Source organism: Leptodactylus fuscus, chromosome 8 (assembly GCF_031893055.1).
Source record: "Leptodactylus fuscus isolate aLepFus1 chromosome 8, aLepFus1.hap2, whole genome shotgun sequence".
NCBI classification, from domain to species: domain Eukaryota; kingdom Metazoa; phylum Chordata; class Amphibia; order Anura; family Leptodactylidae; genus Leptodactylus; species Leptodactylus fuscus.
Window position 1 is genome coordinate 9836712 of NC_134272.1, and position 66805 is coordinate 9903516.

Consider the following 66805-nt stretch of genomic DNA (forward strand, 5'->3'; position numbering starts at 1 on the left):
TACCACAGCGTGCAGGGTCTCTGGACTTATCTCCCACCAAGCACAACTCATGGTCATCGGTCAATTGCAAAAGTAGCTGCCAGGAGCCAATCTTAATCATTTGGGTGCCCAAATACATTCAGCGTGTCATAACATTGTTCAGACAACCATTAATAACCTCATTGGTAACATATAGAGATGAGCGAGTAGTGAATTTATTCGACTATTTGATTCGAGTAGAACCTCAATATATACTGAGCTCAAAACAGGTATATAACAGGAGATGGGAAAGGTAGATTGGGGGAAAAGGTGGTATGTAATTGGGGCCCTAACAAGGGCTTTTGGGAAAATTATTTGCAAAAAGATTGTATATACAGTTGGTGTATATACACAGATGGTGTATATACAATCTCCAAGCAGTGGTAGATCTAAGTTTAGCTCTAATATGAGCTGTTAGTGTAAGATTCCTACCTAAATAATTCTAATTCCTGGTCCGTTTGCAATTTCTATTCATTTCAATGGGATTTTATCTTGCGTCCTTTAGTGTCCTGGGATTTCCATAACTCCCAAGACTTTTCCTTCTTGGTTTTGCAATTTCAATGACAAGGAGTGTAGATAACACAGGAAGCGCAGTCCGTAATAGGCGATGTCACATCTTTTCTACTCCCTCTATCTGCACAATGACCATTGCACATCCATGAAAATCTCCAAACTACTGTATCTGTGCTCCATGTGGCTGCTGTAAAGTGCATCTCTAAATGCTGTTAAAAGCAGCTCAGGCAAGATGGCTGGTCAGATGACTCTCCCCATTACCGTGTGTAGAAATAAAAAAATAAAAATCCAAAGCTTATTTATAACGCTCTGGTTTTATTTAGTATATAGATATAGATGTGTGTGTATACATCCATAATATAGGTAATACATTCTCTTTAGTATGACATTGATATTTTTCATGGGCTATATTTACCCTTTAAATGTAGTCAGCATAACTTCATCTCTTGCAAAATCAGGTTTAAAAAACTGTACACCCTTTATATGAGAAAAAGATTAGAGAAGCGCTGTCGTCAGAATAATACAGTCCCGTCTCGATACTACTACATATGTATGCATTATTGAAGTCAATGAGACAGTTATATACATTAACTTGCTCATCTCTCCAAGGAGACGGAAAGAGGCCCCTGGGAATACAGATGATCTGATCATCCTGTCGCAGCTGTAAAATATGCATTATTAACACACGGCGCTGCAGGGCGCCAAGATCATACAGCCTGTCCCAGAAAGGTTATGCTGGAAATATAGACCCTTATACTTCCCCAGACGTCCAGTCCAATGCACTTAAACTATGGAAGACACTAAACAGCAGATCCCTGTAATGATTTATCTCCAGGACTAGATGTTATTAATGGGCTCCAACCTGCTATGGCTGTCCTGGTCCATGCACGCATTATAGTCCACTAGTGTAACTATAGGGTTTACAGTGGTTGCAGCTGTGACCAGGCCCAGGAGTCAGGGGGGCCCACAAGTTGCTAAAGTTGTATAAGCTTCTTGGATCTCCTTTCTGATTTCCTTTGATGGCTGACAGTCTGTGCATTGTAAATTTATTACCCCTGCCCTCTAGTGCAATGGAGTAAGAAAATGTATGAGACACAGCTTTGCATTCAGGTCTGCAAATTCCCCTAGTCATGCACAAGCTTGGCCATTTACTGGTACTCCGGGGGCTGCAATCTCTGGCAGTCCCATAGACCATAGAAGTGATTGGATCTGCAGTCGAGAGAGCGTACCAAGGTTCCATTCACATGGGACATTTACATGTCTTCATTCTTGATCGCTGAGGGTCCCAGTAATTGTACTGCCGTCAGAATTTGGAAGGAATTCAAGGTGTTCTTCGTCAGAGAGTCCTTTCCAAATTCTTGCCCCATGTATGGCACAGCAGATTTGCTCACTGATCAGCCTCAAACACAATGGGGTTAATAGGGTCTGAGCCTCAATCCATGGGTCCTGGCGCAGAATCAGGAATATCAAAAAGGGAAGTGTCCATCACCGAATGAAAACAATGGGAGTCAGATTCTGGCCGGAATTTGGAAATGATTTTGAGCGTTTATCCATCTCAAAATCAGCTCCTAACACCCCCTTATATTATATGCTGTATATTAGGGTTACATTTCAGTAGTAGGCATGCCCCTTCATGGATGGTATATGACCGCCAATATGGCTTTCATTGCATAGTCCTCTAGTGTTGGCAATCTGCTCACCTAAACCCTGGAATGGCAGATTTTCCCATTTATATAATAGAGGCTTGTGCAATGGCTTACTGTGGCAATGGCTATTCCTTCTGACTGGTCCTAATGAGATTACACAACCACTTCTTCCTGTTTTAACACTTCTTCAAAGTTGCGTTCCTGCTCTGTGCCACAGTGCCATGTCATCTCTGCGATCTTGTCGAATACACAGGACTGTTCGGACGCTTCCACTCTTACTTCATTGTCACCTCTTACCAGGTTATAGATTCTAACATACAGATTAAGCAACTTTGCAGAGTAGTCCTCCTTACTGTATACCCTACTGTCTAGTGTATACAGCTCCTATGCTGATCTATATGCCATAGCCTGTGTAGTGAGATGATCCCGTCCATTTACTAACTTATATTCAGCCAAGCAATGAAGCCTCCAGCTTTTCAACTCAGATTCCTATGACAACACTTCCTTCTTGATCTCGTCTTTACCTAGGGACATTGGTGGGAATTTATTAAGACTTTATTAAGGTTGTCCCGTTATGGACACTTATTCCCGCTCCATAGGACAGAGGATAGGTGTCAAACTGACAGGGGTCAGTCAGGGGACCGAAAGCTCCCTAAGGCCTTCTTGTGAGTGGAGCGCTAGTGTGACCCAGCACTCTATTCATATCTATGGGGCTGTGGGAGAATACAGTCCCTAAAGTCCCGCAGAAGTGAATGAATCGACTGTCACGGCGCTCCATTCACAAGGAGGCTTTACAGAGAATTTCAGTCTCCCGTCCTCTTGATCACTGGGGGCCCTGAGATCAGATCATTATCCCCTGCCCTATGGATAAGGTATACATGCCCACAATGGAACAACAAGTGGTGAGAAAGGTGCAGAGATGGATACGCCAAAGCTGTTCATCCACCTTGCTAAATGTGGGTCATTATTTGGATGTGATATTTAGCATATGCCCAGGGGCTGCTTTCACGACTCTGTCCAAGCGGCTAGCGATATATCTGTCTTGAATGGAGGAAGTTGATGTTCTGCATCCGTATTTACTATAATATTGCTGCCATATAGTTCTTCTCCTAGGTGTGGCAAGTGAATTGTTTGCTGGAGGGGGAAGGGGAGATTTTGCAATGTCTCACTTGACGAGATGTTTCCAGGAACGAAGCAGGAAAATGTGTATGATGTATAGACATATGTTCTCAATGGTTTACAACCCACATAGACCGAGATTTATGCAGCTAGGGTCAGGAAAAATGGACTGCGTTTCCAGAAACACTGCTCTTTTTGTCTATGGGCTGCGACTAGTATTGCAGGCTGGCATTTTGCCCTTAGTGGTAAAAGGACATCACGGTTTAGGGAAGCTTAGCATGGCACCCCTTGTAAAGAGACACCACAGGGGGCTAATGTGTAAGAGAAGCTGCAGGGAAATGTATAGCGAGACATGACTGTAGCAGGCCCGGGAGCTTCAGGGGGCCAGAACAATATGATGTAGGGCCCGGGAGCTTCAGGTTACCGCTCTTCACAACCCTGTTGTGTCAGGCATGCAGACATTTTAGAGGATGTTCCTAGCTGCCATGTAATAACAGATCAACAAGTCCATATCCAGGAGAAGGAGAGGAATATACAATAGAGCCTCGATCAGACAGAGCGATACAGTGAGACATTGGAACGGAACCCAACTGACCCCCGGTTCACAGGCCCAAACAGCGAAGAGCCAGGCACAAGTGTGAACCTACTTAAAACAGTTGTACAACTTGCTGCCATTACCTTTTTGAGCCGGTATTTAGCAGTAAGGCTAGGACTACACCATGACTTTGGCCACGAATCCTATTGCATGACCCAAGATCGTTGTGTCGATCTGTGACTCCATCATCAATATAAGTGGATGGAATGCATTACAGATAGTATCGAGCCCAGATCATACCCTCCAATACACATTCTGACTCAATTTTTAGGCGCGCAGCTTGTAGTCATTGAATGGAAACCAGAACAACATTTAAAAAGTAATATAAAAAATATTAGATACTCTATTTATAAAGCTACATGCATTTTTTTTTAAATGTAAATTCTACCTCTGAGGTCTTTTTCTGCCATACGCTTCATTTACGAAGCATATGCACCTTCTTTGCCCAGATATTAGGCTGTCTTCACCACTTTTGCTTTTGAAGGGAAAAGGGGCTCCTTCGAAATGGAAATCTGTTTCACACTGTGTTTATGAGTTGGGCAAAAAAAAACAAAACACACAAATGCATGTACATGAGGTCAGGCAACATTAAATGGGGCAGTGTGTACAGGTCTTATAAAGGTGCATATTAACCATAACGTGCGCACAACACTTAAACATTTCCTTTGTTTTTATAATAATGACCAAGTACCCGGCCCAGTCATCTGGATAAGCCCTTACCCCAGTGATGGCGAACCGTTTAGAGACAGGGCAACCCAAAACCCACTAATTTATCACAAAGTGCCAACATGGCAATTTAACCTTAATAATGTGAGGATCCACAATTGCAGACCTGCAAAATATGGTCATACGAATGGGGCTTTATAGAGCTTTCTGCTCCACTGTGACCCCTACACAGTCCAATCTGCTTCAAAGTGAACCCCGCACAGTCCAATCAGCTCCACAGTGGCCCCCACACAGTCCAATCAGCTCCACAGTGGCCCCCACACAGGACAATCTGTTGCATAGTGGTCCCCACACAGGACAATCTGCTCCATGGATGGGTGCCCAAAGAGAGAGCTCTGAGTGCCACCTCTGGCACCCATGCCATAGGTTCGCCATCACGGCCTTACCCTTGTACTTCCCACAGCAGAGAGTTTGCTACAATTGCATCCAGTCTAGACAATCCTCTGCGAGTTACAGATTTCAGTAGCAGAAAGCTCTCCACTATCCTGAGTGTACAGAATTTTCTATGTGGATACAGACACCTCTTATTCACGGACAAGGAGAGAACTTAGAAATAGTCACACATTAAAAGAGATAAGGAAACCCCTTTAAATCTGGCACAGCTAACATCTTCCAGACAATGGCTCACTCCACTACAGCATAACAGTCTGACATGTATCCTTATCCCTGCCTATTATATACATAAATAGGATATGCAGACTATCCACCTGGCAGCAGAACATTACTCTCTATTACCACCCAGCGGCAAGGATTGCTATAATGTGCTCATGGTAAAATCCTGCCATCTAGTGGGCATGCAGTGAAATTCAAGTGGCTAAAATGTGACAGAGCCCAAAGAAAGGTAAAATACTCAGTGAGACAATAGCAGGAGCAGATAAACCACTACCCCTAATAATTGACCAATAGTAAATTCTCTTGTAAATAGGGAAGGGAATGATTCTGGTTTTCTCACCCTCATGGAATGGACGGTTAATCATTAAACAAGTCCAGTTGGCAGAAACACAGATTAACCATTGACAGAGCAATGTCAGAAGACAAGAAAACATGTCTGCTAGGAGGTGGGCCACTATCATAGGAAATGGGGCGGAAATGTCCAAAATACAGGCAAAAAAAAATAAAAAATAAATAAATCATTGGAACAGCCTGTATCCAATGCTGACCAAATACTGCTTGCATGTTAACATATAGGGCTGTCAGTTTTGGAAATCGTAGCACGGTTTTTACCCCCAAATGGGTATGGGATTTGCTAAAATTCCATCCACTTTGCACTGACTGTAAAACGCTGCAATTTTTTTCCCGCTGCAGGCAAATTCGCTGCATTTCCACCACGTTGGGCCCCAGCCTAACATTTCGCTAATCTTATTTGCAACTACAGGAAACATTTGGCCAATAGGATTGTTGCTAAAGGAGGGCTTAGGGGTTCACTTACTTTTTCTCCCCACACTGTGGAGGTTTACTCTGTGCTCTCAATAATACACATTAGTAGTACAACAGTTTGTGCCTTGTTAGCTTAGTGACATTGGGGTAGATTTATTACGCCTTGTATGATAGTTTTCTGGCATAAAAAGTTGCAGTCTGACCTATGTCCCCCTGAGGCACAGAGGCCATAAAGACTGGCATGAGTAATGCCAGTCTTCATCAATGTATCCCATGAGTTTGTCTAGAATGTGAACTTCAATAATAATCAGATTGCATTTTATTAGTAACAATGTAGAATTCTAAAGGGTTCATTTACTTTTTCTTGCAATTCTATTTCATTTTTTCGTCCTGTTGCCTAGTAATACATCCAGGGCAATGCAAAAGGAGACGCTAGATTTAAATAAGACGACAAAAACCAATTCCTGAGAATGACGTTTATTCCTGAAATATTCACCACATACAGGGTGACAGACTCAGGACAATTCCGATAATCTTACATCTATATAGAGTTGGGGTCTTATGTCAGTAGCCCTTCCAATAAGTGCTGGTTGTGAAGAGGGAGGGCACCTGCACATAGAAGGAATCTTACAAGAAACAATGAGACATGATTGACCTCAAGGTAGATCTGCACAACAAAACACACAGTATAAGGACGGTCACATGACAGGTCTAAAGGGCGTTTACACCGAACTAGGAGTGGGAATGAATTCTAATAGCACCCAGTACAGCGACTGGAAAGTGTGCAGTTCAGCTTGGTCCAATGAGACTGTCTAGATACTTTCACCAGGATCCATGAGACCATTGACAACTAGCGGATCTACAGTCCTCACATTGATGGAAGGTGAGCAGGAGCTCCAACAGGCGCCACCAAACCTGTGCTGACGTCCCAGCTGAGACATGTCCAGATTTAGGGGCCATTGATCTGAACAGGATCAGCTCATGGTAACACAGAGGAGCGCTCCTCATGGTTTAGAGTGTCCTTAAAGCCCCACACCTCAATGATGGCAATCTGGAAGGTCTCAGAGCACAGAGGTTGATTGTTGAAGGTATTGCAATGGCTGGTGCGTCCATAGTTCAGATCAGAATCCAGATACAAGGCTTGTCCGTCACCACCTCCTGAGAAAACAAAATAGTATACAGTTCACGTGCAAAGGTCCTGGTAGTCCGACCCACATCGTTCAGAGTTTGGCTATGGCCTGCAGTCTAGGAGCAGCAGTACACGGGTGTAACCACCACTCCATTTAGACAGGGGTACAAGAGATCCCCACTTGTGTGACTGGTGGGGGATCACAGTGGTAGGACCCCCTCCCAGGTGACTTACCAATGATGATGCACTCTGTGCTCCCTGCCATAAACATGGAGGCCGTTTTGGATGGGAGATTGAAGTGACGAGTTGCCAGGAAAGGAGACAGACGGCTGGAGGGGTCAGAGCTTTCGGCGGTTTCCTGGGAAGCATTGGACTCATTATCAGCAGCTGCCGAAACTTGACCAAGCTCCGGATGTTTTATTATCACCCACTCATAGCGCTCCACCTCTGGCTGTAGCTGTGTGAACAAGGAGGAGAACAACCTGGAATAAGATGTTGTTTGCAGGCTAAAAGAACATGGTGTTATTGAACAGTATGAGAAGGCAAAGGGTTGTGCAGGATTAGAAAACATGGCCGCTTTCTTCTACCACATCACATCCATTGGATACTTAGCAATCCTACAGCTCAATCACATTAAACTGCAGCATGGGCATGTGATGGCACTAGCTAAGAAGAGAGCAGTCATGTTTTCTAATCCTGCCCAACCCCCTTTAAACTTGTAGGGGAATAAGACTTGTGAAATGCAACTGTTGTGAAACTCCCAGCATGAATACTTTCTCTGCTGTTCTCAGAACTCCCATAGAAGTGAATGGAGTCTGCTGGGGGAGTCACAACATCTGGAACACCGATGGTTGCTGATCCCCAGCATAAAGAATAAAACCTTCAGCAATTTTACTGGCATCATGGTTTGCTATCCCACTCCTCCATGGACATAGAAAATGGCAGAGGAGACCAGAAACAGATCTAGACCTTCCAATGTATATAATGCACCAACCTATACTCATGTAATTAAGGGCCAATATTGTGGAACACCTTTGTATACTGAAGAGGTCATAAATGTCTGTCCCAACTCTCTGTCCATTAACACTTGGTTCACATCTGTGCCAAGTATACAATCTCCTGGTCCATTGGAGGACCAGAAGAATGGATAGACTGCAAAAATAGCCAGCACTTATGGAGCCAGGGTGTGTCTGACAGATACCCAGTGCAGATGTGAACACTGTCAGAATAGGCGCCCAATGAACCTTGGTTCCAACTGGTGCGGTGGCCGCAATGAATGGAGAGGAGGCCGTGTGCTCTGTTGGTCTTAGGACACCCAAAAGTGAGTGGAGAGGGCTGTGCACGTGTGGCTGTCTTTCTATTAACTTCGGCCATGGCACCAGCATACTTCCGAATAGTCTCGATCTACAGGAGGTACGACCTGACTAACTCCTCTACATCCTCCTCCAAAATGAGTTGAATACAATGGTGATGCAGCTGCTTCACCGTTCAACCCCAGTCTTTGCTTCAGGTGTCTTGGGCGCAGGAGGCACAATGTGGTGACCAGCAGGGAGAATGGGGCAAGTTAAGTATCCGTTTTTGTTGTTGTTTGTTTGACCCATCATGTTGTGGGGGGCATTATAATATAGTGACATACAGTGTTACGGCCTCCATAGGGATGTTATACTATTTGGGGACACAAAGATATTAATAGAAATGGGCAGAGTCAGTGTAGAAATGGAGGGAAGTCTTACTAGATGTAAATTCGCTTTCAGTCTTTTGAAAGTTGGGAAGAATGGCAATGAAATAACCCAATCTAAAATAGGGGATCTGGTTATTGCAGTGCTCTAGAGGAACCTGTTCTTACCCGAAATACAAAGCATTCTCCAGTCCCAAAGAAGCTCAGCTTGTTCCCACTCTTCTTCCGCGCGCTCCAGTCCGTAGACAAGAACGCACCACACACCTAGGATGAAACCAGCAGGTAAACAGGTAAGAATCATGACTTGGGAAGCGATAAATGTAAAATAAGTAAAACAAAGTGCCCATGTCAGATCTAAAATAATTGCCCCCACGTCTGCCAGGTTACCAGTCTGCCTGCTCTTCTGGGAATACTGGAGGTCACCACTTCTTTAAGGAGTCTCCTGGACGTTCCAGAAGAGATGGCAAGTAGGTATAAATGAACGAAAGGCCCAAGTATTGCTCAGTTACTCACCTCTTGGGTGCTGGCTTTGATAAGAAGCAGGGTGGGCTCATGTCCTTCACAGTGCATGTAAAACCTGATAGCAGAAGTGCAGTTATTGGACCATGCACAGACAACACTGTATAGATATACATATTGCCTTCCCTCTAGTTCACCTTACACACACACACGGTTGGACTGGACATACATGTGTGTATGGGGGACGTGTAGAAGCAAAGCTGATGGTTGAACGATCTTAATTACAGGCCATTCTTTAGTAATGTTGGCCTGATGTTCCTTGGGTCCACCAGATAAAGTTATACCCCCAATATCCCCTATAAAAATAGGCCATAGCACCCTTTAAATTTGGATTTTGTCTGCTGGACTATTCTAGTGTTATAGCCGGGGCCCAGGGGAGGATTCTTTGGTACTCGGGTGGGCCAGTTTGACAGTGAAAATGAGTACTGACTATATAACCTAACCAGTCATCTAATACCTGGAATCAGGATCAGGGTGGTTTTAAAGGGATTATTCAGTTTCTAGGATTGATGGCATATCAATATTAGCTGTGTGGGGGTCTAACACCCAGGACCCCCGCAGATCACCTATACCAAGACAGCATGGCTACTCTGTAATGTTTGCATAATGTGAGCGGTCGGCTCAGTCGCCATATAAACTGTAGTGTCAGGTGTAGGTACTGAAGCGCTGTCCTATAGGCGTCAGTGTGACAGTGCTGCAGTACTTACACTCATGGCTATAGTACGTACGGCGAGTAAGCAGCGCAGCTCACAGTATGTAGAGATTACGGAGCTGCGTTGTCTTGGTACAGGTGATCTGTGGGGGTCCTGGGTGTCAGACCCCCACACAGCCTCCTAGAAACCAGATAACCCCTTTAAGAAACCATGACCTCTACCACATTAAACTACACAGAAGCTGGACAACAAGAGTCTATAGCAAGACCCATATATATCGAGCTGCCCCACACACCAGGACATTGGCCTGTCACCTGCAGTAAGCAGACCTCATGCATGCAAACAAATACATTATATATGTTCTTCACATAATACACAGGAGAAATAGTAATCTGGAGGTGCGAGTCACACAACGCCTCAATGCAGAACACAATTAAGGAAATTTAATAAGGGTGCGCACACCACTCCGTGCAATGTGCCTGTAGGTGCTGAGCGCAGAGCTATAAATAGAGCGGATACAGCAAGGCTTCTACTGTGCAACATCATCGCTGCAAAAACCTGAAACACCAGCACGAAAACGGCAAAGCCATGCACAATAAAGCAGACACAACCAGACACCCTGCTGTACACACAACCCAACACCACCTTATAAGAAATGGGTCACCAAATTTTTTAATTTATTAAAACCAAATATTTGACTTTTGTGCTAATCTAGGTTTTATTCTATTTTCTGTACACAATTATGGGGGCGGCCATTTTGTCTTAGCTTCTCGCTTTAGAATTTGGGGATATGATGGGAGAGCGAAGGGATGGGGGGAGGAGGAGCAGATAACACTGACAATAGAGGTCACAACAGGAAGTATACACCCATAGGAAACAATAGCAAAGAGGAGTGCACGATGCATCGTGCACCAGTCTAATTAGCATATGAATAAAAACGGACTTATTCAAAAACCACTGAGGCAATTTACATACTAAAGGTAGGTGTGGAATAGCCTTTCTAAAGGCTATGCAAGGATTTGATTAGTTAAAAATGACTTTTCCCAATGATAAAGCTCTTTTAACAAGGGCCAGAGTTCTGGACTGGTTCCGACCCCGACCCCCTAGTCACTCTGCCTCCTCCATCTTCACAGTTAGATACCAGTGTTCTATGAGCTTAATACTTCTTGTATTTCGTCCACATACATCCTACTCCAATGCAGACGGAATATAGGACACACACAACTGACCTGCTCAGGCTGTTGCCATGTTCTTGGTTGGTATAAAGCAGTAGTGGCTGGCAGAGGGCAAATCTCTCTGGAATCCAGGACCAGATGTCCCTCATTTCTTTCACACTCACAATCTCAGACTTGAAGTTTTCTGCATGGACAGCCAGGTGGACATTCTGTCTGTCAGAAATATGGAGAGCAAGCGACCATTAGGCGGTAGAAGGAAATACAGACAATAACTGAGCAACTGCAAGGCAAAAAAGGTGGCGTCGTGTCAGCACTGTATGTGGCAAAAACTATAGTAAGTAGATCTGAGCTCCAGTGATGCCCCTATGTCCTGGCAGCCCAATAAACCAGGCTTTAATAAAAGCGCATGCAACTCTATCAAATGAATATCTGAGTCTGACGCCTCTTGTGAGATGTAGTGAAGGTACAAATACTGTGACGACATATCATCGGGTATGTACAGCTCTTCCCTATGGGTGGCCATACACATTTGATGAATGTTGACCTAATCCAAAGCCAACTAATGTGTATGGGGAGGGGGGTGTCCCAATACTCCTCACATGGCGGACGGTGGATTTCAACATGCCCAATCCTTTTGTTCTCAATCAGCTGTTGCCATAGGTGTTTGGCAGTGACGTACTCCCTTCTCCCTACGGAGAATACATTTACACTCCAAATGTGTGTTTGGGAGAGGCAAAAGGAAGTTGTATTGTCCAACCTATCTATCTGCAGGGCTAGGGTAATATACTGGGTCTGGTAACACTAACCTATCTATCTGCAGGGCTGGGGTGATATGCTGGGTCTGGTGACAGTAACCTATCTATCTGCAGGGCTGGGGTGATATGCTGGGTCTGGTGACAGTAACCTATCTATCTGCAGGACTGGGGTGATATGCTGGTACTGGTGACAGTAACCTATCTATCTGCAGGGCTGGGGTGATATGCTGGTTCTGGTCACAGTAACCTATCTATCTGCAGGGCTGGGGTGATATGCTGGGTCTGGTGATAGAATCTTTAAGAGCCAGCTAGACCATTCCTAGTTTTTTTTCCATTGAAATAATACCTTATAAGACATTGCTAGCTGATATTACCCCCCTATCCCATCGAACATGCAAAAAAATGTAGTAGTGCTTGGGAGAAGATGGATAACTGTATGGGATCAGCCATGCAACACAAAACAAGAGCCGGCATTGGGTGTCATGCAGAGGTCTAGATTTCTTAGTCAGCCTGATTGGAGCTGAACAAAGCTTTTGCCCTTGTGAATGGACACACACATAAACATGGCATTAAAAATTAATGACGGTGAGGTTGTCTGGGATACTGGGTCACTGCTGTATAAACAGTCCTGCCTGGCACAGGAAAATGGCCACTAGAAAGTCACTACCCTGCCCTGTAATCCTATTCCATGTATAACCAGAAGCTAACGTACGAGGGATCTGAACCGCTAGGTGTACCGTCGCAGCCAAGTTTGCTTTTCTACAAGACTTGATATGAATGTTGCAAGAAACAAACCATGGCCATACCAATTTTCTCCAGGAAGACTACTTATTAGCTGAAGGATGCAATGTTCTTACATCAAACATTATCCATGGAAGATGGCACATTCTTGTACCACATTGAAGATCAGATTGGCAGGATTATCATTGTATAAATAGAGTCAATACTCTGCAGCAGCTGGCACAACCTGCCCACACCAGTGCCAAGGTTAATGGAAACACTACAAGTGTGGCTGGCATAATACCATAGGCCAACACGGTGTGGCTTAAGTGAAGGCCGATCCTTGATATTTACAAAGGACTCTTCTTCCCCCTGTACTTACAGCTTACGCATCCTGAGTTTAATGTTGCAATGAAGAAATAAAATTAGAAAAATGAGCAAACAAATTAGTGTCAACTATTTTAATGCAATCCATGGGGGAAGTTAGACAGGCAGGATAGCAGCCACTGAATGTTATGGGAGAGTAAGCAAGATGGCGGCTCCAGGCCAAGGAAAGGAGACGGCAAGGTCACTTACCGGACAGGAGACTTTACTCTGGAAAAGGGACAGCAGAAGAGGAGAGAGAGGGAGAGAAAGTAGAAAGAAAACAGGGAAAAGGAAAGAAAAATCATCAGTGAAACATCAAACATGAAACCACTGACCAAGTCCATCTGAATTTCACCTTGGAAGGAAAAAATAGTCTTAATCTGGAAGGGCAGAACAACAACATCATAGAGGTCTAGTGCAGGGCTACAAACCAAGAAAACACAAGTCAGCTGTGTACCTGGGCCGACAGCCAGGCATCCGAAGCCACATACCTCCTCATTGGAGCAGGTGGTCACTAGGTGCAAACGTGTTAAAGGAAAAATAAAAAAGGCTTCTCCCATCCTAGACATTTATGGCTTATCCACAGGCAAATACAGGTCCCGTCTGTGGGAACCGTGCCTGCAGTATTATCAGAACTGCGCCCCCTCCCACTTTCTAGGGACAAGTGCGGGTCCCAGAGGTAAGACTTATATACACCTCTATGAACACAAGTATCTAACAATAGGAAAAAACATTGGGGGCTTGAGCTTAATCTGGATTAGAAAAACCATACGGTTTAGTGTATACCGCCAATACAAGTATTGGTGTAAGATGGCTATGACTGCTAGGACCACCCCCACTGATCATGAAATTGGGGGTCCCAGTCTCTAGATTTCTATCCAACAGCAATCACATATATGAGCGCTGCCAGTCCATTCATCTCCATAGAATGGTTGTAAAGAAGCGAACTACAGTGCTCAGCCATCGCCAGCACTCCCACAGAACGGAATAGAGCAGTGGTATACATGTGTGACCAGGTGTCTATTCAAACAAAGGATCTGAGGACCCCTTTCTCATGATCAATGAGGTAAGGGTGGGGGTCCCTGAGGTCAGATCTCCACTGATCAGACACCTAACCCCTATCCTGTGGCTGAAGGATACCTTTGATTTCTCACAACCCCCTTAAAGGCAGTCTATCACCTCCCCCCCCAAATAATCAATGGCTACCACCATGGTACAGGACATCTTACAGTGTGAAATAATGCGCCTTTGTCACTTTTGTAGATTTGGAGAACAACAAATTTGAAGTCTTATGCAAATGAGGCAGTTGGTGCACTGGGGGCGGGCCCTTGACCTCTTCGAGCCCTGTTCTTGCTTCTCCAAAAGTGACAAACATGAATGTATGATGTTTTTTTTTTTTTTCCATGTAGATTGTGAGCCCCATATAGAGTTCACAACAATGTACGTTTTTTTCCCCATCAGTATGTCTTTGGAGTATGGGAGGAAATCCATGCAAACACTGGGAGAACATACAGACTCCTTGCAGATGTTGTTCCTGGCAGGACGAATGTATGCTGTTTATCACTGTGTAACATGGTGGTAGCAGTTGAATAACTTTGGGGGAGGTGGTACCCCCTTTAGGGTTCTAAGTCATAGGCAGAAATAGATTTTTATTATCTTTATTATACGGCATATCACGTTTTGCACCACCTCTAAACATTTACTCAGTTGCTCCTCAGCAACAGACCACAAACTTCCATTGTGACTTGCTGCTATTAAAGTGGCCTTTTGAGGTCTATTGCTAAGGAGCAACTAAACGAAAAGAGTATTAATCATCTGGAAATATTCTTATTGTAGCATACTCTGGGCACTTACCTCTTCTGCTTTACGGTGATCCCCTTCTGCTGCAGAGCTTTTTCATTTGCCATCTGAAGAAGCTGAATCTCCTTACGAGAAAACAGACGGATAGCAAAGGCCTTCTCCAAAAGCTTTTCAGGAGACACGGACTTGCTGATGTCCCTTACAAATGCCTGGAGGTCTCCTTTAACATTGTTGGACTCCATTGGTTGGCCACCTCTTACCTTGTGAAAGAACTTGAGAAGAGCTAAGGCTACCCTGAATAGCACTTTGTAGCCCTCCACCAGAAACACATCAAACACACGGGCCACATAGGTGAAGGGGAGGTCGCCAAAAAGCCACCTTTGCCAGTCAGAATAAACTTCTAGGACGTCTTCGGATACAGCTACCATAAGCTTGTGAGGTCCCTGGCAGTATTTGCCTGCAAGATCCCCAAAGGTCATGCAAGAGGACTCAAAAGCCAAGAAGGTTTGATCGACAAGTCGTTTGTTCGGGTCGTTGCAAGCAAGTATTCTGGAGACGCTTTCAAAGCATTCTGCCTCATCCTGGCTATAGTGGAGGAGAAGGGCTACAAGAGATGGAAGGACGGGGCAGAAGGAGATGTCGGGGAACTGGTTTGAGATGCACAAAAGTATTTTCCTAACAGCTCCGATGCCTTCAGAGTTTAGACAGTAGGTGGGAACCTGTCGATCGTCGACAAACTCGGGCAGAGGTAGGGTACTTGCGTTGCGTTTGCCCACTATTTTACCCACAATGTCACGATAGACGCTAGAATCAGGCGTTACTGTGCGACATGGAATGTCCTTGATCAGTTTCTGATATACCTTGGCCCGTAACGAATGACTTTTTGCCCAATACCCCTGACGGGATAGTTGCTTGAGCTCCTGGAAATCTGTACAGTTTAATACTTTAGGACTCTGTTCTTGCCCTCCAGTCTCCATCTTGTCCCAGTCCACATACTGGCCATATTCCGTGTCGTCCATGGCTGATCCTTCGGAGAATAGAGCTATGTTGCTGGGAGCTTAGTTCATCGTGTAGTCTGAAAACAGAAACAACATTAGTAGCCAATAACATCCTAATCTTCACTTTTGTAGTAACCTAGATATCCACAAGTTACAGTCGTTTTCCAATGGAATATGATTTTTTTTTTGACCCATCCTTAGGATAATTCTTCAATATAATATTGGCAAGGGTCCAACACCTGGCCCTTGACCAATCAGTTCTTGGAAGAGGCCATGGAACCTGGAAAATGACTTTTTGTTTTTATGGATCCAGTAGGTGGCGCTACCTCCTAAGCCTGTTAGTATGAAGCACCTTGTGCTGTGTCCATGTCAAACCAGGCAGGTTAAAGTTTCATATTGAAGAGACATACACAGCCTGTATTTCAACAATGCAACAACCCAAACCGAGGAGTCCGTCAGCTAGGAAATCAGTATCAAACTAATAGCAGTACCTTGTAGGGCGGCTTCTACACTTACCAAAAATGCCTTTTTTATTCTGCACTATGACTTCCATTTTCTTAAAAACCTAAAATTTACCCCTATACAAATTGGGGTGTGTGTCTTCTCTTTGGACCGCACTCTCTGGACTAGATAACCACTGCTCAATTAGGGGCGGTTATCTAAAGCAGAGACCGAAGCCCCTGTAGGAGAAGACATGCCCCTAAAGCCCTTTTCAGCTAATCTGCATACAAATAAGGGCTCGTTCACATCTGCGCACGGTCTCCGTTTTGCAGGTTTCCATTTCCTGCACAAAACAGGGGCAGGAGACAAACCTGCCGGCATCTTTCAAACCCATTCATTTATCCGTTTTGTGCGCTCCGCAGAGAAACCGGTTTTTGTAAACCGGACACAGAGTACTGCATTTCCGACTCTGTGTCTGGTTAAAAGAAAAACGGTTTCGCCGCGGAGAGCATAAAACGCTCACCGGCGCTCACGGCCGGACACTTTTCAAACCGATTCAAATGAATGGAATTGAAACATGCCGGCAGGTTTCAGTCTCCTGCCCTTGTTTTGTGCAGGAAATGGAAACCTGCAGAACGGAGACCGGGCACAGATGTGATCGAGCCCTAACTGCGTATTTTGGTCCTGATTTTGGGTGGGAAGCTGCATCAGAATAGGACCAAAATGTGCCTGCCGCGGATTCCCGCTCCAGAGTAGGCCCAAATGAATGGGCCTAGTCTGGAGGGTGCTGTTGCAAGGTGGACGCCGCGGCTGAATCAGCTGCGGAATCCGCCTGAAGAAAGGCAATTCGCTTTTTTGCGCGAGCGGGAACACACTGCTAGCGCAAAAAAAAGAATGCTAGCGGTCTACATAGATCTCTATTGTGAGGGGGTGGATTTTGAGCTGGATTCGGCATCAAAATCTACCCCTCGACTTGTGTGAACGAGCCCTCAGAGTTCTAGAGTGGAGGTAGTGACACCTACTGGATCCACGACACCTTAATTAAAGAATGCCATTCTAGAACCGTCTGTTTATGTACATGTCATTCTGCCAGGAGTAACTGTAAAATAGCAAACCAATAAGTGAGAAAAGAGCAAGAGAACAGAACATAGAAGATTCAGGAACTTCTGCAAATAGGGAAAACACGTGCAGACATATTGCCACCATAAAGATCCCCGACACAGGAAAAAGAGCAATCTGTGAACACTGACAAGAAAACAGTCAGTGACCAAAATCCCATGAGCAATAACACAGGCAGTAGATGCAAGTACATAAGTAGACTTTTCTTACAATATAAGCCGTGAGATGTCCAGAACGTTTATGTCAATGCAATGGGAAGACTGCGGAGATGTGTGGAGGCTATGAGGAAAATCAGCCCCTCTACTGGAAACAAAACAGACCCTACCCATATACAGGTTTTTTTTGTTTTATATCTATGGATGGAATTTCCTTATTAACAGGGAGTAACTAAAAGTTAGAGGGGCGACACCTAGTGGCAGAAACTTTGGAGAGCAACATTTTTAAATAAAATGCATTACATTTTGGTCCAAAATCAAATGGATCTATTAAAAAAATAAAAAACAAAAATAAGTCGTCTGAAAAGCTGTTGACCCTTTAAGTAACCAGAACAGAACGTGCACATGTGCCTAGCCACATTTCTCCAGCTCAAGTCTTACGTCCATGAGTTTTCACCTATACATACTGTTATACTGTATATTACAATGGCATGCACAAGGTGGAGTGCAGAGGTGCTCACAATGCCGGTCTGTTCAGAGTGTTTGCATACACGGTCCAGCAGAGGTTTTGAGAAAGCCAAATACTTGTTTATAGAACGCTTTGCAAGAGAAGCAGCAACCCAGGAAACCTGCACGAGCTGAGATAACATCAGCGCTGACCCAGATATTTCACACCAGGGCTAAAACATTAAACAGGGAAGTTCATACACAGGCTATGCCAAAACAGCTGGTAGGGACATTTCACCCATATCTGGCCATTAACCGTCTAGACTAGACATTAGATTCAATTAACTAAAAGATCTATATGAAAATGGATCATTTAAACCCTGAAATGGTCGCCAACTTAAAAACAAACAAACAGTACAGGTGAATATTAAGAATTCTGAAATTGATGTTAATCCTATCCTACTAATATTATCCTACTTCCTACTAAATGTGAAAGTTTGTGAGTTTGGATGTTTGTTCCTCAATCACTCAAAAACGGCTGAACAGATTTCCCTGAAATTTGCTACATAGAGAGATAGGAACCCAGATTAAAACATAGGCTACTTTTTATCCCGGTAAATGACGTTCCTACACGACTGCTATGAAGGAATTTAGGTTCACACAACACTAAAGGACCTGTGATGATGTCATCACAGGTCCTTGAGCCGTTCTGATAGGATCAGGCTATGCGGTGGGGGGAGCTACATGCTAATTTGTGGGTGGAGCTATATTGGATGAAGCTGGACAGTGTGAAAGCTGAAGAAAATGGAGACTCATGGAAGATCAGGAGACTACAGAATATGCAGGCTGTGTCTGGACAAGAGGACTATATCGGGTGTAGAGTTTCAGTGAGTACTACAGGGAATGTGTTGTTCTGCCTTTGATGGGGGAGAGGGGAGAACTGTGGCACATTTCAGCAACATCCCGCATTGTTGTTGGCATTTTATTGCCAACAACCCGCAGACGAAGTTGCGGGCAGAAGCTAATATAGAATACTGCTCCTTTCTCCTCTTATTGGGCTGTTTTCCTTCCCCACACTTCAAAACTGATAGTCGCTTTAAAGTCTTTGCCAAAACCCATCTCAGGACAAGACAGACTGAAGCAGGGGTGGGGGTTGTGGGGGTCAGTGAAGGCCGGGGAAGGGGTGGAGAGGGGAGGCCGGGGTCGCGGCCGCAGGGCAATGGGAAGGGAGAAGCTGGGGCTGTGCAGCAGGTCTGTTGCGCACGGGGGGGGGGGGGGGGAGGGGGCTGCGGACGTAGTCGCGGGTATTGCTAATATAGTTTGTCATCTCTATCCACACTATGGATTTGTGGAGCTTTAACGCATCTCTGAATGGCTCAGGTTTCACATGGAGAAATACATGAATTCTGTGCATAACTGCCAAATAAACCCCGCAACTAGTTTTGGGTGCCCATTGGTATGGATGCAGATAAATCTGTCCAAGAGCTTTTTTTGCACCCCTAGAAGCATAGCACATGGAGGTTGTGAGGCTTCTGCGTGGCCTCTGTGTATGGATTCTGATGAAGTGGCTGCTATTAGAAGCTCCTCCACCCGGTGCACCTTTCCACTGACAGGTCTTTTATAACATTAGTCATTCCTGTTTACGTCCTTTCCATAAATTGTTGAATTTCTGTAGGATTACGTATTGCACAAAGCCTTGTTTTTGGCTACTGGAAAATGTTGAGGTTTATAGTAAAACTGTCAAGATACCAAACCTTACAAAAATGGATGGGAGCATTACACAAGTGTCCAGAAAAATGTAAGCGAGTGAGCACAAGGCCATGAATTACATCATCCTGGATCGGAAGCAACCAAAACACATTTTCCAAAGAATATGGACAAAGATCAGCAAGACATTTCTAATAAGGCAGAGTTGTTATACCGATCGACACGGCCAATTGACGAGTTTCTCTACCCCAAATGTCCTTTCTTGTCCTTACAGAAAACACTCTGAGCTCTTGTTCTAAGGGCTCATGGGTACCATGGCCACTGAGCCTCCCTGCACGTGGTGTACTTCTGCTAGTCGGCAACCACTTGACTTGGTTGCAGGAAAAAAAACAAACAAAAAAAAAAAAAACTAAGGGTGCATTCACACTACGTTTCCTGAAGCTTATTCTGAACGTAAATCACGTTCAGAATAAGCGGCGTATAAAGCAGCTCCATTCATTTCTATGGGAGCCGGCATACGATCGCTCCCCATAGAAATGAATGGGCTGCTTCTTTCACTGCGAGCAGTCCCATTGAAGTGGATGGGAAGTGCCGGCGTATACGGCAAGCTCTGCTCATGCCGAGCCGTACACGACGGCACTTCCCATTCACTTCGATGGGACTGCTCGCAGTGAAAGAAGCAGCCCATTCATTTCTATGGGGAGCGATCGTATGCCGGCTCCCATAGAAATGAATGGAGCTGCTTTATACGCCGCTTATTCTGAACGTGATTTACGTTCAGAATAAGCTTCAGTATACGTAGTGTGAATGCACTATATATATATATATATATATATATATATATATATATTAGCTTGTGCCGTGACTTTGACGGCGGGTCTGTGTTGGCACTGAGCTGCTGTTATGTAGCCAATTGCTGGTGCGGATGATACGCCTGCGCACATGTGTCGGCTCTGTTACATATGTCTGTAACTGCATTGTATACCCAGGTGTGTCCCTGAAGCTCCTAAAACTTGCCTCCCTTCCCACGCACTCCCGCTACGGGCCCCCCCGCACGTACCCCACCCACCCGTCCTCACGCGCAAACTGGTCTGGTCCATCCCTCACATGAGCCGCCATGTTCCTCACTCTGCTCTGTGCCGGGCTGCATCCTCCCACACCATTGCGCGCTCCAATCGGCGAGTGCTTCAAGGGCCTGAGATGACGTCCTCAAACTTACTCCAAAACGAATGTCGGTGCTCACGGTCGTGACGCCTGGCCACCCACTGTGGCGGCAAGTAGCCTATATTCTTTTCCGGCCTCCACTCTATGTGTGTGTGCAATTTGAGGACAATCCATGCGGCGGTGTAGGCGTGATTAGGGAACAAACATCCAAACTTTATTATTATATTATATATTAATTAATAATAAAATGAATAAATATATATTATAATAATAATTTATTATATATTATTTATATATTTTTTATTATATATATTTATTATTATTATTATTATTATTATTATATGTATTTATTATATTTAATTATTTACAATATTCATAGGATAGGATAGATATAATTTTTTATTTAATTATTATTTTTTGGCTGGTCCAGTATCTAAAAGTACAAAAATGCATTGCAGCAAGTGTTGTGTCTGCACCATAGGAGAGGACTCCCCGCCACAATACAGCTCCATTACAGAATCACTGCACCATTCAATAAAGGCCTGTAATGAGATTAAACACTGTTCGATTTTCCCTGGAATAGCTGCGGGCGACTCTGCACCACACACACATAGTTGTACATCATGCCAGCACACAGGCATCAGGAGTCTGACCAGAGTCATTACACACAGGATCTTCATGCAAAAAGACAATGACTGGCATTTCCAGATTTTACATTTTGCCATTTCATCGTATGGTTTATACAGAAGCCATTAATCCAAATAATGATGCATCTACAGATCTGTTACCAGTCATTTCAGGTTGGGTAAGGGGCTGAACTAAGAACATCTCTAATCCCTACTGTAGCCAAATGGAGTTTTCATACTATTTACCTAGATATAGAATATATTTTAGATTAATAATAATAATTTTATTTATATAGCGCCAACATATTCTGCAGCGCTGTACAATTTGTAGGGTTCAAATACAGACAGAAAGATACATAACAAAGAATGTCATTTCACACAATGGGACTGAAGGCCCTGCTCGCAAGAGCTTACAATCTATGAGGTAGAGGGGGTGACGCAAGACGTAGCCTCTCATGTGCCTCTCCCATATGCCACTTGGTAAAATGTCATTATTTGCAGCTCTTCCTCAGTTTGCACAACCTTATGGCTTATTCTTGGTGTTGCAATTTCAATGTTGAGGACTGTCTATTCCTGTCAGGACAACTAAACCATAGTAAGTGGCCATTATGCACATGACACGTATATAGGCCTCACTGAATTGTGACATTTTCCATGACGACACAATATACCCATGCATGGTTCCCATCGCATCTTACATTACTGAAGGACAAACCCTCGGTTCTAGTAATTAAACCAGGCGTCTCCGAGAATAAAGACATTTGCTTTGTTCCAATCGATAACCTGGGCACGTGAATTAAATGGAAATGCCAGGCTTCTAAGAGTACAGCCAGCAGACTGATGTGATCTGTGCAGAGCAGACAGCACCCCGGGGAGCCATACTTAAAGGAGAAGGGATCGTCTTACCAGGTGTCACGGCGGCAGCGTGGGCAAATACACAAATAAAAAGTAATACTTCTCTCACCGCCTACGTCAACTGGACCAGGAGGAGAAACGGTTCACGTAAAGTTCAGCCGAGGCGACTTAACTATTACTATGGACAGAGATTCAGTGGCAGGCAATGCAAACACACCTAGGCAAGTAGATTATTAAAATACAACCCCTGTCTATGGCATACGGAAGTGATAGCATGGAGTCTCCTCTGCTTGGAAACATGGCCATAGAGGACAGCAGCCGCCATTCTGATGGACTCGCTTATGGATCACATGGGCGGCAAGAAATATATTTCCCCTGCAGGTGACCAAAAGGCAAAAAAAAAAACAGCAGTTTTCCCCATGGGTGCTCAGTGTGAATTTTGGAGTGAATTATTCCTTAGGGCCCGTTCACACAGGCACAGAGGGGGTGGATTATGGCACGTAAGCCACATCATAATCCGCCCCCTCACAATGGTGGTCTATGAGGACCACTAGCATTCTCAACATGCTGCTAGAGGCAAAAAGAAGCGGGCTGCCCTTTCTTCAGGCGGATTCTGCAGCTTGTTGAGCCGCGCGGTGTCCGCCTGGTGGCAGCAACGTACGGAGTCGGCCCATTCATTTGAGCCGACTCTGGAGGGGGAAGCCGCGACTGCAACAGTCGTGGCAGGAGAGTTTTGACCAGTGGCTCCCCGCATCATTCTCGGTGCCAAAATCTGCCCCACCGTGTGAACTAGCCTTTAGTCTCCCAATACTCCATTATGGCAAATATGGAAATTTCAACATGTCCAGTCATTTTCTTGTTAGGGGAGGTAAGCCATCATCTTCTCTCTCTCTCTCTCTCTCTCCTCTTAATCGATATAGTAATTTTCAAATTTTTTTTTTTTTTTTTTTTTTTTTTTTTTTAATAATTGTTGAGGATAGGCATCAAGATAATTTGTCCACCTACCTATACAACCATAAGACATGATGCTGGATACTTACATACCACTATAGGTTACTTAGCCTTGTTAATTATTCCTCCCCCCCCCCCCCTTTTTTTTTTTTTTTTTTTTTTTTTTTAACTAGTTTTCATGCACACGACAGAGTGTGCACGCCAAGTGGAGTCCGATTTCATAGTGGACAACATCCAAGTGCCAACAATCCCCCCATTGACTTCAACGGGAGGTTATGTTCCAGTCCACTGCCACAGACCAGGCTAGGACCTGCTCTATAATCATAACGGAACAGGGCATTGAACACCAACCCCCCCCCCCATAGGGACTAAAAAAAATATTAAAACTATATGCAATATTAGAAATTTATGATTAAACCCTCACATATAGATCTATACATTAAATTTTTTTTTTTTTTTTTTTTTTTTTTTTTTTAAATTAAGGCTCCAATGAATTTATTTGCCCATTAAGTAAAAAGGTTTGGCAAGGCTAAAAACCGATGGCCTATTACATTACAAATCGAAGGGGGGAATGCGGGCGATCTCAATACAGCAGATGATCTCAGAAGAGATGAGGCAAAGTTATGTAATTGTAAGCGCTGGTACCCAGGCCTCCGTGAATGATGCTTTTGTTCGCAGGCAGCCGATATGGGCTGTTAGCTGCGGGCATACTCCACACTTGCTGGAACATTTAATTTAAAAAAAGGGGAGGCAGATACTACAAAGCGTGCAGTGTAATTATTCAACATGACAGCGCATCAGCACCGAGGGGAGAAAAATGAGCCATAGACAAGACCAAAAAATAAAAAAATACATGGAAAATGTTCAGGTTACATAAAGGAAAAAAAAAATCCAATTACCTGCAGATATGGCCAATGTCAGAAAACGGTGACACACGGGATTATTTCTCCATATGAATCACATACCCTGTTTACCCAAAAATAAGACAGTGTCTTATATTAAATGTTGGTCCTAAAGACATGCTATGCCTTATTTTCAGGGGAGGTCTTATGTGCTTGTTGTGCAAAGACTGTACGAAGAAAAACATTGCAGCCACTGTGTGCGGTGCTCCGTGCGCGCAGGTATGCGCCGCTGTGATACTGCACGTTGTAGCCACTGTTCCTGCTGCTGTGGGATGAGCTGGGAGAGTGGACCCCCCGCCGCATACGATGCTTAGTGTATGCACAGCGGGCATCCCCCAATCTCATCCTACAGCAGCAGGAACAGTGGATACAACGTGCGGTATCACAGCTGCGTCAATGTTTATCTGGCTGTAATGTTTTCCTTCATACAATCTTTGCACAGAAAGACTATTACCGTATTATTGGGGGATGTCTTACTTTCGGGGGGTGCCTTATATTAGGGAATTCAACAAAACCTCTGCTATGTCTTACTTTCAGGGGATGACTTATTTTTTTTTGAGAAACAGGGTAAGAAATGGGCTCAGAAAGAAAACCAGCTATAAATCCAGTACAGAAACAATGACTTTTTTTTTGCCTCCCCCCTCATAAGTCTTTGTGGAAAACACAGATGGGCAGTTATATTAAGACTGGAACAACGCATGCCAGTCTTAATAAATTGCATAACTTTTAGGAAAACAGCATTTTCCAGAATGGTCCCCTCACCCCCAAAATAGGTGGAGGAAATAAAATCTCATTGACAGTGATGGGTCTGTAAACTGAAGCATTTTTCTCTGCATTTACACAATGACCAAAAACAGTGTCTGTCTGCAATGTGTGGCTTCAGCCTCAAAAGGCTTGTCATGGTTAGAAACCAGATTTACCAAATCACTCTCGATCATCTTCTGTGTTACAAGAGGTTAACTACATTCACTTAGGGGCCACACCGTGGCTCAGTGGTTAGCACTGCAGCCTTGTAGCGCTGGAGTCTTGGTGTTCAAATCCCACCAAGGGCAGAAAACCATCTGCAAGGAATTTGTATGTTCTCCCCGTGTTTGCATGGATTTCCATCCCATATTCCAAAGACATACTGATAGGGAAAAAATGTACATTGTGAGCTCTATGTGGGGCTCACAATCTACATTTAAAAAAAAACAAACAAACAAAAAAAAAAAAAAACTACATTCACTTAATACCAAAATGTATATATTTTTGCAACTAATTGTTTACATGTCTTATGAAAACCTATATGTATCTATGATTGCAAAAAAAGAAACAAAAAAACTGCAGGATCAGACTACAGAATGTGTTTGTAGTCTAACTATGGCAACAGAGGAACAAAAAAAAAAAAAAATAAAAAAAAAATAAAATATATAATCCCTAAATTCAAAACCAAACCAAGGGACAATTAAGAATAATGTCAAGTGATTTGCCCATTAGTTACCGTGGTCCGCTTACAAATGCGTATCTATCTATCTATCTATCTATCTATATATATATATATATATGACCAACCAAAACCGAAGAAGAAAGGGTACACCAGACACCCAGCATGTAAAAACGCCGAGTGTCTGGTGCACCCTTCTCTTCTTGGTTTTGGTAAGGCCCTAATTTGTAGAAATGCAGATTTTTTTGTGCCAAAGCCAAGAAGGATTGCAAAAGGAATAGGAAATATCTAAGAAGTTCTTAAACTTCTCCCTTCTGCTAAATCCACTCCTGGCTTTGGCTCCACAAAAAAACAAAACAAAACAAAAAAAACGCAGCAAAATCTGCAACAAAGTAAAGCTTAGGCTAAATCATTACATTACACTACACTACATTGTGGAAACGCAGCTTTTTTTTGTTGCAGATTTTGCTGCAGTTTTTTTGCGCCAAAGCCAGGAGCGGATTGAGCAGAAGGCAGACATAAGAGCTTTCTATACGTTTTCCATTCCTTTTGTAATCCTTCTTGGCTTTGGCTCAAAAAAACTGCAATTAAATTTGCAAAAATAAAAAAGCTGCGTTTCCGCAACATGGGGCTTCAGCCTTAACAGGATTTCCAGCCGCACTCTCCAAACCAATCCAACATTGGGCATGGGGAGGGATACAACGTCATGCAGGTACTGTTATGTACGTAGCTGTCTCAAGTCCAACGAGTAGCATGCACAGGTCCCATTTATTAGGCTAGGATGCCTGAATACTTGCTGGCCATTGACTGGTTTCCTCAGCCACTAAACCTACGTGTCCAGTTGCATCTCTCCACAGTCACATTTCTGGGCTGAATTCTTAAAAGTAAGGCTAGTGGTGATGGACCGAAGGAGAGAACGAAACGCATCTTTCCGTATTGGAGCATGATCACTTGCCATAGATCAGTGGTCCCCAACCCAAGGCAGCACTACTACCCCCAGCATGCGCCGACAGCTACAAGAAGCTGTAGTTTTGCCATAGCTGGAGAGCCGCAAGTTGGAGACCACTGGGTTAGAGCAAATGAATGACATAAGTGGGTAATTTGGGGTATCATAAATTGTTGGCGGCCGCAGACGGTAATCATGGCATAAACATTGTAATATGGTATTTTCAGCAGGACAGGAAGATGTACAGTACATGCCTCGATGGCTCCGAAATTTAATTTAACTCCAGTGAGTCACTGTATAATGAAAGACATGTGGACGACATTAGGGAAAAGCCCAGCTACAAGACACTATAGGCAGTGTGCAGAGGTTACTGGAATTCATCTGCGCTCAGAAAACCCACATTATCCAGAAAACCCCATTCACTTTAGGTTCTTGGGTGTATCATTTCACTGAAAAAGGGGCTGACATGTCATAAAATAACAGTTATTTAGCTGTTCATTCCCCTGCTGCAGCAGTGTCGCCGCTCTGGTGGTCCCCACCCGTATAGGTTTATTGGCATGCCATAGAGGACCACAGACCGGCTACAGCAGTGGTCCCCAACCTTTTTTCCACCAGGGACCAGTTTTAGCAAGACAATTTTTCTATGGCTTGGTGGGGCGGGAAGGGGTGTGGATGGAGGCGGGGTAGGGTGTGTGGTTGGGGGCAGGGTTAAGCATGGGGGTGCAGATTACTGATGACAGACACTGCAGGTTATGAAGATGGCTACTGATGACGGGTATCACTCCTAACGCTGCTATTAACTTCACTACAGCCACATTACACATCACAGGGACAAGTGACGTGTAATATAGTTGCCCAAAGTTTGGTAGGCGAGAGCGGGTTGGAGCCAAGACCCGCTGCATGTCCTGCATAGCACTAGAATCCCGGACATACAGTGGGTCCCGGCTCAACCCCACACTTTGCTCACCTTATCCCGATGAGCAACAACCAAGCATCATTGTTGTGGTCCTGGCTCAACCCCGGGCACTCGCCGGCTCCACAGCAACTGCTGATTCCTCGCCACCGGTACGCAGACCGATGCAACATGCCCCGCAGCCAGGTACTGGTCCGCGGACCAGCAGTTGGGGACCCCTGGGCTACAGCTTGTCAATGGCCTCAGTGGTAACACTACTATATTCAATGGGACTGCTGGAGATAGCCAAGTGCCCACTGAAATGAATAGAACATGCGGGCACTCGGCCATCACCTACTTTATTCTGAAAAAGGGATAAACCATATCTTTCCTGTGACTGGTGGAGGTCTCAGCAGTCAGATCCCCACCGATCTATAACCTATGTCCTATCCTGTGGGGGGAGATGATACCCTTACAGCCATAGGCACAAACCATCCAAAAACTTAATCTTTATGTCATCCATATGGTCAAACCTATTCAATGACAATAGTTTATGCTTCTTAGGAGCCTTCACACGGAGTAAACGCGCGTGTATTTTAGCAAAATACACGTGTAAAAATAAGACTCCCATTGACATTTTACAGGCGTACTTTAACACGTGTAAAAAATAGCATTGAAGTCAATGGGAGTCTTATTTTTACACGTGTATTTTGCTAAAATACATGCATGTTTACTCCGTGTGAAGGCTCCCTTATAGTATTACAATACTGAGAAGTGAAAATCTGTAATGTTTGTGGAAATGATACTAACACCAAGGTGAGGCAAATCCGTTTTCTGTTCTTTGCAGGAAACACAAAGAAGACGATAAAAATCACACGCGCTGCAGGTATTGTGCTAGATCCTATCACCATGTCACTGTGACAAAGCCGTATATCCTACTGATAGCTGCACCAACACAAGTTCTGGGCAACACACCTTGTGCAAGATGCAATGGAGGAGAAAAAACCCCAAATAAAACAAAAACACCCCACCTCTCCAACACATACACAAATAAGGTCTAAAATCCAGACAACACGCCATATATATGTTATATAGGACAGTAGAGCAGCTGTGAGGATGGAGTATTATAGATCGGGATGATACTTAGCGTCCAGGGCCAGGAAATCCAGAAAATGCACAGACCAGATTTTCTGATACCAATTCCTCTGTGTGAACGGGGCCCAAGTGTCCAGATTATATAGAATTCAATGCTCACTGTCTAAAACACATGGGAGTACTGTATGGTAGAACCCAAATGATCAGACATTGATGGCATACGAACAGTGGCATAACTACCGCAGTAGCCGCAGAGGCAGCTGCCACAGGGCCCGGGAGATTAGGGGGCCGGTGACAGCTGCTACCGCTGCAGGTTTTTATTTTTTTCTTAATAGGCAGTTACCGTCTGGAGTTACTCCAGCCGGTAACGGGCCCTATCTACTTACCGATCCTGGCTGGGCCGGGATCGGTACGTGACACCGCGGGCCCCACAAACACTATCATTATACTTGGGGGGGTCTTTTTGGACCCCTGAGTATAATGATCGGAGGCCGGAGAGAGAGGTAAGAAACACAAAAAACACTGTTACGTCCCTCTCCAGGCAGGCTTCAGGTCTAGTTGTCTGATGTCTCATGACCCCGGTCTGCGTCCTGGGTCATGTGACATCTGACATAATTGAAGATGGACTACAGCGGAGGCCGACAGCAGAGGAGTCAGGAGATAGGTGAGCAACAGAGTTTTTTTTTTTTAAATGTTTTTCTCCCCCTGGGTCTCCGATTATTATACTCTGTGGTCTGAAAAGACCCCAGAGTATAATAATTGTTTATGGGTGTCCACAGTGGGCATAATATTGTGTGCAGGGGCCACTAAGGGACACAATATTGTGTGCAGGGGCCACTATGGGGCAAAATAGAGTGCGCAGGAATGCGTAGTAGTGGGTTGGTCAAGGTCTTCGGCGTCGGTGTCAGTCGGGTGGGGGATGTCAAAAGTTCGCCACGGGGCCCCGCCATTCCTAGTTACGCCAATGCATACCAACATCTGAGAATAGGGTAACCTTTTGTAGGACTAACCTAAGATCCTATTCAGACGACAGAGTTCATCAGTCATGTTTTGCCTGGTGACTACAATGGGGTCTACTGGGTTTCCGCCCAAAAAGGGCAGATAAATGTAGAGAGAAAAGCGCTGCTTGCAGGATTCTTCTCTCCACATATTTAAATTGTGAGCGGAATCCCCAGCAAAGACCAGGGCAGGTGTGACCCCAGCCTTACAGATAAGACAGCACAATACACTGACCAAACTTCAGGGTTGTGCAAAGTCTGCACCCAGCAGGTCAGGGTCTCTTGGCAGAGTTATCACATTAGCTTGTTTGACAAATATATACATTTATTATTTCACATAATACTATATAGTTTAACCATTTAACCCTAGATTAACAAGCCCATGATCCTTGGAGGAGGGGGGTGAAGCTCCATGTTTTTTTTCTCTGATCCGACTATGGATACTAGTTTTACAGACCTGATTCACCCATTGAGGTGAAAGGGTCTGTGAAAACTCCCCATAAAGGTTGCAGTATGGAATCCTACACAGCACACATTTCATTCTCTGCTCAGTTGTAGGAGTAGAGCGTTAGGGCCGTGTTTAGATCAGACAGTCTGCGCCTGGGCCAGATTTATCAGGTGAATGCTCCTCGGATCAACTGATCAGACAAGCCAAGTTCGGGTCTGCTAAGCCGTAATCAGACTGGCCAATATAGATTCTCCCAATCTGAATAGGACCATAAAGTTATCCGAAAGAAAGGACTAAGCCGTCGACTGAACAAGTATTTGGCCATTTTTTTTTCCTTCCCTCCACTATACATAAGCATGCTCAGCATGCATGTGTTCCTAATGGTGAGAGGGGAGCTGACTGGTGTCAAGACACATCTGATCTCCCTTCACAGCAAAGGATTGGGCATATTGAAATACAACATGCTCAAACCTTCCTCCCCTCAGAGATCGGCCATGGGAGAAGAGTCACATCGTCCCCATACCCATCTGCTGGTTGGCATTCCTGCTAAAAATTGGCAAGTTTAACCAGTCTTGGGCATTAGTGACACAGCCATGAGAAATGGGGAGTTTTTCACAACTGTTCTGAATCCGTCTCAGACCCATTTTCTCAGACTTGAATCTAATGACAAATCTGTCAAAAAAACCACAACGTGACCGATTGTTTTGTCCGTCTGTCTAAATACAGACATGTGAATAGCCACCTTGTAACCAACATGTTCTAGAACTGCTATATATGACATGTGTGAGTAAGACCATAACCAAATATGTACGCCCCTACCTGACGGGTAAAAGCAACTATTGCATATAGATTAATACAGTTCTAGCTAAGGATGTGTTCACATTGGAGTTGGAATCTCCACCTGAAATCAGTGGACAAAAAATAAAATTATATTTGTAAATATTTATAAATAATGGCACCCCAACTGACCGCATTATAGTCAATGGGGTCATCCATTGGGGTCCGTACGTTTCCATCCTCTGACAGGCCAGAACAACAGACTGTAGTGTGAACCAAGCGTTAGAGTAGACATAGCAGGAATAGGCGAGAACATAGTACAGTGATGGAAACAGGGTAGCACAGAGACTAAGGCGCAGATCAGATCGGCACTGGAGCCACCAACACAGATAGTGGACAAAATAGGGCAGCAGGTTACGTTATTTTATGGTTACCCAGAAACATTATAGACACCTGGATCCGTCACATGAGAGAGCCATCCAAAATACTAGAGAATACAGAGATGTGACCCGGACTGGGGTGTCTGATCCCACCATAGATATATAGTATATTCATATCATATACACCAATCGGGGTCACCCAACACATTGTTCCACAATCCTACAAGAGTTTCACAAATACTTCACCAAAGTCAAGGATTTTTCTTGCCCAAAAATTCACCCCAATGTTTCCCTTCAGGGTTAAATTACTATCCATGTGATATTTTTGGGTGCACAGTATTGCAGGTATCATTGGTAGCTATAACAGCAAGGGGACAAGAATAACCATACCCAAAACATACATGATACATACCTACATACAGTAAGGCTGCCATTTTTAAATGCCCCCACTCCCTGCCTATAGGATTAGCATTAGGCCACATACACTATGTATAGCATACCTTACCCCCAGGCAGTCCATGCAGCACCTGTCTTACCTGCACACCCAGGGTCTAGGTCAGGCTGTGCACAGGGGAGGCCGCAGCCCGCTGTCTCATTTCCTCCCCTCTTTATCTCTCGCCTCCAGTGAGCAGTCACCATTCCGTCTCCTCCCTGAGAAGTCTCTACAAGACAGCTACAAACCACGCCCCCCGCGTCTCCACCGGAGCTGTCAATCACACACCACAGCCCCGCCCCTCCCGCTCTTCACAGCGCACATCTCTCCTGTCAATCATATTCCTGAAGCCCCGCCTTCCTTCACACCGGAGCTGTCACTCATACAGAAGGCCCGCTGAGGCTGAGCCCCGCCCACTCCACGCTCTAAACAATTCCGCTAGTCCGCGCCTGCGCAGTGGTCTCTTACGAGCGCCTGACTGAAGCTACGTGTAGTGAGGCGGCGGCGGCGACGACGTAGTAGTCGCTGAGGAGATTAGGGAGAGTCATGGAGGGGCTAATGTCAGCTATGACTGAGAAGAAGTAAGAAATGGACGGACAATGTGAGGCATGATATGTGTATGAGAGAACACCATGTTGGGGTTTCGTCACCTCAGGTTCTCAATTTGAGTGTTCAGGTTACAGGTTTGTGTATCATTGTAGACCCCTGAGGTAAAATGGCGCCAAATTGTGGACCCACGGTAAAATTTCTGCTCACTGTGGTCCTCATAGTATAATGGGCCCCTCACTGTGGCCCCCATAGTAAAATGGCCCCTTAGTGCTTTCTCTGTAGTATAAGGCTTACCTCAATGTGGCCCCGATAGTAAAATGGTGGTCTCCATAGTATAAGGCCCACCTCATTGTAGCCCCCACAGTATAATGGGCCCCTCACTGTGGACCCCATTGTAAAATGGCCCCTTAGAGTGGTCTCCGTAGTATAAGGCTCACCTCATTGTGACCTTACAGTACAATTTCCTGTCATTGTGGTCCTCTCAGTATAATGGGAGCCTCACTGTGAACCGCATACTAAAATGGCCCCTCATTGTGGTTCCCTAAATATAGTGTTCCCTTATTGTGGTCTTCACAGTATAATGCCAACTTAACTGCGGCTCCTGCAGTGTAATGCCCCCATTATTGTGGTTCCATATGTTTAATGGGTCGCCATAGTATAATGTCCCCTAAATAGAAAGTCACCTCTTTGTGGCCTCCACAGTATAATACCCACCTTGTTGTGGACCCCACAGTCTTATGTTCTTTCATTGTGGCCACCACAGTATACTGCTTCTTCCTTCTGGCCCCCTCATTGTTCGGAGGTATGAATAAAGTTAGGCCACTTGCTAGAATATATTGACTAAAATTTGTGACCTTCCACCCTCCTGCAGTGTTTATATAAGGCATCAAGTGGGTGCACAAAGGTGACCGGGAATACAGTGTATATAGAGGTCATGTGACCTGTCTGTGACTGATGGTGCTGGTGACTGAGTATCAGATAATGGGTGTGAGGTGTCAGTCAGAGGTACATGCCGGCACATTAGAAAGTTGCGTCACTAGTTTGGAGAGGAATTTGAGGAGGTGATCTGGTGTAAAATCCTCTTTTTATACCAACCCTGTGAAAGGATAGGCCATCAAAAAAATAAATAAATAAATAAAAAAAATTATATATATATATGTTTTTTTTTTCCCCCCAGACATTAGGCCTTGTCCACACAATTGTACTGCTTTTCACGGAATTGATTCCTGTGAAAAACCGCTGTGTTGGCCCGTTCACGTCCACAGAAGACCTATTTACATGACTATTATAAAACCCATGATTGTAAATGGATCTTTTCAAAAAGCTAAAAATGGCCGTGTGAATAAGGCCTAACTCTCACTGAATGGTTTTTTAAGTTGTTTCTGGAGCTTAAAAGCCTCAAATTCAGCACCAAAAGATTCAGTGTAAGCTTAGTACCGGTATTCGGGAGTTCACTGCATGATCACTTACTATGATGCGGTGAGTTGGAGTCACACAGTTGTGTTCAGTCCAGGAAATAAAACTAACCACAGCTCGACTGAACCAAACTCACTCGTCATAATGGTCTGTGATGCAATGAGTTTGGTTCAGCCAGGCTGCGGTTGGTTTGGGACATGCAGCCATCACACAGAATGTACTGTGTTACCCGGACCACACACAGCTGTCTTGAATTGGTTCTACCTTGTATACAATCGCACACTTACTACACAATTCCATACCACAAAAATTGTAAACTGATTTGTTGCGCACCAGGCGCTCCTACCAAGACATGATGTAAGTAGATTTTCCAGTTCTCCCAATAGTCTCCAAGTCACTTTGTCAGTCAGTCTAAAGCTGAGGCCGCACATTGCAGTAAAGCTGCTCCTTTCGTTGCAGATTTTGTTGCGTTTGTTTGATCCAAAACCAGGAGTAGCTACAATATGAATGGGAAATGAACATCTTCCCCCGACCCGCATATTCCATCCCTTAGCTCTACCTTACCGATGGCCATAGCCTTTCATTGGTCAAAATGAACAATTTCAGTAGATGATTGTTCATAAAAATATGTACATAAGCATGTTGTAAATTTTTGGCTTGTGTTAGGGAGAAAATGAATGTCACGATTGACCACTTTTGGCCAATCATCAGCCAATTTGCACAGTTTACATTGATCAAACAGCCACGTCATGGTTGTCCAAAAAATCTGAGGGGCTGTTTTCGTGGATTTGAGTCTATTGAGGGATCTGTGAAAATAGCCAGAAGTAGGACATGATCTATTTTTTGATGGTCTATTAAAATGATCCATTCACATGTATTGCCTTTAATTCAGCCATGTCTATAAAAAACAGCTGTCACACAGCCTTTAACATTGGTAGTGTGACTAGGGCTTTAAAGGCCGGGTTCACATTGTGTTTTTTGGTCAGGATTTTGAGGCGGAATCCACGTTAAAATCCTGACCAAAAAAAATGCCTCCCATTGAAATCAATGGGGGCTAGTCATTTCTTTTTTTCTGCGAGCGTTTTTTTCTTGCTCACTGAAAAAAGAAACGACATGCCCTTTCTTCAGGCGGATTCTGCGGCTGATTCAGCTGCAGACATCCGCCTCGCAACACCTTCCTCCTGACTAGGCCCATTCATTTGGGCCTAATCCGGAGTGGAATGACGTGACTGCAAGCTGTTGCACTGCATCGGCATCCAGGCGCTGCTAGCCGTTATTTGGTCCGGAGTCTGAGGCGGCATCCGTGTCAAATTCCGGACCAAAAAACCCTGTCTGAACCCGGCTTTACAATAACAGAATTCTGTAAGCATTGCTAGAGAGATTAAAGGCTAAAAGCACACTAGAGTAGAAAAACAGACATTAAAATGAATGAATTACCAGTGAGATCGGGTGAGGATTGAACCGGGGCAGATTGCTGCTTCCGATCATGTGACCAAGGGGGTCGTGATGTGGCCAGAAGCCCCAAATCCATCATCAGCCAATCCCGGGACAACGCCTTTAAAAAGTATTTGTATCCACTGACTTCCATTGCTCTAAAAATGGACATGTAACAAATGTAAGAAAAAGTTTTTAAATGTCGTTTGCGTGGGGCCTAGCTTTGAGGTTAAAAGAAAAACAAAAAAATTGTGATTTTCTCATATTTACCTTTAACCTATATACAATTTTTACTGTATTTGTTCCATAAGGGTTTTTTCCAACCAAAGTAACTTATCGTTGAAACCTATACTCACATAGTTCATAGACACAGGGTGACGTTACACAGTTACTTATGCCTTTTACTTCTTTTCCACAATTTTTGTGTACTTAACCTTGTTACATTGTTTAGAAAAACAATATTTTCCACCATCCTGCTAATAAATGGCCAAAGTCCAGGTGCCCACACAGTCCCAGATGTACATTACATGCACACATCTGGTATTCACTGGGAAACCATCAGCTCCTGGACCTCAGCCTGACCAGGTTACTGGAAGGCGAAGGACACCCAGGCCAAAAATAATGTTTTATAACCCTGTGTCTAAGAGACGAAAGGGATAGAAACAGGAGTGCGAGAGAAAGAAGATGGGGTAGCTGTAAAGTTTATAGGAGGAATATTGTAAAAGAAATGGTTTCATACTTCTTCCAGTGATAAGAGTTGGATCCAAGAAGTGGACCTATTGGGATCTGTTAATTTTTGGGGCAACTGGTTTTAGAGAAGGGTTTGTCTCTATGAAGTTAAATATATACATTTATTTTTCAGGCCACATGTGGAAAAGCTGTATTTGTTGTTGCTGATTTTGGTGCCAAAGCCAAGAGTGACTTCGAAAAGAATGAGAAAGATAAAGGAAGGTTTGTTTATTACAGTATTCATGAGCTTTTATCTGCAGTTTCGTTTGGACTGAAAATGTCCAAACTGGAACTGCTATTCTACTTTGGGGTCTCGTCAGAGGAATGTAATCAAACATAAAAAACAGTATTACTCCAACACTAGTCTTCAGCCTCTTCTGGCCTTCTGAATGATGTCAGGTACCGCTGAGGGCCGTGACTGGGCCTCAGTGGTCAGGAGGGGGTCGTAACATGGAGATGTGATGATGTTGCATGACCCATGTGACTACCAAGGCCCAGTCACAGGCCTCATCGATCCCCAATATCGTTCAAGAGGCCTGAAGAAGATAGGGAGCTGTGCTGGAGCACAGGGGAGGTGAGGAGCTGTTTTTTTTTGGCCCTTGGCCCCATGGGCCGGAAACGCCATGATTTGCCCGCGTCAGAAATGCCACTGGAAAAATTGCAGCGTTTTACAGTAACTGCAGAGTGGATGCGATTCATGCGAATCTTCTTCAGCAGTACCAGCACAGCCCTAACTATAGTGAGTGCAGAGTTTTATTGAGGTGAAAGGGAACTGAGCTGCAGTTATCCGGTACTGCCACTACACAGTGTACGGAGCCTTCTGTTTCTGGATCTATACACCTTATAGTTACAGCACCAGAGGCGACCAAGGACAGCTGATCGATGGGGTGTCAGATGTTGAATCCCCACTGATCTAATATTGATGACCTGTCCCAAGGATAGGTCGTCAATATCAAATTCCTGGAAAACAACTTTAAATCTTCTTACTGGAAGAGATCCATATAGGAATGGAATAGCTTTATTTATATGCCACTTCATAATGACCCCAAAATTGTATCGGGACTGTGGTGCGGACTTTATCTAAGTGAGACTTTTTCTCTGTTCATGTGATTTGATGTGGTGTAGTTCTTTCATTTTTCATTAGGGGGCAGTGTTGCCCTTTATTCTACAACTGATACACTGATAAATACATCTGGCTCCTCATTGTTTCTCAATAGAGACTCATAGTGTAGAAGTATAGATTTGGTTATGTACGTGGTTTACTAGCTTCTAGCATGTTTAAGGCTGTAAAGGAACTTATGGGTATAATTGGATTTTCCTCATTACACTTATGTCTTTACAAGCCCTTCAGACTCCTGGATAGAGAGCATGTGCAGGTGCAGAGCTCACAATAGATGCGATCTCTCATTTTTGTGTAAGTGCACACACATGTAACATCTGGAAGTTCAGTATGTAGCTGTATGTGCATATGAAGAAAAACGTAGTTCTCTAGGTATGAGAGAAAGTCTGAAAGCTTCATTCATGGGTACATGCTAAATCAAAAAGAGGGGCTCCCATAAGGTATTTAATGACATCAACCAGAACTAATTTGTGAGTGATCCTTTCTTATATACTATGGGTGTTGCCTGCTTGAGAAAACTCGTGTTTGCACCTGCTATTAGGAAATTCTTAGTTAATAGATGGGGGTCCTTTGTTTACGGTCTTCTTGTTGTGGCCACAGTAAAGAGTAAGTACGAAAAATATATCTTATTGTGAAGGAGCTGTCCTGTCCTGTATTAGGGGCCATTGGCATTACCATCTTTAAAGAGGACCTTTCATGTCCTCAGGCACATGGGTAACGACACCGATATCTCTTGCCCCAGGGCACATAATGGCAAAGCTGACAGTGCACTGAATTCAGCACACTGTTGGCTTTCTAGCGGTAAATAATTTACCGCTAGAAAGCCAACAGTGTGCTGAATTCAGTGCACTGTCAGCTTTGCCATTATGTGCCCTGGGGAAAGAGATATCGGTGTCGTTACCGATGTCTGCCCACTGTCAAAAGGGGGTTCTGACGGTTTAGCTGGGCTGTGAGGAATGCCCCTCCTGACTGTACTCGTCCATAGCTCTGTACTGTCAGAGCAGTGAGTGGTGAGGAACGCCCTCCCCCCGTACTAATCTATAGACGAGTACAGTCAGGGGAGGCACAGCTTACGCTGGGTTCTCACCAGCGTTCGGCACTCCGTATTAGGTTTCAGTCTTCTGCCAGCAGAAGACGGAAACCTGTCATGCCGAGACCAGCCGTGAGCGCAGGGGAGCGTTTTGAGCTCTCCGCGGTGAAACTGTTTTTTTTAAACCGGACACAGAGTACTGCATGTCCGACTCTGTGTCCAGTTAAAAAAAAAAAAACGGTTTCGCCGTGGAGAGCATAAAACACTCACCGGCGCTCACGGCCGGACACTTTTCAAACCCATTCAAATGCCTGCAGGTTTCCATCTCCTGCCCTGTTTTGCGCAGGAAACGGAAGCCTGCAGAACGGAGACCAGGCGCAGATGTGAACGAGCCCTTAGCGTCATCACTGGGCGGTAAGGAATGCCCCCTCTGACAGTACAGAGATATGGACAAGTATAGTCAGGGGGGGCGTTCCTCACAGCCCTGCTAGACTGTCAGGAATGTCCTTCTGACAGTGGGCAAACATCAGTAACGGCACCGATATCTCCAGCCCCGGGGCACATAACAGGAAAGCCGACAGTGCGCTGAATTCAGTGCATATAAAACAGCATGTGCCGGATGACATGAAAGGTCCTCTTTAACATCTGCTTAGCAGATCCATTGCTTGGATGTAGTAATAGATGCAGATGGATAGACACGCTTTACTTAGAGACAGTGTTAAAAAAAAAAAAAAAAAAAAAAAAAATGATTTGTTTCTGGGGGCTTTTTTTTGGACACAGCTTCAAAAATTACAGTTGTGTGTCTAGGCCCATAGAAATGGATAGACATTACTTTTATCTGTAATTCCGGATGAAAACTATAGTCATGTGTCTGAGGCCTTAAAGTGACAGGCCTGAAGTTTGAGACTGCACGACTGAGAGATTCTGATGACAATTTGCCTCATACTGATTTGACTATGTATCTTGTGTGTACTATGAATACATATGTGGTCCTCACAACTAGGGTTGTGGAGTCGGGGGCCAGTTTTAGGTTTGGGAAAAAAAGTTACCGACTCTGAGCCCAGCTTCAAAATAAAACAATTATTTTATAAAGTTATTGATATCATATAATGATATAAATGCATATACCCGGAAGACACTTGGCTTGCGTGAAGCCTAAAGGTGGTCTCCCACTTGGGAGCCAAAGCAAAGGACCGCTGCAAAGGGTAGCTCTGGCAGACTTAGCATGAGTGTATTATATGATCACCCTTTTTTCAAGTCAACTAGATTTTACAAAGGCCATTTTGTGCCTGGAGTGACGACTGATGAACAATAAAACAAGTTGATAGAGCTCATCTTTAGGGCCTTTACATGGGCCAATGAAACCCTATATAGATACAAACGTCTGTTAACATGGTTCTGATATAGTTTGCATCATTGTCTGTAGCACGTTAACTGTTTACATGGGAAATGTGCTGGCGACAACCATGACAAAAGACGTGATCAGGGATTTTCACACAGGCCCACGATTGGGAACCTACTGCATAAGTGTTCATTTGTTCAGTTGTCATGGGTGAGAGCAATTTTACACCCGCATGGCAAAGCGTCTCTAATAATATAGAAATATAAAATGAGAGTGGGTTCTGAGAGACCAGAGGAGAGAAGATAAAGCCAAACTGCGCCATGGTATCGGTGGCACTAATCCTCCTACAAGGAAAGCTGAAAGTTCAAGATCTGAAAGTCAATAGTAAAACCAACACATTGGAAAGTCAAGGCATTCTTATACTTAATGTCAAGCTAATATGTTTCATTAGGATGGCAGCCAGACAGCGGACTCAACTAGAGCATATCAGGATGGACATGGGGTAGGTGGTGGTGGTTGTGGGGCATTTGAAAGGTACGGAAGAGGTTGAAGAGCATAAACAGCATAAACAAATAAAAAAACGGTCCTTGAATTTTACAGACAGAGCGTGCCTTTGGCCATAACGTGTTGCTCTTTCAGTAGAGTGTTAAGTGTGGAAACCAGATTAGACAGAGCCAAGCAAGGTGTTAGAAGAAAGGAAATGAGTCATGGGCCTGTATTTGAGAAAAACCTGGAGAAGGCTTGATAGGGCAGTAAGTTGGAAACTAGAGAGGGTCAGGAGGTTATGCCATTATTCATTAATTAAGAGAATCTTTCTAAAATGATCAGGGTTTGGTTATTATAGGAGAACATTGATTATTATAGGAGTAGATTGATTATTATAGGAATAGATTGATTAAGATAAGATAATCCTTTAATAGTTCCACCTTAGGGAAATTCAGTGTGTTACAGCAACATAAATAATACAGTAATATATTACAAGAAAGACACATACAAGTAGATAGAAGAGATACTAGGAGTTCTAGCAACTAAAAGAAAGAATTCAGGATCATTTATTTCTCTGTGCAGAGTGATCTTCGCTTGGTCTGATGTAGATTAGACAGCCTGACTGCGGTTGGGATAGCTCCTTCTTGCTTGAAGACTGTATCCTCAGTCAGAAATAACACAAGTATATTTATTGGGGGACTAATTCAAGAACAAATGTGTGCCTTATGTCCCCAAATTTCTACCACAAAAAAGAAGCATTTTGATAAATTAAAAAAAAAAAAAAAAAAGGAAAAAATCAGAAAGATGTTGAAAAGACTGCAGCATAATCACAGGAGTAGGACTGGATCATGGAAACAGACTGGAATGTGGACACAGGAGCTGGAGGATGGTCATAGCAAAGGAACATGGATGAATAACTTTTAACAGAATGACTTACAGTAAGTGACAAACTTGGGACAAAGTGGCTTGAGGTAGGGCCCTCAGGAACAGTGAGAAGTCCACTGCCTGCTCTGTGAAACTGTACACTGACACTCAGAAAACTGACTCAAAGAAAACAAAAGACAACACCGAGCGACCCATAGCATGGCATCGTTAATACATAAGAGTAAGTGAAGAAGAGGAAAGGTCCTCACCTGGTTCAGTTGTGAAAGGACCACAGCTCCTTTGGTAGCGATGGAACCGATTTGTCAGAGGGTTCCTCTCTGAGTGGACTGCAGCTGCAAAATTCCTGACACCCCTGCGATGTGGAACAACAGTAAAAACTTCTCTAAAGTTCTGGATCTTAGGAATTGCGCTTCCACCATGAATGGATATTAAAATGGCTTTATTTGCAAAAACATACACCATTGCTTGGCTGTAGCAGCAGGATGTGACTAAGAAGTTACAATAGAACCATACAGGACTAACTCTGGAACAAATGTAGATGGAATAAGCCACCAGGATCAAATAGCATCCAGCCAATGGGAATGATGAGTGATATCACTGTGACAATACAATACTCACAGAGGAGCTGGTCCCTGTTTTAGAAGTTCAGCTCATATAATATAGTCTCATGTTGTGTTAAGCAATATTTCAGAAGGATCTATTGTTGCTGGATTTAACATTCACCTTTTGGCCACAAGACTTAGGCCCCTATTATTTTACTAAATAATACAACTCTTTGGTACCGTAAATTCGCTGCAATAGAACAGCAGGGGATTCAACCATAATATTGATGCTAAAATAAGGTGCAGTATGATTATCTGAAAGTGACCTAATCCTATATTCATACTATTACATGTAACGTATACAGCCGGAAAGTCTCCTGGTCTATGTGTTGCTGCAGTTTGTCTCAGTTCACTTACTTAGTTTGTTCCTTTGTTTGTTCTTTGTTTCTAATTTTTTTGCCAAACATTTAAGTTTATCAGCTCTGCATTCAGCCTTTATTGAATGTGTTTGCCTTTTTAGGAAACAGAAATTAAGTATTTATGAAATACTGTTAATATGAAGAATGCACTCAGTCTGTCGAAAAGCAGGACAACTCCTAAAGGGATTTTTTTTGGGGGAAATAGACCCTTTTTACTAACATGAGGATGAACTTCTTTATGTATATACTCAGAGAGTTGTAACTTGAAACTCCTGGGCCCCAATGTAAAATCTGTAACGGGGCCTCCACTTACCATGGGCTATCAGGAATACTACTGTTGTTATAGGGAAGTTTTTGGGCCTCCTCTTGGGCCCACTAGTGACATCTACCTCTGCCTATAGCTACACCCCTACATTTACTAGTACAGATAGATAGAGAGATAGATAGATAGACAGACAGACAGACAGACAGACAGACAGACAGACAGACAGACAGACAGACAGATAGATAGATAGATAGATAGATAGACTTAGAAATTATTCATTTCAGTTATACAGTATACAAATGCCCTGCTGGTGTTCTGATGAGGTGAATTTCGAGCACCAAAGAGTTGTATCAGTTTAGAAAAATAGATATCAGCTTCTTGTGGCCATAAGGGGAAAGTTAAATAGCAATAGATTCTTTTGATATATCCTATATCCATTTCAACTTCTGAATTAGGGACCTGCTCCTTCTGAGTATGGTATTGTCACAGTACTGTTACTCCCCTAATGGCCAAATGCCACTTGATCCTGGTGACCTTAACCATCTGCCTTTGTTGACAACTCTTATTTGGTTCTGTCTTCATTTTTCAGTCACATCCTACATGTCAAAGCCCAATGTCAAGAGTAACATAAGGTAGGCGATAAGGAAATATTTTGATCAGTAGGTTCAAGCACTAATAACACAGCAAAGAGGCGAGTAAAACTTTTTCTTTGTTCCTGCAGTTCTGCTTACTTTCCGAATTAGACGGTACATTGTGCATTCTATGTTACAATCTTGTTTCTCTAGTACAGAAACCAGTAAATTATTGTATTGCATTAAAATGGTCCTGTCTCTTATACTTAGACCAGGTACAAGTATCTGTATTGTGTGCTAACTGGTGCTATAATAATAATAATAATAATAATAATATAATAATAAATGTTATTTATAAAGCGCCAACATATTCCGCAGCGCTGTACAATTAGTAGGGTTCAAGTACAGACAGAAAGGTACATTACTAAGAAAGTCATTTCACACAATGGAATGAGGGCCCTGCTCGCAAGAGCTTACAATCTATGAGGTAGAGGGGGTGACACAAGAGGTAGCAGGGGCGGCATTGCTTATGCAGAGGTCAGACAATGTTGTAATAGAGGTGACTGTCATTGTAAACATAAAACTTTATGAGCCATCACTAGTTGTGACCTTTAACATGTGGATGGAGCTTGGACATATAGAGTTAGCCTGAGATGGCCTCATATCATGTGGGGTAATGTGGGAGCGGGAACAGAGGAGGGTTAGATTTTGGGGATTCTAATGACGGTAAGGAAGGGTTTACATTAGGAATTGGGATAGGCCTGTCTGAAAAGATGTGTCTTTAGTTTGAGCTTGAAGTTGTAGAAATTGGAAGTTAATCTGATTGTCCGGGGTAGAGCATTCCAGAGAAGTGGTGCAACTCGGGAGAAGTCTTGTATACGAGCGTGGGAGGTTCTGATAATAGAGGATGTAAGTGTTAGGTCATTGAGTGAGCGGAGAGCACGGGTTGGGCGGTGGACAGAGATGAGGGAGGAAATGTAGGGAGGTGCGGCATTAAGGAGAGCCTTGTGGATGAGAGTAATAACTTTATATTTTATTCTATAATGAATAGGCAGCCAATGTAATGACCGGCACAGACCGGAGGCATCGCTGTAGCATCTAGCCTGATAGATGAGCCTGGCCGCTGCATTCAGAATAGATTGTAGAGGGGAGAGTTTAGTGAGGGGAAGACCGATTAGTAAGGAGTTACAGTAGTCAAGACGAGAATGGATCAGAGAGACAATAAGTGTCTTTAGTGTATCTCTGGTGAGGAAAGGGTGTATTCTGGATATGTTTAGTATGTATAGAGTCCTAAATATATATTTTATTTGCAGCCAATTACCCCATAGAAACAATAGGGTGTGGGTAGGAATCTTATATTCCTTTTATAATATAGTTTATTATCAGGAATATTGTGTAGGCCATATTTTATAACCATAAAGGTACATAATTTATTTGCAGGAGACGATTCAGTTTTACTTTATTGTTGCTTGACTTCGCGCTGATGCTGCAGTAATCACAGGACTTTATTAGGTCGCAGGTTCCATTTGTAGACACAGAAACAGATTTTAATTTCCTGTCTGGGTAAGATGTCCCAAGTTATTTAACTAAAACTTTATCACTTGTGATCCATTTGCTCCAGCGGGGAGGAAGTAAAGAGCAATTTAAGGTTCCTTTTATTCTATACCATTGAAATACATGGAGTGTGCAAACTACAAGTGAATGGAAGGTATCTAACCGCTTAGTTCACTTGTTCTTTAATTCTAGATTAGAAACATTAACCTTAAACGTTGCGGTTTTAAGTGAATGACTGGAGGTATGTTTTAACATTCATGATGCAAATATAGTTTAAATATCATGTTACGGGGCAAATACGAAGACTGTTGTTACAGCTGACTGTCCTTAATCCTATTAATATTATAAATGTGAAAGTTTGTGAGTTTGGATGTTTGTGGCTTTGACTTTTCGGATGTTTGTTAGTCAATCACGCAAAACCCGCTTGACCGATTTGGCTGAAATTTTCCACAAACATAGTTAATACACCCCATTGCACAATAGGCTACTTTTCGTCACAATAGCGCACATACGTTTTTCCCAGGACCCCCACAAACCCCAAACTCACATCACTATCTCTGCAATCTCACACACTTTGGACCCCGATTTGGCTGAAATTTTCCACAAACATAGTCCCTACACTCGATTGCGCAATAGGCTACTTTTCGTCACAATAGCGCACATACGTTTTTCCCAGGACCCTTTGAATGTTCGGATGTTTGGCGGTCAATCACGCAAAAACTGCTCCACCGATTTGGCTGAAATTTTCCACAAACATAGTCCCTACACTCGATTGCGCAATAGGTTACTTTTCGTCACAATAGCGCACATACGTTTTTCCCAGGACCCTTTGGATGTTCGGATCTTTGGCGGTCAATCACGCAAAAACCACTCCACCGATTTGGCTGAAATTTTCCACAAACATAGTCCCTACACTCGATTGCGCAATAGGCTACTTTTTGTCACAATAGCGCACATACGTGTTTCCCAGGACCCGCACAAAACCCAAACTCACATCACTATCTCTGCAATCTCACACACTTTGGACCATAGCAAGCCACAAAATTCATATTACCCCCTACAGCAGAGGTCAGCAACCCCTGGCACACATGCCAAGAGTGGCACTCCTGCCATATTTCACTGGCACGCCAGCAGCACAGGACCTGCAAGAGTTAAATAAAGTCTGTGCTAGAGCTGAGGCATAAGGACACTCCCCTTTGAGAGGGGTGCAGGAAACCCAGGGGGTGGAGCTTAGTCGCACAAGTCTCTGCCTGCTATAGTGATGGCTCCTGCCGAAGCTGCTAGCAAACTGAAAGTAAGAAACACACAGCTCTCTTCCTTTACTTCCTATTCTCATTAATGTCAGGCATTTGGGGTTATTAGTTTAGTGTTAGTAACTCCATGTGCCTCACATTAATAGGAATAACCCCCATCATGTCCCTCATATTAACCCCTGTGTGCCCCATATAAAGGTTACTAATATGTGAGACATATGGAGGTACTAGTAACAGACCTCAGTAATGAAGATACGTAATTATTACCTCCAAGTCTCTCACATATCAGTAACTAGAGATGAGCGAGTACTGTTGGGATCAGCCGATCTGAACAGCACGCTCCATAGAAATGAATGGATGCACCTGGTACTTCCGCTTGGACGTAGCCAGCGCGCTTAACCCCCCGCGTGCCGGCTACGTCCATTCATTTCTATGCGAGCGTGCTGTTCGGATCGGCTGATCCCAACAGTACTCGCTCATCTCTATCAGTAACTCTTACACTGGGGTTAATGTGAGGGACATGATGGGGTTAATTGCTATTAATAAGAGGCACATGGAGTTACTAAACTGTCATGCACAGGGCCAGACTTTATGTTGCTTACTCAAGAGTATCCTGTGCCCAAAACTTACATGTACTGGCGGAAAATAACAAATCATACAATGTCGTATATCGAAGTATATTCACCTGAAATACCTCTGTCCCAAAGTCACTATGTACAGTTTATACCAACACCGTATAGCGGCTGAAATACAAATTACATTCACCACAAAAGTCTCATGTGCTCTCAGAATTACAGCAACAACAAGATACACAGTTACATTTTATATCCCATACCTTATACACAGTACGAAAACCTTACCCGCGCCTCTATATACCCACTGCTACAATCACCGCAGACGAAGTCGCGGGTACCAGCTAGTTTGCAATAATTTCTTTTGTGTTACACATGTAACATTCCCAGCTTTCCTGTTTTTTTTGCCATTTGTGTCCAGGTTTTTTTTTTCCTCCAGTATTTTATAAATATTTGTAATTTTATTTCACTTCTATTATTACAGAGAACCACACGGCGGTGCCATATTCATCCGAACCGTCCCTCAGGGATCCCTATGTAATTGAAGGTATGGTGGAGCGGTTACGTGTTTGGTGTTAACCACACAAGCATGTGGCTTTGGTTTTAGCCGCTGATGCTTGTACTCACTGTGTGTTCTTGAAGGCAATCATATAATCCCACGTTTCTTTGCTGAATTTACCATATTTGCTATAATCATTGGAAATAGTATTAACCGAGACTCTTCTTTCCACTTGAGACTACATAACACTATGTGTAACTAGCATATATTTCAAGCTGAATTTGCACATATTTCTTGTATCTTTATCAAGGCTGAAAGGTTATATTGAATTGAATCCATGGTAACAGTACACAGTCTGCTGTGTATATTATGGTAATGTGACCTAATAGCCAGGTAATAGTTTAGAATGTCAGTTTCACTTCTAGTACCCAAAATGTTGCTTTTCTTTGGGTCCCAAGTCTTTTTGTATGTACAGTAAAGTAACACAGCCTTTGTTAACAATTATGTTATGGGCCCCTCACCTCCCCCACAGGTAGTGCAATGGCCCTCACACACAGTAGCATGGCCCCATGTAATATAATGGATCCCACATTGTCCTAACATGCAATATAATGAATCCCACAGTGTCCCCACATGCCAGAATATAATTGTAGATTGTGGGTGACGAACCCCACTAACAACCATTAGAAGCGGGGGGGCTCTCATTGCGCACATGCCCATGGGTATATGCAAACTGTGCCTTGAAAATCACTGCTCTAGAAAGCTAAAGACCCAGCCCCAGTGCACCAACTATCTCATTTGCCTAAGACGTCATTGCTGTTATTCTCCAAATCTACATGGTTGGCATACATAACAAAGGTATATTATTCATATCTGCAATGTGCTCTGTAATGTTGTGGTGAGAGTTGAATATGGGTTAAAGGGATCGTCTGAGTTCTTTTTTACAATTTATAGGTACAGCAAATAAGGTTAGTAACTTAAAAAAAAAAAAGCAATCACCTCTCGCCGGTCCTCTGTTTCCAGCGACAGCTGCTGTGTACAGGTGCCTTGTCCGTGCCATCATAGACCTCTACAGCCAGTCACATATGAGGAGAGAGGTCACCGTGGAGGTCTATGTTTGGCTCCCGTGGTCACCTAACACAAGCGGGATGTCACTGCTGACAGACGGGTGACCTGTCCTGTCCGCTTTGCTATTTGCTATATTCCCCTTTTTCCAATTTATACCATTTGTGTACTTTTCTAAATATACTAAGTATATTATGACATTTTTTTTAACCTGAGTTGCAGATTCATGCACACTAAGATCCTGTCCTAAAAGCTGGCGCCAACTCCTTTATAACTGGTATCTAATATGACATTGTTGTGTCTGGGACCAGCACCTCTAGACTTGGCATCAGATCAGGCAATATTGTACTGGCACGTGTCCTTCTATATTTGCTATTAGACATAGTAATATTACACCAAGCACTGAACTGTTTGGCTTACCACCAGGTATACCCAACACTAGTACTTTTAGGCTTGTAGTCAAACATGGTTGTATTATAGCTGGCATCAGGGCTTTTACAATTGCCAAATAAACTTGACACTATTCATAATACATTATGTAACTAATAAAGCAGTTTCATGTCCAGTGGATAAACCTGCACAATATGTAGGTGGAGGGGAAAAGGAGAGCTTAAAAGAGAGAAAGGTAGAGGAATACCGAGATGGTTGAATACATGACAGATTGTCTTACAGAGGCCATTTATCTCCGATCTACAGGGTAAATAACACCTAACCAATAACTAGAAGAGGAATCTCAAGCTGGCTCACACATGGGCACTGCCACTTCATTTAGTGTCTAGGGGGCCAATATAAACAGCTGAGCGAGGTTGTGCTATGTACGGGGGGGGGGGGGGGGGGATCTCCATTGTAGTGATCAGTGTGGGTCCCAGGAGATCAGACCAATGTAAATGTGACTGTGTCAAATTATGTACAGGCACTCACGATATAAGAAAACAAAATGCACTTTATTCATATTTCCAGGAGGAATAACAGAGGGACAGCTCGAAAAAACACATTTGAAAGAAAACCTGCTCCAGCATTTTTTATTATTTTTTTTTTAATAGGAAAGTGCAAGCGTGGCATGTTAGAGCTGACCAGTCCTCTTTCGTTCTTCCTGCACCCTCTGAAATATATACTCCCTTGGGTTCTTCAATATTCTCATTGTTTCGCTGGTGTTTCCACAGGAGAATTTAAAAGTTCTGACCTTTTAAGAGTTCACTGGGGACAGTTTAGAGAACCCTTCTTGTCAATGAAAAGTGATCCGTAGATAGGAGAGCAGCATACAGCAACTGGCATATTGTAGCAGGGATTAGTGGAGGGCAGATTAGGGCAGCGATTGGCAGAGGGTGGGAGGGAATCCTGAGAAAACAATGTTTCTTAGGGGCTGTGGGAATGACTGATGCTGAGAGGGTGAATGAGTCTTTGATGAGAGGTACAAGCTCTGGAGACTGAAAGAAGTCATGAAGATCAGAGAGAAGGAAGGGGTGAGGCTGCCTGCGTGTGCCAGGAATGTGGCTGCATATAACATTTAATACTATATAAGGAGACAGCCAGTAAGACCAGAGATGGGACGAGTGCTGGCATTTCGGAAAGGGGGAGAGAACACCCATTCTTCTAGACTGAATCCAGCAATGTGACAAGTTGTTTATATTTAACCACTAGCGCACCAGGAACATGTCTGGAAATCTGCGTCTCAATGTCTCTTGCAAAAGCCAGAGTCGGCTTAACTGTGCCCCCCAACAGTACTGACAAGAAGGCTATAAGATGTGGCAGGGGAAGAAGAAGTAGGTGAAATGGCAGAAACGTAAGGGGCTATCGTTTATCTGAGTTTAGGCCTTCCACCTCTTGGCGGTGCAATGTATTATTTATTTTAAAGTGCAATTTATTTAGGGCTATGGCGTCGTTGTCGTCAGGGCCAGTTTTGGGTGGAGTCGAAAAAAAGTTAAAGACTCCAACATCACAATAAAATGACTCATTATATTACGTTATATTAGGCCACTTTTTCGGTTGTCTGTTCCATGCACAGCCAAAGAACTGGACCAATCTGCACCAAACTTGGCATATAGATAAATTGGGCATTTCCAAAGGTTTTAGACTGGCTTTCAGCTCTGTAGGACCTACCGTTCTCAACATATTCACAAAAAGCAAATATCCTCCACATCAAGGTCCTTCCTCCTTATCACGTCAGATGACCTGTATTAGCCAATAGAAGCTTACAGGTCTTTCATTTGTAGCCTCACTGACATACACACGGCTTCAGACCTGGTTTCCATGTTTACTTTTGTGATTACGTCTCCGAGTTGTGATGGAAATCTAGTGATAGATTATTTTTTTAATACCCTTTTTCTTGTAAAATATTGTATTGTAAGACATTGGATGGCCATTGAGGGACTCCCCTTATGGAGATTATATATATATATATATTTTTGTAGGAGGAGTAAGAACGGTGGGTAAAATGTTATCTGGCTTTTCGTAAGACGTTGTCATGTTTTCTTTGTAAGTTTACAATCAGAGAATAAAGTTAAAAAAAAAAAGTAAATAATTTTCTCCTAGGGGTGGTCTCGGTGCTCCCACTTGATAGCACTACAACAAAATCTGTGGGACAGTGGCTGTATGGAAGGGTTTTGGGTATAGGAACTCATTTTAGGTTCTGGATAGGGATGGAAGGCAAACCATCTACTCAGACAAGACGCTAAATTATGGTAAAACTGGGGGCAGCAGATCTCTGGGACCTGGCGGTGTAGCGAGGACTATTACCCCTGCTTTAAAACAACAGGTGGAGCTCTAACCATCTGTGCTGACTTTTTGTGAGGGATTTTCTCACTTTTTAGCCATGAGGTTTTCCCATACATTTTAGTGCGAGTGTCTGCTCCGTCATGTATAAGTGTTTATTTAGACTCGGGTGTAAGCTCTGTGGGGCAGGGTACGGCAATTTCCTTTATAAGCTGCAGAGAGAATTCCCTTACATTGTCCGCCTATATAATCCACACGATGCTGAGGCTATATAAATAAGCTATACATTCTCAGTATTTACCTAGAAGATCACTGCGATCATTCCTAGGCATGAACGTTACAGCTCCGCTCTGCAATAAGCAATACCTCTATTCTCTGACACAACTGAAATAACACGGGAAACCCACTGAGGTGACACAATGATATAATTCACACAGCCGCTGTTTATTTTCTTACTTGTCTCTAATTTCTTACAGACAGGCCTGTTTATAATGAAGTGTTTGTATTGTTACCCCCATCGTCTGTATTAAGTATAGCTCAATGCTTTATATCAAAGCCGAGTGTGTTCCCTGCCTTGTATCATAGGTCTGATGGTTTTATATGGAAAATGATATTCTGGTCACGTTCATGTATAGAGTATGGTAGAATTGTATTATGGTCAGGGCATGTTATGGGGTGTAGTGTTCTATATATTGTGTATAATAGGATTATATTATGGTCAGGGCATGTTATGAGGTTTAGTGTTCTATATATTGTGTATAATAGACTTGTATTATGGTCACGTCATGTTATGGGGTGTAGTGTTCTATATATTGTGTGTAACAGAATTGTATTATGGTCATGTTATGGGGTGTAGTGTTCTATATATTGTGTATAAGAGACTTGTATTATGGTCATGACTATAGGTCAGAGCATATTACGGGTAGTAGTGTTCTATGTATAGGTATAATAGAATCGTATATTGGTAATGTATACATCCAGTGGTCAGGTCATTTTAGGGGTTGTAGTGTTACATGTTAGATTTTGTTATAGAGTTTAATAGATTTGTATTCTCATCATGTTTGATGATTAAATCATGTTGTGGGTTACGATGTTATATAAAGGGGCGTCCGGTTTAAATGGATCTGCTGAATGGATGTAAAACGTAATGTGAATGGAGCCTAATATCTGTATTTGCCATACACAGCGCCATATGAAACATATTCCACAGATGACAAACTCTTCTGCAGGGTCTGCACTCGTTCTATTCACTCTTTGACTTTACAAGTTATTTTTTTTTTTATTCCTTTATTTTATCTTTTCCATTGACATTTTCCTGTTCCCAGCTTTTCCCCCCCTTTTATTTTGAGCGCTTTACTTTTTTTCTTCTCTTCACATTTGTTACTTTTCCCTCTCACTACCTCCTATTCCCAGAGCCCCCCCTTGTATCCCTGTATCTTTTCATCTCCTGCTGACATTTGGTGATAGAGCTGGGTGACAGTCGCATTGATATGGTAATAAGGCAATGAATAGAATGAGAGGGTGTTGGGGGGTCAGTGCCAGCCCCCCAGTGTGTGGCATAGGGAGTAATACTTCTTGGCAGCACCCCTCCATCTCACAGGGGATGCCATTGTATTAAGCTGGCACAAAAGACATAGGGTGGCTACGGACTAGACAGTATCTCTTATTATCGCCTTGTGGTCTGAAGAGAGACGTTATAAGACGAAACATTAGTCTTCAGGATAACGTAAAATATAACCACTCAAGGGTGGTCCCGACCTTTCAGCCACTTTCCCCATTCGTGTAGGCTAAGATTAATATTTTACTGTAGGCTGGTACTGTAGACATGTCTGACAATGGGGTTTATTTACTAACAGGCTTATGTAGAGAACACCATAGTAACCAATCGGGTATTCAGCGCCATTGTTTTCCGTAAATTCGTTTTAGGATCTTGGCATCTAATCGTACCTTTTATGCACATGTAGGCAGAATTATTGGTTTACTGCCCGGATTGGGCACAGCTGGCATACATGAAGATCACCTAATATTAAAGGTCTTGTTGTTCACAGACCTAGTCAGTGCCAGGATCGTGGCCTGGCTCTATCTTTCAGTAATATTTCGAGTGAATCTCCAGGCAAAAACTACATTGTGCACCTATGGGTAGGATGAAAAATGAAATCCAATTTTTCGTGAGCCAGTATTTCTTGTCTTCATTCCCACGTTCTCCAGGTGGTTTGTGACACCGATCAAACCCTGCAAAGAGCGGTATAATAAACCGATAGGATAAATTTGTAAAGAATGGCTCCCTCTGCTGGTTAGGAGGTTATATAGATCCACATTTGCTTTGTGATACAACTTTTTGCAGACTTGGATGTGTTTGCCACATCCAAGAAAGGACCCTGTTAAATCCTAAGAAAGTAATGCTGTGCAAGGGATCTTTTAGCTTTTTCTTTTACTTAAAATCACTTTAGGGCTACGCGTCCTGCAATACTACCAAATGGTCTCTAACATTGAGGATTCCTTAGCAAGTAAAGGGTTTTTGCATCTATTTTGTCCCTGGCACTTAAAGAAGTTCTGGCCCTGTGCTTACCCTTGAAGGTAAAGGGTTTATGGCCCAGTGGCTCCCCTGGCATGGGCACACAGAGATGAGCGTTTTGCTTAATCCTGTGTGACCAATCTGTCCTCACTCAGAGCCGCTCTCCAAGGCTACTTTGTCATGCTAATCACAGCTTGCTGAGTGAAAGGTGTGTGTCCTGCTGTGTGTGTTTGTAGTTATGTTTGTGCGGCTTTGTGTACCCTGCTGTGTGCTTATGTTTTCCTGCTGAGTGCTCCCAAATATTTATGCATCATAAAAATCACCGCATAAGTGTCTATCCTGCTACATTTGTAGATCTTCTGCTTCCCAGGCACTGCTCTACAGATCCAGCACTCATGAGGACCTGCGAGCCAGCTTTATGCATACATGCTATACATGTTTGCACTGTACACAGCAGTTCTAAATACATGGTCAGCCACAGGGGTGGAAAGCGATGGAAGTAAGCTATGAAAACATCTTCTGTTTTATGGAATTCTGCATCATGTGTGTCCATAGAGGTTTGGACTAAAATCTGCTTCTAAATCACTTGACAGTAGACGTTTTTTTCTGATATTTTGGGTGCGGATAGAAAATCTGAATCTGGTGTCAAATTAATATGATTAAGTATTTTAATTATAGTATGCAATATCTAATTACATAGATTTATAGTTTGTTACATATTTACTTGCATAAGAGTCCAACGAGTGGCTTTTTTCCTGAATTAGAGGAGCTTTAGACCGAGTTCACACGTTGTTGTTTTTTTGGTCAGGAATTTGCCAAATATCGGGAGGCTTTTTTTGGAGGCTGATTTTGAGACGGATTCCTGACCAAATTCCTGACAAAAAAAACTCTTAGGATCAATGCATACAGAGTTTTTTGGTGAGGATTTTGACGCTGAATCCGCCTCAAAATTGGTGTCCAAAAAAAGTCTCCTAATAGAACTCTATTGGGAGTCTGATTTTGAGGCGGATTCAGTCTCAAAATCCTCGCCAAAAAATTCTGTGCGTTGACCCTTTGGGTGCATTCACAAACAGAGGAAAATGGTGCTGAATTTGGCACAGATTCCACGCCAAATTCCTCACCGGTTTCCTCCGGGTGAATGGATCCTTAGGGTAGGTTCAAATGGTAGAAAATAAAGAGAAACTGCTCTTCATTTTCCGCGGCTGTATTTGACAGCAGGATTATTATGAAGGAATGTCAATGGTTTTCCTCTGCTAATCCCCAGGGACTCTTGAGCTGCGGAATCCGGCTGATTTTTTTTCTGCATCCCACCGATATCTCTGCCTCCCATTTAAAACAATGGCAGCCGCAGGCTGACTTGGGGGCAGAATCACCTCCATATCCTAGGCAGAGTGCTACGTGTGAATGTAACCTTATTGCTTCTGTTTCATCGTGACTGTCACCCAGTTATGAAGAATTAAGAGTCAGGCTGTGGAAAAATGGAGGAGTGTCCGTGGATTGGCCTACCGAGTCCATGGTCGCGGAGGCCCCTTATTTGTGGAAGGATCTCCAGATCCACCCCAAGGCGATCACTTGTTATCTGTCTTGAACCTGACAGCAAGTATTATATTTGTATGCAGCACCCCCACAGGAATAACTAGGCATTACACATTTCTGAAACCGGTGAACGGACTCGTCATGTCTTCCAAAGTGAAAGGTGCTCTTTGTAACCGCTATGCTGCGAGTTATAGATGAGGATTCACGGCACTGACCCTTCCATTAACACCACAGCTTTTAATACACGAGCTCAAAGAGTTGCAGCTTCAGTTACCTAAGGGTTAATTGAAGCCAACTCCCAAATTTCAAGTATTCTTTTATAAAACCATGACTTTATAAATGACCTAATATTTGGATGTTCCTCCTGCAGGTGTTCTAAGTGGGTGGCAGAGGATAGGGACAGAGTGGCAAGGCAGGACAGGGAGACAGACAGACATCTAGGGAACTTTCTCATGAATATCAGCACCCGGCGGAGAGAGACAGGAGGATTTCCTTGATATTACCTGGTATTGACAGACATGTGGCGTATATGTGTCTGCAGGTGTCTCTCTGCAGGTATGTGTGTGTATTTGTTACACAAGCGCTCACTTCCTCTCGGCATGCAGATGTGTGCTCCCTCTGTATTACCAATCCTCTTTTTCATATTCCAGTATCCTGTTTTCATTTGTACTGTGTATACAGTATTCATCTGGTAGAATAAACTATATTCTTTTAGTCGTAGAATAGATGACAAGGCAAAAGATGGATATACAATATTTAGTATTTATTGACCTTTCTAAGTTCCAGATGGAGATGACTGATATTGAGGTCATACCTTGCAATGTACAGGAGTTAAAGGATCTTCTGCTAACATCTTAGTTCTAGAAAGAGCACCCTCCGAGGATCTTTGAAGCTCATCCTTTGATGGGTCGGCGCTGTTGTGATCACTCTGGGTGGATCTAAACAACATTAGGCTGATCAGTATATATTAAAATTGGTCTTAAAGAGGTTTTCTAGGACTGTGAAATCGATAATCTAGCTTTAGGTAGGTCATGATCCTTAAAATAGGTCATCAACTGAAGATCCTTGGGGGGGGATCTAACACCTTGGCCCCTAGTGGATCAGCAATTTGAAGTGGCAGCAATGCTTCATAGACCATATGATGTAACATTCATTGACACATGGCCTAATCACAGCTCAGTCTCATGCAAATGAGTGAGCTACAATACCAAATGTATGGTCCTGTGCTTGGTAAGTAATGAAGAGGCTGCAGCGCTCACATGAATGCTTCAAACACCTCAGGCGTCGGACCAATGTAGATCTTTAATGCTAAGGATAGGGCTTCAATTAATAAGTACATTGTAGTGTCAGGAGTGTTGTGAGGTTTAATATGTCACCTATAGTTTTTTATGGGAGCTTACTGTATCTTCACATACCTTGAATTTCTCTTGTATGTACACCATGTTATTCAGCTATACTCCCCTTGAAGCAATCCTTCTTTACAATGCTCTATGAACACACAACTCCATAGTATGTGTGCCCCTGTATTTCTGCTATGCACTGTTGCATGAGCCATATGTAACAACATTAAAGCACATTTTTATACAGATGACTTGTTGTAAGGATAGGTCATTAATATCAGATTGGTGGGGTTTCCAGCCCTGGGACCCCCCTCTGATCAGCTGATTAAATGGTTGCAGCAATGCTTCATCCATTATGCTGTGGCCTGGAATGGTATTGCAGATCACTGGAGCGACTCACTTTTCTGGGAGAGAGCTGGCGTACCATTGAGGCCCACTAAATGGTGCGGTGCTACTTCCAGGATTGCTATGGCCCACTCAATCAGTTGATGAGAGAAGGTGCGAAGAGTTGGACCCCCGTTGATCTGATGTCGATGACCTATCATGGGGCTAGGATATCAATATAGAAGCCCCTTTAAAATCACTGTGTAGCCCAGTAGCGATAGTTTAATGGTTGAATAATAAGGAAGCGCATTAAATGCATGCTAACGTTGCATTATTAAACCAGCAGAGATCTATAGAGCACTCAAGTAGTTAAGTACCTGCCGAATAAGTTTAAGTTAAGGGGCATAAGATTTTCATTAGCCTGAGTGACCTGAAAATAGCTGACAAGCACCAACCCATGACAAGCGAAATGAAAAAAAAAAAAAAAACTTGATCTTCCTCCTCCCTCTGCGACAACCATTCATAGCAAAAAGTGTCCTAATAGTGTCTTACTATGAAGGGTTAACAGGGAGATGCTTTACCTGGCAGAGGTAATAAAAGGGGCATTCTTGAGTAGAAGGAAGATGCTTAATCCTTATTTTCTTTCTGTAGATGTTACCATACAGAGCTGGTCTGCTTTATAGGTCTGGGGTCCTCATGATAATACGTTTCAGTCTTCTACACCTTTTTTTTTGTTAGTGTTTTTAAATACTTAAAAAAATTGCCAATTTCAAGCATTTTGGAATCTTTTATTTGAAACATTTTATCTATTGTATGTAAATCCTATACAAAAGCCTTTATGAAAAATACCAGAAAAATGCCATACCAAGAGCAAGCTGCGTATTGAATATACCACTGACCCTTATCAGGCCACAAACCAAAATAATGGAGATTGTCAAGTGTTTTAATATAGAAATGAAAGGGAACCTGTCAGGGCTATTTGGGCCACTAAACTACCCACAGGTCCTTGCGGACTGATGACACACATGCCTACTCCGAACTCTGTCTTTATACTTAACCTGGAGATGAATCCCATGAAACTCTTTGTACACACCTTCGGTGCTCTTGGCGCCTGCGCGGCTCTTCACTGGAGCTGGGGAAGTATACCCATCGGTGTGCACTGTAGCCGATGAGTACAGCTCTGGCTTGTGAATGAAGAGTACAGCTCTGGTTTCATTCTTTTATAAAAAACATTGTCCTCTTTCTAGAATTGTTGGCCTTTACCCGTCCCGTTAATTTTACCGGATCTAGTAAAATGTGTGGGAAGGGTCTTGACTTTTCTCCAATGTCAATGCAATGCAGGGATGGGCTGTTGAATTTCAACATGTCCAATCCTTTTGTCCTTAAAGACATTGTCCAGTTCTTTTGTGCTGGTGTCCTACGCTCAGGATAGATCATCATTAAAAGTTCAGGAAGGGGGGGGTTAGGGACATAGAGATAGGTCATCAGTAAAAAAAACCCCCAAAAACTAGGCATTCCCTTTAAGGAAGGGAAGCCATTGCTAGAAGACACTATTAAAAATACATGTGCACTTGGCTCTTCTGTGCATTTTGGAGGGTTTGGAAGGATACCTGATTTGTCCGGCCATTGCCATCTATAGTGTATATCTAGCCTACATCCCCAAATACGTCAAATAAATACATCCTAAGGTCCCGTGCATATGATCTTATTAGGAGTCAGGTTTGTAGGGCTTTATAATATGGTACCCATTCTCCGATTTGATGTGGAGGCCAACAATGGATTTAGGATTTTACTCATAGATTCATTCATAGCCCATGAATGAAGAAACTACATCTTGTTCCATCTCATGCCATGCGACTCAGCTGGTCTTGCCTAAAAGCTACTAGAGGGAATTACAGTGCCTCATGCCTACAGCTCTGTAGTACTGACCCCTAAGGAATCTATACTACTCAGTACTGGGCAGGGGTATAACTTGAAGCTCTGGGACCCAATGCAGAATGTATAATGGGGCCCCTGTCTACCTTGTACCATTTAGAATAATGGTACGTTTTATGTGCAGAGAACCTTTATGTGGCAGGTCCAGACCCCAATAGCGATGCCACTACTGCACCCCCTATAGCTATATACTTAGGTTTGGGCAAAAGGCTTTGCATGAGCTCTGGATTCTAGCAATCCTGGACATTTTGGATACTCCTCCTCTTCTAGCTCCTTCCAGCTTTTCAGTCCCCAGAGTCAGATCATTCATCTCTCGCCTCTGTAAATATTATACAGACATTTCAAACAGCACCAATACTTTCCTCTGCCGTGTCTGTCGAGGGCTTTCCTCTTTACTACTAACTGCAATAATCTCTCAAGTCTGCACACAACCTAACACACGATCAGGAATGAGTTGCGACTGCTCCGTCATATTCTGAACAGCAAAACGGTGAAGACGACAATTGTAAATTAAAATTCTAAAAAGTAACATTTAGAAGTTAAATATCAAGTTCATCCTTTCTCTCTGGGTCCTTTCCTGCAACCAGGCTGCAAAGAAAAGGGTTAAAGTGGTCTTGGCATTGCCCAGGTTTCTGTCGAAACAGTGTTTTGATCAGTTAATTTAACGCGTCTCTCCTAAAATAAATATTTCCACAACGCCTCTGCTCCTCCAATTCTACATATCAGAGCCATGTCTTGTGCCGTCTTTTATCTGCCTCTTTCTCACCCTCACACCCTCGGCTTGTCTCAACACTCTCCCTTTCCGTCTTTCTTTTCCTCTCTCCATCGTCCACTTCGACGTGTCTAGATTATTAGTTTAGCAATCTATGTTCTTTTTATAAAACGTCAGCTGCAGACTCCATGGCCTGGAGGATAACAATAAGGGAGCCTTGTAATAGGTTGTGTCAGGGGTGAGGAATATCATATCATCTAGAGACTCATGACTTATCTGTGTATGAACCAATCTCTTATGTATCCGAAGAAGTTCCAAAATTGCTACTAAAAAAACAAGCCTTTGTTATTTTAAGAACATACATTCTTTAAAACGAATTTGTTGCTAGAATATAATATTACACTCTTGGAAGATGCTCAGGGTTGCAATTTTTTTTTTCAGAAATAGTTGCAAAATACGTTAACATTTTTTTTCAAAAACACTGCCGCACTTATTCATAAATTGTCTGTGGTCTTGCAACTTAGATTCATGTACTTCCATGGAGCCAAGCTGCAATACCAGATTCCAATACCCCATGGACAACCCATTATATCTTACAGATTGATGGGGGTCCAAATACTGAGACCTCAGTGAACAGGAAAATTGGAAAGTTTATTCCCCTTTCTGAATGGAGTGGTGTTTGGGCAGTATACAGGCCACAATGGTGATGCCGGAGATATCCATGTGCTGTACTTCTGCTTTCTCTGGCACTGTCATTCAAAAGAATGACATGGTTTCCTGAACACAACTTCATACAGAATGGGGAACAATACTCCCCAAATCTTCTGATCAGTGGAGTCAGCGCCTCTGTATTAACATAGCCTGACTCCGACTCCTTCATAAATGGCTTGCACACAAAACTGGCTCATACTCCATGATGCCAACTCCACAGCCTTGATCTCAGTGGTCAGACTCCCACCGATCTGCAAGTTATCTGCTAACCTATGTTTAGGGGAATAACTAAAGGCCCCAGGTAGCAAGTCGAGCCAAAAAACCCTGCAGAAAAAAAACACACTTTTCGTTTCTGGACATTCTGTACCCATTATACCTATACGGAATACGTCAGCCTTTCCGTAGGTGTAATTGACAGGCTGTGATTTGCAAAAATGCAGGTGTGTTTAAAATCTCAGCATTTCCGCTGCAGATCTCTTTTGGCAATGTGTAGATGAGATTAGCCAAAATCCCATCCACTTTGCAGGTGATGTAAAATGCTGTGGTTTTTGCACCACTTGGGGCCCCAGCCTAAGATGGAAAACCCCTTGAAATTAGCATATATGTACTAGTCCATGTGTTTTGTCTAGACGTGCAGTTTTGTACCATTTATATTGCTCAGTGCTTTCATTTGCTGCCTTATATGTAGGGGCTATAGTTTGCCTATATCTGCATGCGGACACAGCTGGCTGTGGCTTGTCTCCTTAAAGGGGACCTTTTATGTCCTCAGGCGCATGCGTTTTTATATTTAGCTAGAAAGATGACAGTGTTCTAAATTCAGCGCACTGTCGGCTTTCCTGTTATGTGTTCTGGGGCAAGAGATATCAGGGCTGTTACCGATCTCTGCCCAGTGTCAGAAGGGTGTTCTTGACAGTCTAGCTGGATTGTGAGGAACAGCGCCCCCCCCCGACAGTACTGTCCATAGCTCTGTACTGTCAGAAGTGGTGTTCCTTACCTCCCAGAGATGTGAAGAACGCCCCCCAGTACTAGTCTATGGATGAGTACAGTCAGGAGGGTCATTCCTCACAGCCCAGCTATACAGTCAGAAATACCCATCTGACAGTGTTCAGGGATCGATAATGGCACCGATATCTCCAGCCCTGGGGCATAAAACGTAAAGCCGACAGTGCGCTGAATTCAGCGCACTATCGGCTTTCTAGCGGTATATAAAACCACATGCGCCTGAGAACATGAAAGGTCTTCTTTAAGAACAAAAAGACTGGGCATCTAAAATTTAACATGTCTGACCCTTCTTTTCCCTGACATCTGCCATTGGGGGAGGGTGGTGAGGCCCCCATCAACATTTGATGTCTGGCCGGTCTTTCGGAAATTGGCAGGTTTGGCTGACATTCACCTAATGGGTATAGTCAGCTTTCCTGTACACGCCTTGTACTTTTGTAATAGATCTAGTTCATAGTAAGCGGGTAGGTTACATCTGCCACACTTCACATTAGTCAGTAAGATGACCCGTACACTGCTGTAAATGATGGCTGAACACACAAACTCGATGACTTGCTCATTCCTGTGTGTCCGGACAGTATGGATACTCAGCAAAACCTCATGTGCTGATCAATGCTTTTTCCTGCTCTTTGCCATTCTGTATTTTTGCCTTCACTCTCTGCATTTCGTAAGGATCTAGTGGCCGGCTTGGCTGTGTATTTTTCTTTCTTTTCAGCACACAGCCAAATTCTGAACTTTTCACTCTTTCCTTCCTCTACATTTTATTTGCACATTCTTGCTCATTTACAGCAAAATTTCTGATCTTCTTCCAAAATGGTTGCACCGGGGGTGGATACAAGGCCAGCCAATCAAAACAGGACATGCAACAGCAGCTCAAGTGAGGCTCAACGACTGACCAATATCTGCTGAATAGTGTGAAACCTATAGGAAAGCAAACAACAAAACAAAATGTAACTTGTTAACTCTGTTGTGCCTAAATAATACATGAGGATATCACGAGAGGTGATATAAATAGCTTCTTCATTATAAAAGGAAGTGTGAATGGTACAGGCCTGTATCCTGATGGCTGTGTATTAGGAGGAGAGGTCTGTGTCCTGATGTCTGTGTATTAGGAGGAGGGGTCTGTGTCCTGATGTCTGTGTATGAGGAGGAGGAGAGATCTGTGTCGTGATGGCTGTGTATTAGGAGGAGGAGAGGTCTGTGTCTTGATGGCTGTGCATTAGGAGGAGAGGTCTGTGTCCTGATAGTTGTGTATTAGAGGAGAGGTCTGTGTCCTGATGTCTGTGTATTAGGAGGAGAGGTCTGTGTCCTGATGTCTGTGTATTAGGAGGAGAGGTCTGTGTCCTGATGTCTGTGTATTAGGAGGAGAGGTCTGTGTCCTGATGGCTGTGTATTAGAGGAGAGGTCTGTGTCCTGATGTCTGTGTATTAGAGGAGAGGTCTGTGTCCTGATAGTTGTGTATTAGGAAGAGAGGTCTGTGTCCTGATGTCTGCGTATTAGGAGGAGAGGTCTGTGTCCTGATGTCTGCGTATTAGGAGGAGAGGTCTGTGTCCTGATGTCTGCGTATTAGGAGGAGAGGTCTGTGTCCTGATGTCTGTGTATTAGGAGGAGAGGTCTGTGTCCTGATGTCTGTGTATTAGAGGAGAGGTCTGTGTCCTGATGTCTGTGTATTAGAGGAGAGGTCTGTGTCCTGATAGTTGTGTATTAGGAAGAGAGGTCTGTGTCCTGATGTCTGTGTATTAGGAGGAGAGGTCTGTGTCCTGATGTCTGCGTATTAGGAGGAGAGGTCTGTGTCCTGATGTCTGTGTATTAGGAGAGGTCTGTGTCCTGATGTCTGTGTATTAGGAGGAGAGGTCTGTGTCCTGATGGCTGTGTATTAGGAGGAGAGGTCTGTGTATTAGGAGGAGAGGTCTATGTCCTGATGTCTGTGTATTAGGAGGAGAGGTCTATGTCCTGATGTCTGTGTATTAGGAGGAGAGGTCTGTGTCCTGATATCTGTATATTAGGATTAGAGGTCTGTGTCCTGATGGCTGTGTATAAGGAGGAGGAGAGGTCTGTGTCCTAATGTCTATATATCAGGAAAAGAAATAAAGACTACTAGCCTCTGCCCACGACTTCGTGTGTGAGTTATTTGCGTCTGACCCGCCGCCTATATTCAGCAAATTGCTGCTGTCGATGGTTTGCTTGCTCCGGCGTTTCGGCAGCTCTTAAGCTGTCTCACTTCTGAACTTGTTACTCACATTGTGCCTGTGATTGGTATGGCATCTCAGCAGCTCGCTGGGCCGCCATATAATGAGCATGTTGTTGGTGTTGATGATCCACCTGCTCCGGCGTTTCAGCAGCTGTCAAGCTAGCCTGCCGCTGAACTCATTCCTCATGCTGTGCCTGTGATTTTTCCGTCATCTCAACAGTTCGCTGGGAAGCCATATAATGAGCGTGTTGTTGGCGTTGATGATCCGCCTGCTACGGCGTTTCGGCAGGTTTTAAGCTGGCCTGCCTCTTAACTGTTTCCTTGCGCTGTGCCCGTAATTGTTCCGGCTTCTCAGTAGCTCTCTGGGACACCATATAATTAGCGTGTTGTTGGCGCCGGTGATTCCCATCAGCTCCGCTTGAGGAGAACTTTGTGACTTCTGGCTTCCTTCATAGCTGTCGTTGTTTTAGAATTTTGCAACAAATTAGATTTTCTTTTTCCTGCCATATTTAAAAGTAGCAAACTGCCAATTTGAATTAAAGGTGTTTTCCCATCCAGTGTGTCAGCACTGCCTGGAGCAGATCAGATAATATGCAAATGCCTGTACAGAATGGACTTAGGGTTAGCTCAGTGTTTACATAGAGAGATAACAGACCTGGAGTTATCAGCCTACTGCCAAGAGCTGTGTAATATAATATGTGAACATAAAATCATAACAGTTGTGAAGCCATGTCATTTACCGGGATAAAAAGTAACCTATGTTTTAATCGAGGTTATAATCTATCTGTGTGCCGAATTTCATTCAAATCCGTTGAGCCATTTTTGTGTGATTGAGTAACAAATATCCAAACACACAAACTTTCACAGTTATAATATTAGTAGGGTAATGGCATTTTAGAACTTATACTGTATATATACATACAATGAATGTGTGTTAGGTAGATGAGTGTAGATTGCGTGTGGCAGGAGGTGAGCTATGTGTCCGTGATGATTTGCAGTAGTATGTAGGTTGGAGAGGTAAGTGTCCCTGATCTGTGTGGCGGTTGTAGACAGAAGAATGTTCTCTGTTAATCACCGCTTGGTCTAATTGAAATATAAAATGAAGTGCGGGTCTCCTGTTTCCAGGGAGCTGTCAGAAGTGCAGGTGTGAGTCCAGGCAGCCTGAGGTGGGTTAAGGGGGGAGAGGGCGGCTCTTTTAACTGGCGTTGGGTTACTGGCAGCGATGAGAAGAACGGGAGGAATCTTGCCTCAGCCACAAGGCTCAATTCTTCCTCTTGGAATGAAAGGCAGGAAAACAGACCGCCCCTGTGCACCTGTCCCCCCACCATGCTAGCCAACACAGGAAAAGAGCGAGCGGACATTAACCCAGCACACGCCAAAGATTTTACTGGCTTTTACTAAGTGTTTGCTGTCTGGACTGATGTGTTTTTAGGCAAATTTGGAATTCTGTGAACTCTTTTAGTTTACCATAGTGTACATGGGGAAACTGTAAATATCATATACTGGGGGAGCTAGCCCCAAAGCTGTGCCACTAATCTGGCACAAATCTCTGACCCAAGTGCAGGTTTATTTACCCTAAATGTTTGTTCACAGTGTATGTATGGTCCTGTGCGTTCATATGTACACTTTCCTGCATATTAGCCCTGACTGGTAAGTGAGGTGTTGACATGCCGCCGGCCATACTGAGGTACAAATACCTAATTAACTTTACACAAAGGATCAACTATGTCCTGGAGAACTGGTGAATGGACGTGAAGCAATACATGTTATTACCTAACTAGATTTTAATAGCAAAAGGTTTAACATAAATCTGTTTAGTTGCTCAATAAGCTGAGCAGTATACTACAGTACTTTTCTATTTTTCTATTCCTACATTTTTGTTTTACCGCTTGACACTATTACTACTACTGGTATAATACAATAGCAAACAAATAGTAGAGAACAGCCCAAGAAAATATAATATAGGATATCCAGGGACACTGGGCTGCAAATACAGGGTATGGTGCAGCTAGCCAGATACCGGATACAGAAAAAGAGGAATTGGGGCAACTCGATGGCTCAGTGGTTAGCACTACAGCCTTGCAGCACTGGAGTCCTGGGTTCAAATCCCTCCAGGAACAACATCTGCAAGGAGTTTGTATGTTCTCCCTCTGTGTGTGGATTTCTTCCCATTCTACAAAAAGAGATACTGATAGGAAAAAAAAAGTACATTGTGATCCCTATATGGGGCTTACAATCTACATTTAATAAAAATGAGAAATTTTAACATAATTAAGAAAGCTGTTTGTAGTCTAAGACTAACTTCCCATCAGAAATAACACAAACAGCTAGTCACAAGTATATGGAAATAGTAAACACTCCTTAAATGGCAGAAGTTCCAGAATCCTTTCAGTGGTTGCAATGTACAGGATGTGATGATAACAGCCCCTCTCCTCTGCATTCACTGTGTGAGGAGAGATCAGGTCTTCTTCCCACCACTCTCTGTGCTCTGGTTTTAAGCCTGATGGTATCTATGGACAGACCTTCCCTAGTAACAGGAAGTGAACAGCAAATTAGCTAGAAGGGAGACACTTAGTGGCAGGAGCTTTAGAGAGCTTTTTTAGGAAGGAAACAGCAACATTTTTAAATAATGTGCTTTAAATTTTGGTCCACAATCACATGATCTACTAAATGAGACTAAGTTGCCTGAGGAGTTAGTAGCTATTTAAAGGGATATTACAAGTTAGCCCGTATCCACAGGATAGAGCGTAATTTGCCAATCAGTGGGTGCTTTTCAACCACTGGTCATAAGAACAGGCGTTTCTTGTATCCTGAACGAAACAGTGGATTGCACATGCTCACTGCCACTGCATTAATCTCTATGGGATAAGTGCTTTTTCTGGCCATAAAATTGAATGTGAGAGCACCTACCATTCCATTACTTTGGGGGAATATGCAACCCCTATTTTCCTGGTCAGTGGAGGATACAAGTGAATAGCAAGAAGTAACTGATCCCCAGTGTGTGTCTTCAGTCTTAGGTTTCATGCTCACAACTCACAATGCCCAACTAGCCAGGCTGTGATTGAATGGACACAGATGACACATGGATAACATCCTTGTACCCCCAGTTCCTCCACAGCCCCCATTCAGGGTCCAGTATCTGTTAAAACCAATCCTTGGGTCATCTGTGCTGTTTTTACTGACCAATCGTGTGCCTGTAGCCTTAGATTGTGTTTCCGTGTTCAGTTTTTTGCACTCAGTTTTTGACACCCAAACCAGATGTGTATCATAGAAGGAGAGCTATTATCAATGACAGGTGCTGTTTTTTCAATCCACTCCTAGTTTTGGCTTCAAAAATTGCATGCAAAAACCTGAACGTGTAAATGTACGCTGAAAAAACAAAGCCACTGTAATTGAGATATGCGTAACGGTAAAGGTTCATGTGAGAAAATGGCACCGAGAGTTATGTGCAGCCTGTCATTTTTGGCTGTTATTTCCCCAGGTCTACTCATTCAGTAGCCCTTCGCTTTTGTGGGGGTGTTTCCTGAGAATGGAATTTAGGTGTGTACATTGGTACATGCTGGGAGGGACATCAAGAAACACATGTGTAAAACCTCAGATATTCACACTGGGTTCATGCTGTAGGTCTGCTTTCATGCCATGGCTACAATTCAATGGCCCACTGTATATGCATTCTATTATTATATATTAGCATAAAGGTATCATGGCCCATCCCTCCCCATGAGGCAGGCCTAGATCAGGGTCACTGGCGGTCTATGGCTACGTCTGTATATACTCTGGGCGCTTTACTGGTACTTACGTCGAATGTGTTTACAGCAAACGTACACATGTAGCCATACTATACAGTAGATAGTGTGAAGAGAAGATCCAGGGATTGCAGAGTGAGCGCCTAGGGGCCGTTTTTTTTGCATACGTATAATGGTTGCAAAGAAATGGATGCAAATCAATGCAATCTAATAGCCATCTGTTCAGATAGAGGTCAATGGTAAAAAAAATGGATCTGTTTCTGTCCACAAATGCGTGGTATATTAGTATTTTTTTGGAACATCATGCAGATGTCTCCCTGGTCAGATATCAGGGCTCCAGTACTAGCTGCTAACCACAGAGCCACCATGCTGCTTTATTTTACAGCAGGTGTGTGCTTTACTGCACACTATACAATCATTTATATAGGTATAATAAATTTCCCAGTCATCCCATCCAGATTGTAAAGCCATCCCGTGCAGTATTTTGGTGCGATGAGGTATTTCTATTGCTTTATATTATATTGCCTTTCCCCTCAGCTTATCCATTAGCTTTTACAACACCCAGGTGTGCATCTGATGATAACGCGATGAATTATTGTCTCATCCCCTGCGAATCTGTCCTCACTCCCCTTCAGCATCTCACTCTCCTCGTATTCTTCCAGGTGTTTGTCTGTCATGCACTTTTCTGCCTCCATTCTGACTCTTTTCCACATTTTAGCAGCGTGGGGAATCCATTCGAGAAGTCTTTCTTCACATTAAAATGAACCCTGCTAACATCTGTCATGTGAATAGTCAGCGCTTCTAGC

The 66805-nt window shown here is 43.4% G+C and overlaps 1 protein-coding gene across 2 annotated transcripts; it reads right to left on the reverse strand.

The window, feature by feature from the left end:
- Positions 1-6464: 6464 nt before the first annotated feature.
- On the reverse strand, positions 6465-31768 carry TBC1D24 (TBC1 domain family member 24). Of its 2 annotated transcripts, XM_075286086.1 has the most exons (8): positions 31650-31768; positions 14844-15864; positions 13200-13217; positions 11203-11361; positions 9315-9378; positions 8970-9065; positions 7358-7580; positions 6465-7152 (listed from the first exon to the last, which is right to left on the reverse strand). In XM_075286086.1, exons 2-8 carry the CDS (start codon positions 15806-15808, stop codon positions 6974-6976), a joined length of 1704 nt encoding a protein of 567 aa, XP_075142187.1. In that variant the 5' UTR covers positions 15809-15864; positions 31650-31768; the 3' UTR covers positions 6465-6973. The 2 variants fall into 2 exon arrangements, with proteins under 2 accessions (XP_075142187.1, XP_075142188.1); XM_075286087.1 differs by lacking the exon at positions 13200-13217.
- Between the last annotated feature and the right edge of the window lie 35037 nt (positions 31769-66805).

Excerpts from the sequence above, each read along its gene's own strand:
- TBC1D24 (XM_075286086.1), bottom strand. The coding sequence starts at position 15,808 with ATGGACGACACGGAATATGGCCAGTATGTGGACTGGGACAAGATGGAG. Across the intron at positions 9,379-11,202 it reads CATGGCAACAGCCTGAGCAG|GTTTTACATGCACTGTGAAG; the intron begins GTCAGTTGTGTG and ends TTCTGCTATCAG. Across the intron at positions 9,066-9,314 it reads TCAAAGCCAGCACCCAAGAG|GTGTGTGGTGCGTTCTTGTC; the intron begins GTGAGTAACTGA and ends GTTTCATCCTAG.